Genomic DNA, 72,089 nt, shown 5'->3' on the forward strand with positions numbered 1-72,089 from the left:
AAGTATTGTGAATAAAGAGACTTGTGTTGGATTATTTATCTGGCTCCCGCTTCCTCCTTCAAAGAGAGTTAGTGATCTGTCACACTACCTTTGTGTGTACCATAGTTACATCCAAATACTGAAACTGAGTATCTGTTCAATTCACCATTCAGGGCCTCTAGAGTGATAACAAATCACAAATCTTGTATCTCACAGAATGAAGCATCTTGAAATGTCAGAAAGCGTGATCCACCATTCCAGACCGAAGAAAGAAAGAGAGTGAGAGAGAGGAGGAGGAGAGGAGGAATCAGACTTGATTAGTCACTGTCTGACAGATGATTTAAATCAAATACTGTTTGGATTTTAAATCATCAGTTACATGATGAGGGGAAAACCATCCAAAACGCTCTGAAACCTGCAGAGTTTGACCACAACATCGGTATGGCATCCATAAATGGGATAATTCACCCCAAAATAAAAATTGTCTCATCATTTACTCACCCACATGCCATCCCAGATGTGTATGACTTTCTTTCTTCTGCTGAACAAAATAAGAAGAATATTTATGCTCTGTAGATCCATACAATGTAAGTGAAGGGGGTCCAAAACTTTAAATCTCCAAAAAGCACATAAAGGCAGCAGAAAAGTAATCCATAAGACTCCAATGGTTAAATCCATATCTTCAGAAGCAATCCAATCAGCTTAGGGTCAGAACAGACCAATATGTAACTGATTTTTCACTGAACACCTTGCCTTTGCAGCATGATCATGATTTCAAGCTTGATTACACTTCCTAGCACTTGACGAAGTGTAATCGAGCTTGAAATCATGATCACCAAGGAGACTGCTGATGTCAAGATTTATAATGAAAAAGGAGTTCTCACACAAAACCAATTGGATCACTTCAGAAGACTTGATTAAACCACTGGAGTCTTATGAATTATTATTATCTGGACTTTTGTGTGTTTTTTGGAGTTTCAGAGTTCTGGCCACCCTTGCATTGTAAGGACAAACAGAGCTGAAATATTCTTCTAAAAATCTTAGTTTGTGTTCTGCAGAAGAAAGTAAGTCATGCACATCTTGGGATCAGGGTAAGTAAACAATGAAATTTTCATTTTTGCGTGAACTATTTCTTTAAGGCTGCATGCTTGTTTAAATTAAGAATGAAATTGGCATATGGCTTTGCATGATTACTTATACAGTCTGCACTGGTGTCTCTTCTGTTTTTTTCCTGCAGCACTTCACAGTTGATTTAAAGACACCATTGCATGACTTGATGATGTTGTGTTTTGTGATATGACTGTTAATCCCGGCTCTGAGACTCATCAGACTTGCTACACTGCCGTTTTGGCATTATGAGTGTTGTCATAGAAACAAATAATTACTGCGGTCCCAGAGAATTGTGGGTTGTGAGTGGCAACGAAGGATACACCTGCTGAATCCTCCGAATTCCTGTTAAAGAAGGTCGCATTGAAGGCTGCTTGTGTCCTACTTGCTTTTCTGAAATGAGACAGCCTCTCATTACAGAGGACAGCAGAGTAGATAGAGCATTAATATAGAACAGTGATTAAAACTGACTGGAACTACCAGTGCATTAAACTGTTTTATAACACGCATTCCAGCCAATCAGAATCGAGCATTCAAATAGGCCATGGTATATATATATATATATATATATATATATATATATATATATATATATCTCAATATATTAGTTCTGTCAGTCGATATATATATCAATATATTAGTTCTGTCAGCATCATTTCTTGTAGTTAATTGTGATTAATCGCTGATTTTGAAAGTGCAGAAATTTGACACTATATCTTAGGGGTGTGCAGCAAAGCCATTATTTGTATTTGTATCTGTATCTGTATCTGTTCATATGACATGTATTCGGATAGAACCAGGTGTGGGCGGGGCTTAAACCAGAAGTGCGTCAACACTAAATGAAATGCCCATTTTTAAATGTTACACTTATATTTATAATTTCTATTAATAAAATGGGCTTGTATATGCCTTTCCATAATAATAGCCAAATACTACTACTACTACTACTAATAATAATTATTATTGTGGAATATGTTGTTAACTGTGGTTTCTCCTGGTATTTCTGATATTAATATCTGCATGAAACAGAATTTTCTGTGCATGTATAACAACATTATTCTGAAGGCAGGAGGTGTCAAGAAAAATGTGAAATGTCAAGCACACATTTAGCAGTGAATAATAAATACAAATTCAAACATTAAAAGAAATGAAAATAAAATCAATATAGCCTACAAACAGGTGAAAGTCACGTAAATCTATCAGGAATTTTTACTATAAGACACCATTATTTAGTTAAATAATAATAATAATAATAATGTTACATTTACATAGCGCCTTGCCAGAGGTAGCACAGTTTAAAGAAGAAGAAAGGAAAGACGGAGCATGATTCAGTTTCTTCATTTGACATAAACAGGAATATTCCGAATAGATTAATACTCTATGGAGCATTTAAACTTTTTTTTCAGAATAAAGTCTCAACTAGATAATTTCTTTAATCGCTGATGTGGATATAAATGTGGTCAACTTTAAAAGACGGATAGACGGGCTCCGACATGAAATAATCTCTTCAGGTCAGGAATTTAACATCACGCTCAGGTTTAGGCTGTAAATAAATAAATGGGAATCACATGTGAATCGTGTGATACATTAACAAAGACATTTCAAGTGTATATGATGTTGTATCTTAATGTTTCACTTGACAAGCTCCAGACGCACACAATTAACAGAGACCGCAAATGAAGTCGAGACCACGCCCATCTGATCTGAAATCAGAATGTGCGCATTTTCATTCATACGGTTTACACTTTAGAAATATTGGCTGCACAGATTCATAAATTTGTTGTAATTTTCTATATGTTTATTTAAAATGTCGCTTCATCCTTGCGCATCTTGGATAATCATTCATACAAATATTTTTTTTATATCCGGATGAATCCGTTATTCGCTTTGAAGTCATTATTCGTGCCTTTCCGAATAAGGTATTTGGCTTCAGGCACATCCCTACTATATATAATTATTTTCTTGTCAGAATGCATTTATTTCCATCTTAGGACAGAAAACAAAACAATATGTAACAATATAATGCTTTATTAACATTTTCTAAGCAAAGACTTCCACATCATAAACATAGAAATACACTAAAATAGACCAATTCAAAAAACATTAAACGTTTCCCAAAGTGGGAGTTTGACTAATTGAAAGAACTAGTCCCCACATAAGTTGCATATTCATTGCAATGGGCATTAAATCCCTTAAACTCTCATCCTCCACAATATTAATCTGCCAGTAGACTGTGGCTATTCACTTTTCTACAGCAATCGTGAAGCTCCATTCATGATTAGCATCAGGTCGGCAACGCCAGTGTTGAGTGCCATTTTGAACTCATCATGCGCCTTACAAAGGCTGACAAATACTTGATTTCTTTCACAAGTCCCATCTGGGTTTGTTTTGTACATCAAAAAGCACTAAGAGCACCTTTCTCCATTACTTTAACACTGACAAGGAAGCACTGTCAGAGATTATTTTATTTACTTAGATAACAACCTCCGCGACTCTATCGTAGGAGAGAGCATAACGGTCAACTAGCGTGTTACGACGGTACTGCCCATAGAATGTCTATGGGACCGCCACGTTATGCTATTTTATGCTAATCATGTAGGCTCAACTTGGTAGAAGGGCTCTGGCTCTGTTGTGTGTCTGTTTGTTCTGCTATTCACACTAGTGTTTATGCTGTAGTAACGGTAAATGTGTTAATCGCAATTAAGAAAATCACCACATATATATATATATACACACACACACACACACACACACACACACACACACACACACACTGGCGGCCAAAAGTTTTTTCAGATTTTGCTCTTATGGAAAGAAATTGATACTTTTATTCACCAAAGTGGCATTCAACTGATCGCAATGTATAGTCAGGACATTAATAACATGAAAAATTACTATTACAATTTGAAAAAAAAATTCAGAACTTATTAAACTACTTCAAAGAGTTCTTGTCAAAAAATCCTCCACGTGCAACAATGACAGCTTTGCAGAACCTTAGCATTATAGCTGTCAGTTTGTCCAGATACTCAGGTGACATTTCACCCCACACTTCCTGTAGTACTTGCCATAGATGTGACTGTCTTGTTGGGCACTTCTCACGCACCTTACAGTCTAGCTGATCCCACAAAAGCTCAATGGGTTTAAGATCCATAACACTCTTTTCCACTTATCTGTTGTCCAATGTCTGTGTTTCTTTGCCCACTCTAACCTTTTCTTTTTGTTATTCTGTTTCAAAAGTGGCTTTTTCTTTGCAATTCTTCCCATAAAGTCTGCACCCCTGACAGCAGCCATATCACCCTGTAGCTCAAGACTGGTTGCCCACTGAAGCCAAACAGGGTTGAGCCTGGTCAGTACCTGGATGGGAGACCTCTTGGGAAAAACTAAGTTTGCTGCTGGGAGAGGTATTAGGGAGGCCAGCAGGGTCTGTGTGGGTCCTAATGCCCCATTAGGGGACACTATACTGTAAAAAGGCACCGTCCTTCGTATGAGATGTTAAACCGAGGTCCTGACTCTCTGTGGTTATTAAAAATGTCAGAGCACTTCTTGTAAAGAGTAGGGGTGTAACCCCAGTGTCCTGGCTAAATTCCCCCCATTGGCCCATCTGAATCATGGCCTCCTAATAATCCCCATCCACTAATTGGCTCTATAAATCTACTCTCTCCTCTCTACCAATAGCTGGTGTGTGGTGAGTGTACTGGTGCACTATGGCTGTCGTAGCATCATTCAGGTGAATGCTGCACACTGGTGGTGGTTGAGGAGACCCCCTGTTCAGTATGTTAAGCGCTTTGAGTGTAGTGTCAGAAAAGCGCTATATAAATGTAAAGTAAGTTCATTCATATATATTTATTTATACAAGTTTACACACACACACATTATATATATGTGTGTGTGTGTGTGTGTAAACTTGGGCTGTCGATTTAACACGTTAATTCAGTGCGATTACCCTTACAAAAAATCTAAACTAGCCACAAACTTGCCGCTCTTTATTTTCACATGCAAATGAGCTTTTGATTCGCTGCAGATGTTTGCCAGAAGTTTGCAGGTCTTCGCTGGTAGTGGTGAACCTCTGGCAAAACTACTTTGCATGTGAAAATTATCAGTGGCTAATTTGCGGCAAGTTTGCCTCTCGATTTTTGTATGGGTAATTATATAAAAAATAACGCAATTAATCATGTCCCTGGACTGTAATAAGGAAGATTCCTGAGCAATTCAAGCTGGAAGTACCACCTGTTTTCTCCAGGGGGCAGTAAGTGAAACTTCAGCTGTTAAGGCAACACGCAGCTTACACCAGGGTGTCAGGAATTGGCTGGTTAGCAGGTCCCTGTTAGCACCTGCTGGTAGATGCTGGAACTACAGCACCTGTTGGCAAAAAGCATGTTTCTCCATAGACAGCCATTCAAAAGTACCTGTGTTTATGACAAAATAAATATTTTTCCAAGAACCATTTCAATTTAAATGATTTCATTACATTATAGCAGATCATCATCCGGTGATGGACTGTTTTTGAGGGGCTTTTAAAAGCGTGAAATTGATTTATATTTGTCCCTATCTATTCCCATTGACGAGTGATCAGTCACGTGACACCGATCCTGGAACTGAGCACCGATGAGCAAAGATGGCAGCCTCCATTTTGTTAGCTTCTGGGAACCCTGAATCATAGAGATGAATGTGGATGCTAACGGATAGCGCTCTCCAGGTATTTTATAGCTCCATGGCTTATACAGAGAACAAACCAACCCTTCAGCAGACAGCACAACACAAAGACACATTCTTGCTTCAAAACACAGCTTGTTGGAGCGCAAATCCGAATTTAGGGATCTCAAGACGTATTAAACTACATTTAACTTGAAGCAGTGACCTAAAAATGGTACGTTTATGATGCAAAGCAACCAAAGTAAGATGCTACAAAAGTGTCCGTCTGACTTGGGTGTACACTGAAGCGTCCTTAAGAAAAGCCCTTATAATAAATCTCAGACTGATATTATATCAGATTAATTTGATTCATTAATTGGCACACCATGTAATTAATTTGATTAAACATTTTAATTGACAGCCCAAATATAAATATTTCTTATTAGATTTTTTTATTGTAATTTTCAATCAAGCTGTATTCTTGCCAAATATATATATATATATATATATATATATATATATATATATATATATATATATATACACACTACCGGTCAAAAGTTTTGAAACACTTACTCATTCTTTATTATAATTTTTTTTTTCACATTTTAGAATAATAGTAAAGTGATCAAAACTATGGAATAACATAAAAGGAACTATGGGAATTATGTTGTGACTAAACAAAATCCAAAATAAATCAAAACTGTGTTATATTTTAGCATCTTCAGAGTAGTCACCCTTTGCCTAGAATTTGCAGACATGTACTCTTGACATTTTCTCAACCAACTTCTTGAGGTATCACCCTGGGATGCTTTTTAAACAGTATTGAAGGAGTTCTCATCTATGTTGGGCACTTATTGGCTGCTTTTCTTTATTATTTGGTCCAAGTCATCCATTAAAAAAAAAAAAAAAAAAAAAATTTAATTAAATTTTAGTTTTATAATGAAATAAATTAATATGGTGGCACAATCATATTTTTGTCTACAAAATTCATTTCAAACATTTAAGCATTCGCCTTCAGATCAAAGATTTTTAAGATCATGAGAAACATTTCAGTCAAGTGTTTCAAAACTTTTGACAGGTAGTGTATATATTATTTTATTTTTATTTTTTTGTATTTAGGATGCATTAAATGCTAGCTATAAAATTAACCTTAGCAAGACCCCTGTCTTGTATTGAGTGTTGGTGTGAAAAGTTAAGGTATTTTAATTTTCTAAAAATCCCAATGGTTTAAGAAACACTCACTTGTGATATGTAAACTTATAACAGAGAAACCATAACAGCACCTGTTCATGTTTTGTCGATACACATTCCAATAAAGATCTTAACAGAAAGCATTCAAGCAGTGCACTGTTGCTATAGTAACCTGAAATGCTATTTCTGTTTGTGAATGTCTATCTGGTACCACATCATCTAACTTTGTTGTTATTGAAATGTTTGAAAACAGAATTGAAACATGTAGAATTAAAATTATTTAGTAGTCTACAAGTACTTCTTAAGACCCCCAACCAGGGGGCCTGGGTAGCTCATCAAGTAAAGATCCTAACAACCACCCCTGGAGTCACAAGTTCGAATCCAGGGCGTGCTGAGTGACTCCAGCCAGGTTTCCTAAGCAACCAAATTGGCCCGGTTGCTAGGGAGGATAGAGTCACATGGGGTAACCTCCTTGTGATCGCTATAATGTGTGATCGCTCTTGGTGGGGCACATGTTGAGTTGTGCAAGGATGCCGTGGAGAATAGCATGAAGCCTCCACACGCGGTAGGTCTCTGTGGTAATGTGCTCAACAAGCCACGTGATAAGATGTGCAGATTGATGGTCTCAGATGCGGAGGCAACTGAGATTCGTCCACCGCCACCCGGATAGAGGCGAGTCACTACGCCACCATGAGTACTTAGAGCACATTGGGAATTGGGCATTCCAAATTGAAAAAAAAAAAAAAAGACCCCCAACCATTCATTTTGGCTTCCTTTGTAGGGTTTCAAACCTTATTGGGTGTGTCAGTCCTTGATGGTATGGTGAAGGTTAACTGTCTAGCAGAGTAATGACCCTCAGATGGAGGTGTAGCCAGAGGGGCGATCTGGGATCCGTCAACACCTCTGTTCCCCAAACCGGCTTCTCTTGCCCGGAGAGCCACATGGAAATTAAGTGCATAGTGGAAACTGCTGCCAAAAAAAAAGTCCAAACTCCGCACCTCATCCAGATTAGCATTCCTTCCATCTTACACATGTGCTGTGAAGCAGATTATCATCTAAGTGGATAAAGCAGAATATAGAGGAAGGTGAATATCTCAGAGACAGGGTGAGGAGGTACCTTATAACAACTTCATTCACAGAGGGTAATTGCCCCATGGGAAAATGAGGCAGTTCTGTGTTTTGAGAAATGGTGAACCGGAGTTTGTGGAATGTAAATACTACACGTCATCCTGGTTTAGAGTGAGAATGTATATTTCTAATTATATAAAAATTCAGATGATCTGGCAGTTTACAATGCCCTTAAATGATGCTGTTAAATAGGACATATCATAAGGTGTCACATTTCCCTTGATCTTTTGAGATCAAAGAGCTTGATGTTGCTACTAGAAAACTACTAGTAAACTTTCTCCCCACTTCAAAAAGACTAACTAAACCACTGAAACTGCTCACTCTGAACTTCTGCAGCTTTGTGACATCGCAGAGATGAATGCATAAGCACACGCCAACTATGGTTTAATGTCAGTGACTCCTATTGGGTATTCTAAACCTATTATTCTCAAAATACAGATTTTCAGATTAGTCGCAATCTTCATTTGAACAATGCTGATATAGATTCTTAAAATCCCAACATCTTTCACCCTATGCGCAGCCCCGAGTAAATCATTTGCATTACAATCATTTGTGATTATACACTGGCTGGTAAATGTTTAGATTTCACTCACCAGTGTTTGAGTAGTATAGTGGTGAAGAAGTTCAGCACAGAGAACCTTTCACTGTGTGTTGAGAGTAAAAGATTGGTTTGACATGTTACGTGTAATGTGTGTCCAAAGATGAGATCCATGCAATCCATTTGTCATTGAGTAATGTCTCTTTTAATATCCTTTCTGTGCTTTTAATCAGTTTTTGATCAAAAACAGCAAAAAAGAAACATGAAATTCTAATCACCACTCTTGTTAATATGCACTCAACCAAAAAATACTTCTATTAGACGCTCACTGAACTGCCGCTATTCTTAAAGAGACTGTTATATTTTAGCACTTGTTCTACATACAGTATGTAAATGCTTGTAAATAGTAAAAATTATGCATGTACAGAATAAACTTTTAACAATATGCTGTCAGTCGATTAAAATATTTAATTGTGATTAATCGCATGATTTTTCAGTTAATCGCGATTAATTGCATATTTTGAAAGTGCTGAAATTTGACTCTATATACACTTAGTTTCCTGTCAAAATGCATTTATTTTCTTTTTAGCAAAAAACAAAAACAAAACAATTTGTAACAAAGTTTTATTAAATTTTTTCAAACTAAGCATTCCACAGTATAAAGACAAAAATGCACTAAAATAGCACAAATTCGAGTAACATTAAATGTTTCCCAAAGTCTATGCGGGAGGTTAACTAATTGAAATATCTAGTCCCCATAGTTTGCCTATTTGTTGCAGTGGGCATTAAATCTCTTAAACCCTCGTCCTCTACAATATTAATCGTGGCTATCCACTTTGTTACAGCAATCGGCAAGCCCCATTTACATGATTTGTACCGCTTTGAACTCCACATGAAAAGCACTGGCAAAAAATAGCCAAACAGTCTTGTTTTGCTTTTGAGTGATGGCACCATTCATGTAATGATACGTCATCTGAATTGTCGGGCAAGATGGAAGCGCAACACGATGCCTGGAAAATGCTGATGCTGCACTCCAGTGGGTCACGTGAATGCAGCTTTATCACAAGTCCCTTCTAGGGTTGTTTATGGATAAGAGGTTCTTTCTCCATCTGTTGTTCACTGACATGGAATTGCTGTTGTGAGTGTCTGTGGTTTGTACATCAGTGTAATGTCCCCTGACACACTGCAAAGATTCCGCCCTTTTCCAGCCAGTGTTCAGAACTCACACGGAGCTGAATAAAGAAATGCTTTATTCACATAAAAAAAGTAACGTGTTAAACATTTCAAATTAATTGCATGTGTTAATGTGTTAATTCCAACAGCTCTAGTATATATGTATATACAGTATATACTGTATATATACAATATAATATGTGCAATTTAAAGATATAATATTAATTACTATTTATAGTATAATTGTATTACATGGAATTTGTAAATTTTTAAAAAGCTTAAATGTGACCAAAATGAAAAAACAATTATGATAAAATAACATTTGTCAAATGTATATTTTCGAATGTGCAAGTTAGAAGGTTCCCTGCATAATTAACAGCATTAACTGAGAATGTCTTTCATATGTAAACAAATGTACATTATAACTAAAAATGCCCAAAGTATTTGGAATATAATCTAATCTAAATCAGACTCGAATCGAATCTGTATCAATACCCAGCCCTATTCCAAACAGCAGAAGAAATAATGTCTTATTAAACTGAACATATTTATATTCAGGTAGCTAGCTACATATCAACAATCAACTTGCTTAGCAAGTAGGGTTGCCACCTGTCCTGAAAAATGTTTTTAAAGATGAAAATTCCCGTAATCACGAAAAAGATTTGTCCCGTAATTTAAGTGGTCAGATGGCGTCACGGCGAAATCGACCAAGATAGTTAATTTAATCTTGATATTTATTGTGAATGGTGCCTTATGCAGGTAAGGGACCATCTAAAAAGTCCACACATCATGCTAAAATGTCCTAATACTGTTGCAGGTGTGATAAGGTCTGAAAAGTCCACACAGATGACAACTGCCATCGCAACAACCCCCATCAACAACTTCAGAGAGAGTGTCCTTTATTCTACAGCTCTAAATGTTGCAACCCTGTTAGCAAGATTCTCTTCAAATTGTTGCTTCGTCATGACAGTAGTTGATAGTAGTTGCATTATCAATTGACACATTTTGGAAAGCAACACTGCACAAAATGGCGATGTAGGGGCTGTTCTCACCGGTTTTTCTATGTAAATACGCACTGGACAGATGTCTTTGACGGGGTGAAGGAGAGGCTTCGGGGGCTTAAGCCCCTGATGTATTGTCCCAAGCCCCTGAACTTTTTTGAAGATTCACACACGTTTCACTTCACAAATAAAATATGTTTTATGTCTTTCACTTTGTTCACCCAGTAGTCTGTCTGTCCATAATAAAAAGCAATGGGCGCTAGCTGTGGTAGATTACTGTTTGCGCGTTTATTAAAGTTCACTGCAGAAATGACTGTCAGCTGGGTTTTCAATCACTCGCATTTACAGCAAGCTGTTGAACACTATTTGTTTCCGGTCAGTAGGTGAATCTGCTGTCACTCAGCAGGTTTCAACAAACCGTCATTGTTTCAAAGAACTAATGAGGTAATATGCATGCTTAACCTGGTAAAGTACAATCCACTGTTCAGCGATATTGAGATCTTTTTCACAATTCCTGACATTTAATCGTAGAAAACATTCCCTGTCTTAGGTCAGTTAGGATCACTACTTTATTTTAAGAATGTGAAAAGTCAGAATAATAGTAGAGAGAATGATTTATTCTTTCATCACATTCCCAGTGGGTCAGATGTTTACATACAATTTGTTAGTATTTGGTAGCATTGCCTTTAAATTGTTTAACTTGGGTCAAACGTTTTGGGTAGCCTTCCACAAGCTTCTCACAATAAGTTGCTGGAATTTTGGCCCATTCCTCCAGACAGAACTGATGTAACTGAGTCAGGTTTGTAGGCCTTCTTGCTCGTACACACTTTTTCAGTTCTTCCCATAAATGTTCTATCAGATTGAGGTCAGGGCTTTGTGATGGCCACTCCAATACCTTGACTTTGTTGTCCTTAAGCCATTTTGCCACAACTTTGGAGGTATGCTTCAGGTCATTGTCCATTTGGAAGACCCATTTGCGACCGAGCTTTAACTTTCTGGCTGATGTATTGAGATGTTGCTTCAATATATCCACATAATTGTCTTTCCTCATGATGCCATCTATTTTGTGAAGTGCACCAGTCCCTCCTGCAGCAAAGCACCCCCACAACATGATGCTGCCACATGATGCTGCCACATGATGCCATGCTTCACGGTTGGCATGGTGTTCTTTGGCTTGCAAACCTCACCCTTTTTCCTCCAAACATAATGATGGTCATTATGGCTAAACAGTTAAATTTTTGTTTCATTAGACCAGAGGATATTTCTCCAAAAAGTAAGTTCTTTTAAGAAGTAAGTGGAAGAATACGTCACATGGTCTTTCCAACCATGTGGAGAGTCTTCAAGGTAGATCCTACCCAATGGGGGAGGAGTTACTACAAACATGGAGACTGGGGCAGAGGGGCTCTGTCCAAGGAAGACGCAGTTTGCCAACAGGGAAACGAATTAGCGGAAGATACACTATATTGCCAAAAGTATTCGCTCATCTGCCTTTAGACGCATATGAACTTAAGTGACATCCCATTCTTAATCCATAGGGTTTAATATGACGTCGGCCCACCCTTTGCAGCTATAACAGCTTCAACTCTTCTCGGAAGGCTTTCCACAAGGTTTAGGAGTGTGTTTATGGGAATTTTTGACCATTCTTCCAGAAGCGCATTTGTGAGGTCAGACACTAATGTTGGACGAGAAGGCCTGGCTCGCAGTCTTTGCTCTAATTCATCCCAAAGGTGCTCTATCGGGTTGAGGTCAGGACTGCAGGCCAGTCAAGTTCTTCCACACCAAACTCGCTCATACATGTCTTTATGGACCTTGCATTGTGCACTGGTGTGCAGTCATGTTGGAACAGGAAGGGGCCATCCCCAAACTGTTCCCACAAAGTTTGGAGCATGGAATTGTCCAAAATCTCTTGGTATGCTGAAGCATTCAGAGTTCCTTTCACTGGAACTAAGGGGCCAAGCCCAGCTCCTGAAAAACAACCCCACACCATAATCCCCCCTCCACCAAACTTCACAGTTGGCACAATGCAGTCAGACAAGTACCGTTCTCCTGGCAACCGCCATACCCAGACTCGTCCATCAGATTGCCAGATGGAGAAGCGTGATTCGTCACTCCAGAGAACGCGTCTCCACTGCTCTAGAGTCCAGTGGCGGCATGCTTTACACCACTGCATCCAATGCTTTGCATTGCACTTGGTGATGTATGGCTTGGATGCAGCTGCTCGGCCATGGAAACCCATTCCATGAAGCTCTCTACGCACTGTTCTTGAGCTAATCTGAAGGCCACATGAACTTTGGAGGTCTGTAGCGATTGACTCTGCAGAAAGTTGGCGACCTCTGCGCACTATGCGCCTCAGCATCCGCTGACCCCGCTCTGTCATTTTACGTGGCCTACCACTTCGTGGCTGAGTTGCTGTCATTCCCAATCGCTTCCACTTTGTTATAATACCACTGACAGTTGACTGTGGAATATTTAGTAGCGAGGAAATTTCACGACTGGACTTGTTGCACAGGTGGCATCCTATCACAGTACCACGCTGGAATTCACTGAGCTCCTGAGAGCGGCCCATTCTTTCACAAATGTTTGTAGAAGCAGTCTGCATGCCTAGGTGCTTCATTTTATACACCTGTGGCCATGGAAGTGATTGGAACACCTGAATTCAATTATTTGGATGGGTGAGCGAATACTTTTGGCAATATAGTGTATATATCGCATAGGGTTAGCCTTACAGGGAACCGCCACATGCAGAGCACCTACCCAAAAACAGGACTCTTAGTTAGCGTGTGTACTGGGCCGGCAGCGAGTCTCTCCGAAAACTCGACTGCCACAGGGCTCGGAGGAAGTCAACTAGGGAACAAAACTTGTGAACACTACTGGGAATTAATGGCGCATGTCTTCAGCTCAAAAGGAGGTGGAAGGCACTATGTGCAAGCGATACACCCGGCCGGCTATCCCGGGCTTATCCGCTTGTATTGCGTGCCACTACCTGGGATGAAACTGGTTCCACCCGGAGGTTGTAAAACCTTGCAAAGGTGTTGGGTGTTGACCAGCCCATTGCTCTGCAAATGTCTGTTAGAGAGGCACACCTGGCCAGGGCCCAGGAAGCCACTACACCTCTGGTAGAATGGGCTCGTAGCGGCATGTCCTGGGCGTGATATGCCATAGTTATGGCGTCAATGAGCCAGTGGGCGATCCTTTGCTTGGAGACAGTGCTTCCTTTCCACTGTGCACCAAAGCAGACAAAGAGCTTCTCAGAGATCCTAAAGCTCTGCGTGCGATCCAAATAGATGCGTAAAGCACGCACCGGACACAGCAATGACAGGGCTGGGTCTGCCTCCTCCTGGGGCAGCGCTTGCAGGTTCACCACCTGGTCCCTAAAAGGGGTGGTGGGAACCTTGGGCACATAGCCCGGTCGGGGTCTCAGGATCACGTGAGAGTAACACGGACTGAACTCCAGGCACGTTTCACTGACAGAGAATGCTTGCAGGAGGGCAGTCTTCAAGGAGAGTGCCTTAAGCTCGGCTGACTACAAAGACTCAAAGGGGGCTCTCTGTAGACCCTGAAGAACTACAGAGAGGTCCCATGAGGGGACGAGGCATGGTCTGGAGGGATTCAGCCTCCTGGCACCTCTTAGGAACCTGATGATCAGGTCATGCTTCCCTAAGGACTTACCGTGGTGTGCTGCTATGGCGGCAACGTACACCTTCAAGGTGGAAGGGGACGGCTTCCCTTCCAACCTCTCTTGCAGGAAGGAAAGCACTGATCCGTCTGCACATCTCTGGGGGTCTTCCCGTCAGAAGGAACCCCACTTAGTAAACAGACGCCACTTAAAGGCATACAGGAGCCTCATAGAGGGGGCCCTAGCCTGAGTGATTATATCTACCACCGAAGGTGGTCCTCCCTGACCTTGCACAGGGTCTGTGCCAGCTGTGTGCCAGCGCGTCTATGCCGAGGGGAGCCTTGGTGAGGGCGTATCAGAGCGGGCGGTGGGAGAATTCTTGGGAGGCGAACAGGTCCACCTGTGCCCATCCAAATCGACTCCAAATCAGCTGGACCACCTGAAGGTGGAGTCTCCACTCTCCCCTGAGGGTAACCTGCCGTGACAGCGTGTCCGACTTGAAGTGCTGCTGACTCCAGAGGAGGAGACGGCGGGTGAGTTGTGACATACAACGAGAGCGCAGACTAGAGGCCTAAAGTTGTATGACACCAACATCAACTTACAAGCAAAACAAAAGTGAAGCAATATACGAAATAAATTAATATATGTATACAGTCAGAACATAACATTTAAAATAAACCCCACAAGAGTGCCTAGTTTTTCAACTTCTTATCCCTGTTCTGGAGCACCTGTGGAATTGTTTGAATACCAGATGCACTCGTGGACATTTCTTTCTTATGCATAAAAATAGTTGGATGGAAACTATTCTCCTGTGGTCAGCAGTGTTGTTTTGCTAAATTTATCTGGGTTGTTTGTGAGAGGACTAAGGGCCGAAACATACTCTACGCAAGTACGTGAACGCAGACACATCTTGCAATGTAATCTCGATTTCACGCCTCGTTGCATTCGGAAATGTGGCAAACCCCAATACATAACTTAACGCAACTATGCGTTGCATTCTCAATGTTGCCCAAGGGGTGCTATAGCAAGAGCAGTGTAAACTGTCCGCTTCTACAGAGTTTTTCTTTCAACTCAACTACTGTCATGGCGGAGCAACAGTTTGAGGAGAGAATATTACTGAGCAAGTAACTTATCTGAATAATAAAACATCCAGTTAAATAGCACAGATGTTTGAAGGCAACTCTATCGCCTCCATGAGTACTGAGGTTTGTTCCTGCCACGGTTATGCAAGAACATGCGCTAAGCATGTTCAGCCGCACATTGGCAATGTGGTCAACATTCACGTACTTGCCTAGAGTATGTTTCAGCATTATCTGTGCAAAATCCAGCTGACTGTGCAATCTGACACTGCAAGCAAACGAATACTTTTAAGTGCAGAGGGAAATGTGGAAAAGTATTTACTTTTCAATAGTAAGGTCAACATATATTAAAACGGAACTTATTTACTTTCTAAAAGTAGGACACAAAAAGCAGAGCACGGGGACACAAATCCTGTAGTATCAATGTCTTACTAATGGTGCTATTTGTAACACCTGCTGTGAAAATGCAATAACGTGCAAAGGGGACTGCACAATTTACTCCAGCACAGTGTCAATCTCAAAACATGCAGTATTTTGAGTGTTTGAGAATGAATACTGCTCCTTGCATGTCCACATCCTTAGGTAGGCAATTTATACAGCGTTTTGGTGAGATTTGTGTCGACCTTGAGTAACAAATGTTCATTGAAAAAATGTGACTGGACCATTGCATTGACATTCAAACTGTTGTTGCAACCACACATAGCACATGTGCCTATTACAATGTGCCCATTACAAGCTATATTTGCAGCATCTTCTATGTTTTTCAATGCCTTATAGCACTGTTAGTAAGTCGTACTTATTGGCCAGATGCTGCCATGTTAGTCTTGGCCTGTCACCCCACTATACAACCCAAGCAGAACAACTACACGACTTTGAACACAACACATTGAACTTGCTAACCACTTCCTCCCAATAACCATTAATGAAGCAATCTGTGTTACTGTTCAAGACTACAGAGTGAACCTCCAAACACATGTTCAGCAGATTTTATAGAGAAAACTATAATGAAACTGGGGAAAATGGGGGAGAACAGGAGCAAGAGCTACCTCACTCTGCAGGAAACACGAGGGTGCCAAACAGACCGGATTCTGGATCCAGACCACAGAGCCGAGTGGCATTCCTTCTCTGCAGTGTGATAGCTCTACCTGCCGCTTCAGTCTGACCACAGACACTACAGGCCAAACCAGACTCCATGGAACAGTCATCACAGTCTGCAGAATGGGCTTCGCTGAGGACTTTCAAGTGGTTATGCTGCAGGCTATGAAATGTGCACAATCAGTAGATCTTCATTAATTTGAACACATGCCGGCAAACCAAGGTTCTATATTAACTCACGTTTATGCACATGGACGGTTGCAAAAACGGCAGGGTTTGTACGGTAAACACTAGGGATGTGCAAAATGACATATTTCAAAAGAGAACTAGTAGTTGAGTTGTCTAAACGGTTAAGGCTGGATTACACTACACAATTTTTTAAATCTGAAACATTTCTGATAACACTAAGTATCACACACTTAATGACTTTGAAAATTGCTACCGACCAAACGACTGAGGATAACACACAACCTGACTGTCAAGTCGACCTGATCCAATCACAAAATCATGTGGAAATAAACACCCTCTTGTTCTAGGAGAAGCATGACAGATGTAAACAAAAGTTCAGGAATGTGATTTTATTGTCGCTGTTACTGTGGTACGAGCCATGAAAGATGCGGGCCAAATGCATTTAGGTGCGGTCTTGGGTGCGAAGATGCCCGTGGGCAGTATGGCTTCTAAGTGCACTGCAGGTTGGGTGGTGTTAAAGGTTAAGCTGCGCTTTGAGTGCTTGTTCGCCATCTTGATTTCTTGAGCTTTGTGGCCCCGTACGCTCGATTTCATTCAGATTTGAGACGTGTAGCATCACACACTACGAGATTTCTCTGTAGTCGTGGATAGCTGCCTCAAAAATATCAAACATGTTTCATATCCTCCGACTGGATGGAATCGCAATCTGAGAGTAAGAAATTGGAGTCTGTACCCATCATATACTACGCAATTTTCTGTGAAATCTGTCAACTTCAGCTGGCCCAAAATGTGCAGACTAGAGCCGACTACCGTAGAAGAAATCGGTTGTGTAATGCAATCCAGCCTTAAGTTGACTAGTCAGTATCCCTGTATAATTAGGTTAGTTTAGGGCCACGGGCTAGCACCACTGTATCCCTTGTGATCCCTGTATACCAGGAGGGGATGTGCCTAGCTGAGGAATGCTTCTGATCAGGTGGTGGTACAACAGGTATGTGGAGAAGTGGACGCTAATCCCAGTTGAACATGCCTACTATGCATTCTTGTGTTAATGTGGCGGTACCAAAGCTCAGTACTCAAGGGGGCGATAGAGTTACCTTCAAAAGGTTGTGCCATTAATTAATTAATATGCAGGTTAGTTGCTAAAATATATTGACTTCAACTTACTTGCTCAGCAATATTCTCTTCAAACTGTTACTCCACCATGACAGTAGTAGCCTTGAAAGAGAAAACTCACCATAGAATTGGACAATACACACAATAATCCACTTCAGCTTCCCTTGCGGCAACGTTGAGAATGTACTTACACGTACTTACATTGTGTTATGAATTGCGGTCTGACACATCTTGGAACGCAACAGCGCACAATATCGAGCTTGCACAGCTAGAAGCATCTTCATTCGCGTACTTGCTAGAGTATGTTTCAGTCTATACACTCTACTTTCACATTGAGTACCGGCAACACATAGTCTGAAAATGAGGATTCCCAGTTACTGTAGTTAGGCTTTCTTTTTTCCCTAGAGTATTTAAGTGGTGGTTAGCTAACAATATCTATAAACTTTTATTGCACTGAACTATCAAAGTCCTCACAAAAACAGAGGCCTACTGATTACGTATAATATAGAAACATTGTTCACAGAAGATGATTTAGAGTTTGACAGTAACTATCTTAAAATGCATTGTTAAAGGTGGCAGGTTTGTTACAAAAGTGGGATAAGACAAAACACCTAAAAGTTAATAATTCACCCAAAAATGAAAATTAACATTGTTCCAAACCCCTGTGACTTTCTTCTCTGGAACATAAAAGCAGATGTTAAGGCCCTTTTAAACTGAACAAGATGTTAGCATATTTACACTTTTACAATAGGTGGTGCTGGACAGCAATCTGTTTTACTCCAGTACAGCACCTTTCAGCTGGTCTGCCCTCTACCTATCATGGATGAGAAGAACTACCGGTAATTGAAAAGTTTGCAAAATAACCATGGAATCACAGATGAAAGACAAGCAAGCGAGTTCTCTAGCAAACTGATTGAAAATAAGAAAATCAAAGAAACTGGATTTATTGACAAGCTGCAGCAGTGATGATGAGTGTGTTGCATTATCATTTACATGCTAAGAGAACCCATATGAGAAAAGATGTATTTGAGACATTTGATGCAACTAAAAATACACTCACTGCTGGTACAGGATTACTTCTTTAAGTTACTTCAGCATTTAATGTAAGTGGGCAAAACAGCTTTCTGTGCTTTAGCGCCACCAATTGTGCTGGTTTGGGTAACTACAGTGACTTCTGATACGTGATCCAAAACTCAAATTCTATTGGTTGAGTGTTTCATCGCTCGCTGAGGCAAAACAACAAAAAACTTGCTTTGTTGCGCAAATGTTTGCTCCTGGTGTCCAAACTCCAAAGGAATCCATTGTTTCTATTCAGAATCTTAATTAAATTAAAAGACATTGTGGTGAAAATTTGCGTTTGGTGTAAAATGGCTTATAGACAGTAAAATCATCTAGATAAACTCATTGGTCAATCTCACTAATCGACTTTATTGGACTACAAATTGACCATTCTAACCTATCCTTCATAAACACATTAGTACAAGCATGCGCAATGCTCAAAGCAAGGAATCCTGAACAAAGTCTGAAACCAGTTCATTTAAAGAAACATAATAGTTTACTACCAATCAAAAATGCAGACATTTTCAAAAGGGGGAAGCAGTAGCCATTGTCTACTATTAAAGCAGCTTTAAAGTGGAAGTTTCTTCAGGATCCAGGACCGTAGTAACTCCAGGTCTTGCTGACACAGCTGAGGGTTGAGGTCTGGAAAGGAATGGAAAGACAAGTGGAGGCAAGCTTTCTTCAACAGAGAGTTTGTCTCCTCTCCTCAGCTATGAAACACAAGCTCATCCGCTGTGCCGTGACACTGGAGGAGCTCAGGTAGGGGGCGCTGTACTGCCTTGGAAAAGAGAGAGGTGATTTATGCCTCCTACACACTACACGACTTTCAAAGATGTTGGATTGTGGCATCGTTCATATTACACAACTGTCTGTCTTGTCATGGAAGTCGTAGGGTTTTTTAAATTACACGAGGAATCGGCGACAGGGGTGAACACATTACAAAACATTTCACTATTGACGAATCCCCGACGACTCTGCCTGGACCCCAAATTACGTTTCACAACAGAGTACACGCGAGAAGTGATACGAGATATGAAAACAAATGCATGATCATATGTTATGCATTTCAGAATATGATGTGTATGTTTTTAATTGCCTTTACCTAATGTATAAAGGCATCATTTATTTTATTGGTTACAATATAAAAAAGTACCTCCTACTGAAAAATCTACCTATTTGCTTTCCTGACTGTCCAAGAGAATTGGCAATTTCTCTCCAACCCTTGTCTTTCGCCACCTGGTTGTGGTACAGTTCAGAGGAAACTTCAAATAGGTACTGGTGCTCCTGCCAATGTTCCACTAATTTTTCCTCCATTTCTTCAGTCCAATGAGACTTTCTTGATACTGCAGCCATGCTAGTTGATGTTCTGATGCAGGTACATCAGGACTCCTCCCACTGAAACTTCCCGTGCCCCGTTTCTTGCTCTCTCATTGGCTGTAAGTCAGCGCTGCAGTTGTATTCAGTCAAAACACATTTCACATTGTGCGATTTGGAATCGCAGACAGGTCCAGATATTTAACATGCTAGATATCATGCTGACATCGGTGACTTGTCGGCGCTTCTCTCAGATCACGTCTTTGATAATTAATATATTGCATTCGTCGCTCACGGGAGCGAGCTCTGATTTGCCTATGAGTTCAGGCTTTTGTCGGCGATCTCCACAAAACTGTCGAAGAGTGAAAATTGGGCCTAAAATCGTGTAGTGTAAACTTGGCATTAGCTTCTTGGACATTTGATCTGAAAAAAATATTGTTAATGCTACTCTACATGGACAAAAGTATGTGGACACCCCCTTTCTAACATTTTCAGCTACACCCATTTATGTGAATAAAATCAAGCATACAACCATACAATCTCCCTAGACTAGGGGTGCGTCTCAATCAGCTTTCAAGCTCCTATGTTGTGAATTAGCATATCGTGAACATTCATTCGGGTACTGGCAAGGGTGTTCATCCACTGAACATTGGGACACTTGTGACTCAATTACCTGTGACATAATTCAAGCGCAACTGTTATTAATCAACACAATTGCTGTATAAATGGCACTATCATTCATTTTTGTTGTAGATTTTCAAACATACAGTGTTATTATGAAAGATAAGTGACATTAAATAAAGAAATAAAAAGGAGTGTATTTTAAACCTACTTTTAACAACTCTTATATTTAAAAGATTGTTTTCCTTTACAAACAACATCTCTTTTAAAGAAAAAATAAAGCTTAGACATCATATATTTTCACTTGTGCTCGTATTTAATGACTTGAGTGACTTCAGAAGACATGACAACGTTTCCAGTGAGGGAACATAGTGAGCAATGATGGTCCCTGGTTTTTACGGTGCATTGCGGGATTTTTTAGGGAGCAAAAGTTTCAGTGCACTGGAACGATTTTGCGATTGAGATTGAGATTCCCTGATCAGTGCCATGACTACTGGACTAGGGAGCTAATTTAGATGCAACCAAATATTATTAGAAGAATGGGGCCCTTATCTTTTCCAGCATGACAATGTCCCTGTGCACAAAGCAAAGCCCATAAAGAAATTATTTACAGAGTCTACAAGTCTTTTGGCCATGTAGTGTACCTCAGGCACTTTACAGGACATTAACAACCTGATATACAACTGAGTCCTTGTTAAGAAAGCTGGACAGAGCGAAGACGCCAGCAACATCCAGGTGGTACCTGCAAACAAGGTGTAGTGCCATGGCTCCACCCATAGAAAAGACACCTGTATCAAACAGACAGGTAAAAGACAAGGATTCGATCATACTGAAGTAGAATTGCTTTCATTGGCACTGTCCCAAAACTTGGTGAGCTGACTGGCTGTCTGCCAAGTGACTACATAGAAAGCATTGTCTCCAAAGATTGATTTGAGATGCTCTTCATAGGCTCATCTAAGCCAGTCCTCTGTCTCAAAATAAATTACTATAGAAGTTAGAGTTGTCACAATTAGTGCATTAACGCATGCAATTAATTAAAAATGTTTAACGTGTTAATTGTTCTTAATTGCGATTAACACATTTACCATTAATAAAGCATAAACACTTGTTGGAAGGGCGGAACCTTTGTAATGTGCCCACCCGGAGTCATTACACTGACGCACACACCACAAACACACACACAACAGTGCACAACAGCGATAAAATGATGGAGAAAGAACACTTAACATTACGTATTTGATGTACAAAACAAGTCCAGATGGGACTTGTTATAGAAATCAAGTATTTTTCAGTCTACAGTATATCATTGTGGGGACTCTCCATAGACTTCCATGCATTTTTTGGATTTTATACAGATCTAACAATAATTTCTATCCCCTAACCCTAACCCTACCCCTAAACTTAACCCTCACAGAAACCTTTTTGCATTTTTACATTTTCAAAAAAACATCGTTTAGTATGTTTAATAAGCCACTTCCCTCGTGGGGACTGCTGGCTGGTCCCCACAATGTAGGTGATCTCAGGTTTTACTATCCTTGTGCGGACATTTGGTCCCCGCAATGTAGTATAAACATGTACACACACACACACACACACATTTCTCAATACACACATAAAAACACACTCTGACATCCATACCAATACACCCACACAATTTTAGCTGCATCATTTATTCATTTGGCCTGCAGTGCTCTATAATACAGCAAACAGAAAATAGGAAAAAAGCATGTATTTGCTCCATAAGCAAAATATGAGAAAAATGGTGCCATCTGGTGGAAAATATAAAAAATGTACATTTTGAAGCCAGGGCTCTGGAATGAAAGCATAATATCATACAATTCATGTTTTTATGCTTTAATGGAACTGGGATCAAATATTGCAGTTTTAATAGGTTTCAATGGGGACATTTTTGTCATGAAGGTCCTGAGTGTAACTATTTTGTGTACAAAGTGTATTACAGATGTATTATAGGAACTGAGGTTGAAATATCAAAATTCCCCCCAAAAATACACATTTTTAGCTAAATGTATGCCGTTGGCATTAACACAGCCAGAATGATAGAAAAAACAAAAATGAAAAAGACAAAAATGTCCCTAAGGTTGCACAAGGGTTAATTATCACTAAAACGCAGAAGAGACGTTTTTGTCTGCAAGCACTTGTCATGTGGAGTTCAAAGCGGCGCTTGATGCTGCCGCCCTGACGTGAATCATGAACGCGGCTTCATGATTGCTGTAGGAATGTGAATAGCCACAGTCTACCTGTAGATTAATATTGTGGAGGATGAGAGTTTAAGGGATTTAATGCTCATTGCAATGAATATGCAACCTATGTGGGGACTAGTTCTTTCAATTAGTCAAACTCCCACTTAGACTTTGGAAAACATTTAATCTTTCTTGAATTGGTCTATTTTAGTGCATTTCTATCTTTATACTGTGGAAAGCTTTGTTTGGAAAATGTGAATGAAGCATTATATTGTTACATATTGTTTTGTTTTCTTTCCTAAGATGGAAATCAATGCATTTTGACAGGAAAATAATTATACTGTACATAGTGTCAAATTTTAGCACTTTCAAAATCTGTGATTAATTGTGATTAACTTAAGAAATTATGCAATTAAATCTTTTAATCGACTGACAGCACTAATAGATATATGAATGATTTATTTGAATGCAACAATATTTCTTGATTTAGGATCAATTGTATATGTTGGAAATGAACGGATCACTCTAAATGTACTATTTGTATTGTGCTATCCCTTACTCACACTTACAACTTAATGGTCTTTATTTACTCACTTTCAAGTAATTTTAAACCTATATACTGATATTTGTTCCCTCAATGGTGCATTACATTCAGTTACGACACATATGAGAACGTTATGGTTACTGGTGTAACCTCCGTTCCCTGATGGAGGGAACGAGACTTTGGTGTTGATGTAGTGACACTAGGGGTCACTCTTTGATAAAAGACCAATGAAAATTGGCGAGTGGTATTTGCATGCCACTCCCCCGGACATACGGGTATAAAAGGAGCTGGTATGCAACCACTCATTGAGGTTTTACGCTGAGGAGCCAATATAAGGTCCGGCCATTTCAGCGGGTGTTCAGCGTTGTGGCAGGAGGGACCAACGTCTCGTTCCCTCCATCAGGGAACGGAGGTTACACCAGTAACCATGACGTTCCCTATCTGTCACTCACTCGACGTTGGTGTCGATGTAGTGACACTAGGGGTCCCTATACAAAACTCCACAAGGCTGAACTGTGTTACGCGAACTGGCGTGTGTGGTGGGCAGACTTGCTGTGTGCCTCATAGCCAGCACACCAGGTCGACACGTAACCTCCCCCAACACAGTTATGAGTGTCGAACGGCCCTTTTTGGGGACAGGTCGACTACCCAAAGATAGAGATAGGCTTAACCCAGTCGTGGCCTCTTTTCCCCTTCTCTTTTTCCACTCCCTAAAAAGGAGGGGGATTATCCGACTGGGCCGCCAGGTCTAGTCGGGGGGTGTTCCTCCCAAGGGGAGGACACCGCGGAGACCACACCTTGCCCCAAGGGGGGGGGGGGGGTATTTAAGTGGAAGAATACATCACATGGTCTTTCCAACCATGTGGAGAGCCTTCAAGGTAGATCCTGCCCAATGGGGGGGGAGTTACTACAAACATGGAGACTCAAGGAAGACGCAGTTTGCCAGCAGGGAAATGAATTAGAGAAAGATATAGATCGCATGGGGTTAGCCTTACAGGGAACCGCCACATGCGGAGCACCTACCCCAGAACAGGGCTCTTAGTTAGCGCGTGTACTGGGCTGGCAGCGAGTCTCTCCAAAAACTCGACTGCCACAGGGCTCGGAGGAAGTCAACCAGGGAACAACTTTTGTGAACACTACTGGGAATTAACGGCGCACGTCTTCAGCTCAAAAGGAGGTGGAAGGCGCTATGTGCAAGCGATACACCCGGCCGGCTATCCCGGGCTTATCCGCTTGTGTTGCGTGCCATTACCTGGGACGAAACCGGTTCCACCCGGAGGTTGTAGAACCTTGCAAAGGTGTTGGGTGTTGCCCAGCCCGCTGCTCTGCAAATGTCTGTTAGTGGTGCACCTCTGGCCAGGGCCCAAGAAGCCGCTACACCACGTGTAGAATGGGCTCGTAGCCCTACTGGGGGTGGCATGTTTTGGGCGAGATATGCCATAGTTATGGCATCAACGAGCCAGTGGGCGATCCTCTGCTTGGAGACAGCACTTCCTTTCTGCTGTGCACCAAAAGCAGACAGAGAGCTGCTCAGAGATTCTAAAGCTCTGCGTGCGATCCAAATAGATGCGTAAAGCACGCACCGGACACAGCGATGACAGGGCTGGGTCTGCCTCTTCCTGGGGCAGCACTTGCAGGTTCACCACCTAGTCCCTAAAGGGGTGGTGGGAACCTTGGGCACATAGCCTGGTCAGGGTCTCAGGATTACGTGAGAGTAACCTGGACTGAACTCCAGGCACGTTTTGCTGACAGAGAACACTTGCAGGTCACCTACCCTCTTGATGGAAGTGAGTGCAGTCAGGAGGGCAGTCTTCAAGGAGAGTGCCTTAAGCTCGGCTGACTGCAAAGGCTCAAATGGGGCTCTCTGTAGACCCTGAAGAACTACAGAGGTCCGATGAGGGAACGAGGCACGGCCTGGAGGGATTCAGCCTCCTGGCGCCTCTTAGGAACCTGATGATCAAGTCATGCTTCCCTAAGGACTTACCGTCGACTGCGTCGTGGTGTGCTACTATGGCAGCAATGTACACCTTCAAGGTGGAAGGGGACAGCCTCCCTTCCAACCTCTCTTGCAGGAAGGAAAGCACTGATCTGACTGCGCATCTCTGGGGGTCTTCCCGACGGGAAGAACACCACTTAGCGAACAGATGCCACTTAAAGGCATACAGGCGCCTAGTAGAGGGAGCCCTAGCCTGAGTGAACGTGTCTACCATCGCAGGTGGGAGACAGCCTAGGTCTTCCACGTCCCATCCAGGGGCCAGACATGGAGATTCCAGAGGTCTGGGCGCGGGTGCCGGATGGTGCCCCTTCCCTGAGAAAGAAGGTCCTTCCTCAGGGGAATTTTCCAGGGGGGAGCTGGCGCGAGGAGCGTGAGGTCTGAGCACCACGTCTGGGCGGGCCAGTAGGGTGCTACCAGGACGACCTTCTCCTCGTCCTCCCTGACCTTGCACAGGGTCTGTGCAAGCAGGCTCACTGGGGGAAACGCATATTTGCGAATGCCAGGGGACCAGCTGTGTGCCAGTGCGTCTATGCTGAGGAAGGCCTCGGTCAGGGCGTACCAGAGCGGGCAGTGGGGAGGATTCTTGGGAGGCGAACAGGTGCACCTGTGCCTGTTGAATCGACTCCAAATCAGCTGGACCACCTGAAGGTGGAGTCTCCACTCTCCCCTGAGGGTAACCTGTTGTGACGGCGTGTCCGCCGTAGTGTTGAGGTTGCCCGGGATGTGAGTGGCTTGCAGCGACTTGAGGTGCTGCTGACTCCAGAGGAGGAGACGGCGGGCGAGTTGTGACACACAATGAGAGTGCAAATCACCTTGGTGGTTGACATATGCTACCGTTGTCGTGTTGTCTGTCTGAACTAACACGTGCTTGCCCCGGATCAATGGCTGAAATCTCCGCAGGGTGATCAGAATTGCCAGTAACTCGAGGCAGTTGATGTGCCAATGCAGTCGTGGACCCGTCCAGAGGCCGGCGGCTGAGTGCCTGTTGCAAACAGCACCCCAGCCCATTTTGGAGGCGTCTGTCATGACCACGACGTGCCTGGAGACTAGTTCTAGGGGAACACCTGCTCGTAGAAACGAGAGGTCGGTCCAAGGGCTGAAAAGACAGTGACAGACCGACGTAATAGCCGTGTGGTGTGTCCCGTGGCGCCATGCCCTTCTCGGGACTCGAGTCTGGAGCCAGTGCTGAAGCGGCCTCATATGCATCAACCCGAGTGGGGTGGCCACCGCCGAGGATGCCATATGCCCCAGGAGCCTCTGAAAAAGTTTCAGTGGAACCGCTGTTTTCTGTTTGAACGCCTTCAAACAGGCCAGCACCGACTGGGCGCGCTCGTTCGTAAGGTGCGCCGTCAAGGAGACTGAGTCCAACTCCAAACCGAGAAAAGAGATGCTCTGAACCGGGAGGAGCTTGCTCTTTTCCCAGTTGACCCGAAGCCCTAGTCGGCTGAGGTGTGAGAGCACCAGGTCCCTGTGTGCGCATAACACGTCTCGAGAGTGAGCTAAGATTAGCCAGTCGCCGAGATAGTTGAGAATGCGAATGCCCACCTCCCTTAACGGGGCAAGGGCAGCCTCTGCGATCTTCGTAAAGACGCGAGGAGACATGGACAGGCCGAAAGGGAGGACTTTGTACTGATACGCCTGACCCTCGAACGCGAACCGCAGGAAGGGTCTGTGTCAAGGAAGGATCGAGACGTGAAAGTACGCATCCTTCAGGTCTACCACCACGAACCAATCTTGATGCCGGACGCTCGCTAGAATGCGTCTTTGCATCAGCATCTTGAACGGGAGTCTGTGTAAAGCCCGGTTCAGTACTCGCAGGTCCAAGATTGGCCGCAACCCACCGCCTTTTTTCGCTATGATGAAGTAGGGGCTGTAAAACCCTTTCTTCATCTCGGCTGGAGGGACAGGTTCTATCGCGTCCTTCTGTAGGAGGGTAGTGATCTCCACGCAAGGTAGCAGCATTTTCGTCTTTCACCAAGGTGAAGTGGACACCGCTGAACCTGGGCGGATGCCCGGCGAAGTGAATCGCGCAGCTGAGTCGGACGGTCCGGACCCGCCCTCGTGACGGATTGGAAAGCGCAAGCCATGTGTCCAAGTTCCGCGCAAGGGGGACCAAAGGGACAATGCCATTGGATGTCCTCGTGGCGGGGCGGAGCTCGAGGTGCCAAACCACGTCATGGCCGTGCTGAGTCTAACGACATCGAAGTACTTACCTGGCTCCTTGTGACCACCCCCGGAACAGCCTGGGACGGGGGAGGAAGAGGCCTGTCCTCGTGACCCATGGAGACTGTCACATCGGGGGTGGATTTGTGCTCAGGGGCGGGAGACCACCGCTGGAGTGCCAACCTGCCAAATGGAGTGGTGGACGGTGGTCGTGATGACAGCCGTACACACCGGATACGTGACCCAGGGAACAAGGAAACCGCTCTTGCTGAGCTCTTGAGTATTCTGAGCAATTAAATGCAAAATGTAACAAAAAGATGAAGATCTGTTTACCAGCTCCAGAGCAGCGGGTTTTGTTGTCCCTGGGTTGCCCGTCTCAAGGGCGCTTTGAAGCCTTTCACGGGTTCTGGGAGGCCGCGAGACGGGTGGTGTCTGCTTCCTGCGGTGGGCTCCACGCCGGGGCCGGGCCAAAGGGGCGGGCTGCGGCGGAGCCGGTGCGGTCACCGCAGGGGGACACCCCTGGCGATGAGTAGACGGGGTGCGGGATCTTGAGCCACGCCGGGGCAAGATATGCCGGCTAGCATCCATCTACTGCTCTACCATCGAGAACTGCTGGGCAAAGTCCCCTATCGCCGAATAGGCCCACCTGGGAAATGGGGGCAGCAAGGAATCGTGTCTTGTTGGCCTCACCCATCTTGACCAGGTTGAGCCAAAGGTGGCGCTCCTGGACCACTAGTGTGGCCATCGTCCGCCCGAGAGACTGCGCCGTGACCTCCATCGCTCGGAGAGTGAGGTCGGTCGCCGAGCGCAGTTCCTGCATCAATCCCGGGGCGGAACTACCCTCGTGCAGTTCCTTTAGCGCCTTGGCGGACTTGCAAGAGAGTCATGGCGTGCAGGGCGGAGGTGGCTTGTCCAGCGGCACCGTAGGCCTTGGCCGTCTGAGACGACGTAAACCTACAGGCCTTGGACGGGGGCTTTGGGCACCCACGCCAGGTGGCGGCGCTCTGCAGGCATAGGTGCACCGCGAGCACCTTTATCCACTGGGGGATTGCCGAATAGCCCTTGGCCGCCCCACCATCGAGGGTAGTGAGGGCGGGGAAGCTGAAAAGATCGGGACCGGGCAGTAAAAAGTGCCTCCCGCGACCTTGTCAGTTCTTCATGCACTTCCGGGAAGAAAGGAACGGGGGCGGGGCGTGGCTTTGAGCGGCGCCGCGAGCCCAGGAACCAATCACCGAGCCGTGAAGGTTCAGGGAAAAGCGGTGGAATCCACTCTAACTGACGCTCGCGGCTGCCTGGGAAAGCATGTCATCATTTCCGCATCAGCCTGTGACTGGGCGATCGACCCTGAAGGGAGGAGCCCAGCTGAGGCTTCCAACTGGACGAGCCCGCTCTCCGATGCTGCGCTCGAGAGCTCATCACTTTTGCGGACTCCGAATAAGAGGTCGAACTCGCCGTGAGACGAGCCGGCGGACTCACCTGGAAGCCCGATCGGGGCAGACGAGTGTGCTGGGGAATGGGAGGTCTGCGGGGGGATACCCGGCGGAGGCGGTCCCATTGGGGTCCCCAAATCGCCCCCATTGCTAGCCGCGCTGGCCTCAAACCCGTGGGTAAAAGGACCGAGGCGGGAGCCTCTGGGGTGGCTCACTTTCTTACGAAGGCGAGCTGCGACCGCAAAGTTGCCATGGACATATTCTCGCAATGAGAACATGACCATCCACGAACACTGTCTCCGCGTGAGCAGTGCCCAGACACGAAAGACAGTGATCATGACCGTTAGAAGGCGAGAGATAACGAGCACAACCAGGAATAACACACAATCGGAAAAGCATCTTTAAAAAGACGCGTCTTTAAAAAGACGTTCCGTGTGTGCGCTCTTTTAGAGAAATATATACTCTTTTAGAGGGGAAAAATGCTCTTTCAGAAAATATACTCTCTAGTTTTTCTGCCGAAGCACCCTGGTGCGTTCTCTGCAGTGCACCAGTGCAAAGGAGGGAGAAGCCGCTGAAATGCGCTGTCAGATCCAGCAGAGGTGAATGAACAGTACTATTCAGCTCAATGAGCATGACTGTTCGGCTCTGAAGAGAAAATCTGAATGAGTGGTTGCATACCAGCTCCTTTTATACCCGTATATCTGGGGGAGTGGCGTGCAAATACCACTCACCAATTTTCATTGGCCTTTTATCAAAGACCAGAGGTGTCTCGGGCTCCCAAGAGTGACCCCTAGTGTCACTACATCGACACCAGCGTCGAGTGAGTGACAGATAGGGAACCAATGCTGTTTTGACATCGATGAAGTAAAACCTGGGACAATGCTTCTGTGCTTCATTTTGTTTTTGCGATCACATTCCAGAAGACTTAGAATATGACGCATGAGACAGGTAAACTACTTTAGTGAGAATTTTGTCTCCTTTTTTATGCTTTAAAGTAAGTCATTTTCAGCTGCCATTGTTTTCAAATCTAAGAATGACATGTTTAAATTCCTCCTTTTGTGTTCCACAGAAGAAAGTCATATGGGTTTGGAATGACATGAGGGTGAGTAAATGATGACAGTATTTTTATTTTTGGGATGAACTGCTCTTTTAAGTTACAAAAGCCTCTTCACTTTTGGAGCGAATAAGTGTGCAGGATGTTATGTCAAGTGAAAAGTGTGTGTAATTCAATGTGGTAGCAGTAGCTTAAGATCTTAAGCAGTCAGCCCAAATTTTAAAAAAAGTAAGTCATGAATCAAATAATAAAAAAAGAAAGCTAGTCTTTAGTTCCACATCATCAAATCTCCATTTTTCTGAAGTCCTCTTTCAAGCCTGTCCTTAATCTTACACATCTGGGCAAAACATGGGCAGCACATCTGCTAAAGTGCACAAGTGCCCATCAGTCTATCAGAGCAGAGGGAAGGAGTCATGTTGAGACAGAGGATGAATAGAGTTCACACGTTCTTTAACCATCTGACAGAGATGATGTGGGCATTTCATTCTCCGGGACTGATGAACTAACATTTGACCAAAACAGATATACTACCAGAGCTGTAGATAAGGTTAAGGATTTTTTCTGCTGCCCTAGTAGTTCAGATTGTACTTGCCCTAAAGATTTCTAAAGTGCTGAAATTGAAATGAAAGGGGGGTGCGTAAGTTGGTGCCCCCCTAGGGAGTTGGTGCCCTATGCAGACTGTGTAATATGCGTATAGGGAGTGGCGGTATTAGTATAAAAATAGAAATGCACTAAATTAGCACCTTTTAAGTAACATTAAACTAAACGTCTAAATAGGAGGTTGACTAATTTAAAGAACTTGTCCCCATAGGTTGCAAATGTGTTTCAATGTGCATTAAATGTCTTAAACCCTCATCCTCCATAAAATTAATCGGCCTGCAGGCTGTGGCTATCCACTTTGCTACAGCAATCGTGAAGCTGCATTCACATGATTCGTGTCAGGGCATCGACACAGCACTTTCAAGTTTTATCTCCACATGAAAAGTGCTGTAGAGTACGGCCATGTTCGGAATGGCATACTATCCATACTACTCTAACTGCTTCTGTCATATCTAATATGGCAGGTAGGAAGCCATTTCGAACATGGCCAATGTCTTGTTCTGTTTTTAGCACTGGCCACGTAATGATATTTCATTTGAATTGTCTGGTAATCATTAGCTGATGCTTGAAAGATCAGCGGCAATGGGTACAAAGTTATATGAACTTTGAGCAGCGTGTCGACAGACCTTCAACGGAAAAACTCCAACAAGCTAGCCAGCCGCAGCATTCCCTCATCAGTGCCATGTATCCTGTGTTTGGCTTTTAGGTGTTAGTTAAGACTTGACATGCGAAATTGGTAAATGCGTTAATCGCGTTATAGAAAAAGAACGCGTTAAAAGGTGCTGTAAGCAGTTTTAGCTAATCTACTTCCACGAGACTGAGCTGTGTCCCTCTTTCCAAAACCCCGCACACCAAAGATAACAAATGAGCTTTATTGAGGCTGACATCATGCAGAAACGGTTGGCTAAAACAACAGCAGCAAAATAGCGCCCTCAACTGACAAATGTTATGAGCAACATGGCATAAAAATGGCAGTAAGCTTTAACAATTAGCTGCAGCTACAATACTATGAGAACGTGTGAAATGATTGACAGGTCATCAAAAATGTTGTTTACAGAGTCTAGAGCAGTCACAGAGACCGGTGAGATATCTCATGGCACTTATTTCATTAATATCTTTCAGGGAGTAGGAAAATTTATTGCATACATTTCCATGAAAACAATCGCTTACAGCACTTTTAAATATATATATATTTATTACAACTGTCCCACAGTTGTGGCATCATTTCCACCACACCAAACAATTTTGCCCTAATAAAGTTAGTGTACATTTTAACCAAGTGGACAAAAGTGTCAATGAAGAGCATGCTTGAGATGAAATATGAGGCAAGTGATATTTGAAGAAAACAAAAGGGAAAAAAGAAAAAAGATAAATAAATTCAGCAAAAAAAGAAATGTCCTCTCACTTTCAACTGCTTTTATTTTCAGCAAACTTAACATATGTAAATATTTGTATGAACATAAAAAGATTCAACAACTAAGACATAAACTGAACAAGTTTCACAGACATGTGACTGACAGAAATGGAATAATGTGTCCCTGAACAAAGGGGGGTCAAAATGAAAAGTAACAGTCAGTATCTGGAGTGGCCACCAGCTGCATTAAGTACTTCAGTGCATCTCCTCCTCATGGACTGCACCAGATTTGCCAATTCTTGCTGTGAGATGTTACCCCACTCTTCCACCAAGGCACTTGCAAGTTCCCAGACATTTCTGGGGGGAATGGCCCTAGCCCTCACCCTCCAATCCAACAGGTCCCAGATGTGCTCAAAGGGATTGAGATCCGGGCTCTTCGCTGGCCATGGCAGAACACTGACATTCCTGTCTTGCAGGAAATCATGCACAGAAGGAGCAGTATGGCTGGTGGCATTGTCATGCTGGAGGGTCATGTCAGGACGAGCCTGCAGGAAGGGTACCACATGAGGGAGGAGGATGTCTTCCCTGTAACACACAGCGTTGAGATTGCCTGCAATGACAACAAGCTCAGTCCAATGATGCTGTGACACACCACCCCAGACCATGATGGACCCTCCACCTCCAAATCGATCCCACTCCAGAGTACAGGCCTCGGTGTAACGCTCATTCCTCCGATGATAAACGCGAGTCAGACCATCACCCCTGGTGAAACAAAACCGCGACTCGTCAGTGAAGAGCACTTTTTGCCAGTCCTGTCTGGTCCAGTGAAGGTGGGTTTGTGCCCATAGGTGACTTTGTTGCCGGTGATGTCTGGTAAGGACTGCCTTAAAACAGGCCTACAAGCCCTCAGTCCAGCCTCTCTCAGCCTATTGCGGACAGTCTGAGCACTGATGGAGGGATTGTGCGTTCCTGGTGTAACTCAGGCAGTTGTTGTTCTATCCTGTACCTGTCCCACAGGTGTGATATTCGGATGAAACGATCCTGTGCAGGTATTGTTACACGTGGTCTGCCACTGCGAGGACGATCAGCTGTCCTTCCTGTCTCCCTGTAGCGCTGTCTTAGGCATCTCACAGTATGGACACTGCAATTTATTGCCCTGGCCACATCTGCAGTCCTCATGCCTCCATGCAGCATGCATAAGGCATGTTCACGCAGATGAGCAGGGACCCTGGGCATCTTTCTTTTGGTGTTTTTCAGAGTCAGTAGAAAGGTCTCTTTATTGTCCTAAGTTTTTATAACTGTGACCTTAATTGCCTTCAGTATGTAAGCTGTTAATGTCTTAACAACCATTCCACAGGTGCATGTTCATTAATTGTTTATGGTTCATTGAACAAGCATGGAAAACATTGTTTAAACCCTTTACAATAAAGATCTGTGAAGTTATTTGGATTTGTACAAAATTATCTTTAAAATACAGTGTCCTGAAAAAGGGACGTTTCTGTTGAGTTTATATGTGAGCAACATATTTTTATTAACTATAATTTCTAATCATGCTGTAATTTTACCAAATTATGCAAAATTATGAAAATATTATTTTATTGTGTATTTATGATACATAAAATGTTAGCTATGAAATTAGCCTTAGCAAGACAAAAGAGTTTGACCAAAATCTTATATCATGATATGAATAATGATATATCACGATATACATCACAATATAGTCATTTTTAACCATATTGGAATGTCTATTTTCGGAAACTCCAGTCAGTGAATTACATACTTTATAAATGAAAACTATTTTATAAAAAAAAAAAAAAAAAAAAATTATCTTTATTCAGAACTTGACAAACATAGTACAAGTAAAACAACAACAACAAAAATAAATAAAAAATACTCAGTTTGGTTTTAAATCAATCTTACCATAATGCTTAATGTCACATCATGCCACATGCATTTCACATTGTGTCGCAAGATGAAAAGTCATTGAATTTGCTGAATTTCATTTAAATTTCCAATGCTGCAAAAACCCTTTAAATGTCTCTATAATTCTCTTAGTCTCATATTCAGCCCCACCCACTGATAGAGCCACACGAGATATACACGATATTGCAAAATCTATATCGACTGACACTTTTTACTGAATTGTCGGCACGATATATATTGTCATATAGCCCAGCCCTATAATGAACTATAATGCAAATTCTTTATTAATACACACACTTTTGCTGGAAAACACTAGCATATGGTGTAAAACATTGCCAAATAGAGCGCAACGGTACTCAGCCACCTTTTATGCCATTTTGGTGCTGGAAGTATTTTTTACCATATTTATTTTCCACAGGGATTATATCAAGTCCTTAAAAAAAGAGTTGTAAGCCATGAACCAAACGAACCAGCTCCAAAGTGAATCACAACATTACAAACTTTGATTTGAAGATTTGAACTTAACATTTTTCATGAGGGAATGAACTACAATCCCATGAAACATTGCAAATGACATAATCAAGTAAAAAAAAAAAAATATCAATTTAAAATTGTTCGTCATACTGCAAGTATAGAAGGAATGTATTTTCATTTTATTGCAAAATATTCTGAAACTAATATATAAGTAGTTTGAGAGTGTAGGGAGACTGACTCGATTGCGTCATGTGATCGTGTTGCTGCAGTACTTGTTTTGCATGTTTTGTTGTCCATGAATCTCTGATTGTTAGATCTTTCTCTTCAGGATCATGGGTAGTGTAGTTCTTCATCAGGAATCACTGGTGAAACACTGGCCCCGTGCCATCCTTATTGTTGAGCCCTGACTACTTTTCCATTTGAGCACTTCTTATCTCACCAAAGAGACATGCTTTTCAACCAATAGGAACTCCATCCTGATATTAAAACTCAAAAATCAACATAGTTCTTATACCCCTTTGTTGTTTGGCTACAAATTTCATACATGCTATTTCCTATATCACCAGGGCTTTTCCCATTAACTATGACACCGAAAAGATTGAAAAGCACAGAATACCCTACAGCCGCTCTCTTGAAAACCTTTTCCATGGAAAGTTCTGGCGCTTGTCAGTCCGTCAGCCTGGGAAGTGGTCTCAGCATACAGACCACTGCGTGCAGAGTGACTCCAATGAGTATTTATAGTTAATGACAAAATGTTATGATTTAGGAAGATAATATTTCAGCAGCCTCACAGGAACATGTGCTTTTTTAATCAGTTTCTTTGGAACCAAGTTCAGGGGCTTTTCTGTCCTTCCACACAGAGCCTTTCACACAAAGACTTTTTTTTTTTTTTTTTTTTTGGCACTTTTCACATTTTCTGGGTATTTATATGTGATTGGCATGTCAGTTAACCCTTCTCCCACAATTGTCGTTGGGTTTCAAAGAATAGTTCACCCAAAAATTTAAATTCTGTCATCATTTACTCAGCCTCATGTCATTTCAAACTCAAATTAATTATTACTTTTTTTTTTTGGAACAAAAAATTCTGAAGAATGTCCTGGCTACTCTATTCCTAATAATGAAAGGCATAGAAGTCTGTTTAACTTCAAAATGACAAAAAAGTACCAAGGTTATTCTATGTCATATCAACCAAATTTCAGAAACTTCCCCAGCTGAAATATTTGATTTTGTTAAAACTTTTCTAAAGAAAAATAAGCATGAATGATGATGACAGCCAAAATGTTAATGCCATGAATCAATATTTACTGAGTAACATTATTATGTATGATTTTGGAGCAAAACTAAAGGTAAAAAAAAAAAAAGAAACCTTAGAAAGGTGGCAGTGTCATTATTTTATTTTTACACAGAGATAGGTAGATCTATTACTAAAATCAGTTGACTTCAGCACCCCTTGTTGCATTTTATGCCAATGGTGTGAGTCCAAACACCTTGTTTTGCTAAAGTTGGGGTGCCTTTAATTCCATAAATATTAAATATACAGTATCTTAACCTCGTGCGACCCCTTGTAGCCATCATACTGCTCAGGAAGGAGACGCATTCTGTCTCATAGAGATGAACGTAGTTTGGTGCGAAAAGTGAAAATCAATCCCAGAACAACACCAAAGGACCTTGTGAAGATGCTGGAGGAAACAAGTAGACAAGTATCTATATCCACAGTAAAACGAGTCCTATATCGACATAATCTGAAAGGCTGCTCAGCAAGGAAGAAACCACTGTTCCAAAACCACCATAAAAAAGCCAGACTACAGTTTGCAAGTGCACATGGGGACAAAGATCTTACTTTTTGGAGAACTTTCCTCTGGTCTGATGAAACAAAATTGAACTTTTTGGCCATAATGACGTTCTGTTCGGAAGAAAAAGGGTGAGGCTTGCAAGCTGAAGAACACCATCCCAACCGTGAATCATGGGGGTGGCAGCATCATGCTGTGGGGGTGCATTGCTGCAGGAGGGACTGGTGCACTTCACAAAATAGATGGCATCATGAGGAAGGAAAATTATGTGGATATATTGAGACATCAGCCATGAAGTTAAAGCTTGGTCGCAAATGGGTCTTCCAAATGGACAATGATCCCAAGCATACCTTCAGAGTTGTGGCAAAATGGCTTAAGGACAACAAAGTCAAGGTATTGGAAAGGCCACCACAAAGCCTGACCTCAATCTGATAGAACATTTGTGGGCAGAACTGAAAAAGTGTGTGCGAGCAAGGAGGCCTACAAACCTGACTCAGTAACACCAGTTCTGTCTGGAGGAATGGGCCAAAATTCCAGCAACTTATTGTGAGAAGCTTGTGGAAGGCTACCCAAAACGTTTGACCCAAGTTAAACTATTTCAAGGCAATGCTACCAAATACTAACAAAGTGTATGTAAACTTCTGACCCACTGGGAATGTGATGAAAGAAATAAAAGCTGAAATAAATCGTTCTCTCTACTATTATTCTGACTTTTCACATTCTTAAAATAAAGTAGTGATTCTAACTGACCTAAGACAGGGAATGTTTTCTATGATTAAATGTCAGGAATTGTGAAAAACAGAGTTTAAAGGGATTTGGCTAAGGTGTATGTAAACTTCTGACTTCAACTGTATATATATATATATATATATATATATATATATATATATATATATATATATATATATATATATATATATATATGAACCCGATAACCCAAATATTTTGAGATAAAGCTGAGCAGAAACCTGAGAATCATCCAGAAATTAATTTTGGCCCATTCTGGCAACATATGAAAGGAATACAACATTTTTTTCATTTTACACAATGAAAGAGAGACTTATGAGCAGTGGCCTATGACGCTGCTAAATTTGGAACAAGTGGAGTGTGAGAGTGTGTATGACAGAAGAATGCAATAAGGCAATAATGGGAGAGATAGATTATGGGAGAGAGGGTTAGAGAGAGGGGAAATGAGATAAGCCAGTAGCTGTACATATCTGCGTTTGGGTATCCCTGCTCGGGTCTCATCCTGGACAATGGCACTTAAATGATCACACATGGAATCTATAGACTCCAAGTGTTCAGGGCAATCCTGAGAGATCTTGTGCCGATCAAACCACACGAGACAGAGCACCTCGTATGGGTGTGTACGGCCTAAAAACAACACATTTTGAAGTCAGGAAAAGCAGTAAATCAGACAGTTCAATCAGAACCAAGTTAGAGGCTGCAAACTTAATTATATTAATTACAACATTTGAACAGTTGTGAAAAATATTTTGTATTATCTGAATTTCTGCATGAATGGCACCTTAAATATGACTCTCATGAGCCAGTTCTTTTGAATCTACAGCGTGAAACATACAGCGTGACCAGTGTGGTCTGGTTCCCAAAACAATGACTCTTAGAGCCGGTTCTTTAGAATCTGCTGTGCGAAACATACAGCGCGACCAGTGTGGTCTGATTCCCAAACAAATGATTCTAAGAGCTGGTTCTGTAGAATATACTGAACGAAACATACATCGTGACTAGTATGGTCCGATTCCCAAACAAATTACTCTTAGAGCCGGTTCTTTAGAATCTACTGCACGAAACATACAGCACGACCAGTGTGGTCCAGTTTCCAAACAAATGACTCCTAGAGCTGGTTCTTTAGAATCTACTGAACGAAACATACAGCACAACCAGTATGGTCTGATTCCCAAACAAATGACTCTTAGAGCCGGTTCTTTAGAATCTACCGTGCGAAACATACAGCGTGACCAGTGTGTTCCGATTCCCAAACAAATGGCTCTTAGAGCTGGTTCTTTAGAATCTACTGCACGAAACCAGAGCTATTCTATTCAGAGATATCAACCTCCGCGCTTTTACCATTGTACAGTGCGTAACAGTCAACTTGTATCACGTGAGTTCTCTCTGGCCAATCATATAATGGCTGACGTCAATGGACCACGTTCAGAATTTTATGACATTTTTTTTTTTTACAGTTTTCGTTACACTTTTTCTTGTGGTAGATTTTGAGATATATATCTTATGAGCTAGTTCTTTTGAAACTAAAGAATGAAACAAATAGCAAGACCAATGACTCTTATGAGATGATTCTTTTAAGGGAAACTGGTTTCTGTCATGTTCAGCTCGAAATGAACCAAAAACTGTTACTGTATTATGTAATGTTTAAGACCCCTGAGAGTGCAGTTACTGACTGGTTATTCATATGACAATGCGTAGTTTAAGATAGGCCTACACATTATGTGTTTTGTTTATCAATGAAAATGTATTTAAAAAATGAATGATTTAAATATTCATTGGCACAAGTTTTTTTATTTAACAATAGTAACAGTAGGAGTACAATGGTTATTGGAGTATATGGACCTATTTACACTTAGCAATCGGATCAGTAAAAATGCATGAAGTGGCCATGCGACTGAAAAAGCTCATTCCATTTACACTTAGCCACATCAGTGTGTCTCTGCCAAACGGATATAAATCAGATCTTCAATTCCGCGTTATATGCAAATAAAACAGAGTTCACTTCCATGATTATGCTAATTCCGGGCATTGAATTTAGCTGCGGATTAGACCTGCACAACAATCTGAAGGAAATTTGGACCATTCTTCCTTACAGAACTGCTTCAGCTCAGCCATATTCTTAGGAGGTGAATTTAAAAGATGTGCTTTATGTTTTGATTCCAAATGAATTTGCCCAGCGCAAGTGTGTCTGTGTATGGGCGCGCTGTCTGTTTTTCCCCTCTGGGCTTGTCATAGACAAGATGTGTCATGCACATCAGCTGCGCTCATTTCAGTGTTTAGTTTCAGTCTCATCAGTGATCTGCATCAAATAAATGAGGATAAAAGTAATGTCTCTCCTACAACATGCATTCGTCTCATTCTTTGTTATTATTTACTGCACGATGCAAGCCCAATGCAAATATACGGTGACAGCTGTTATGGTTCGCATTCTTCCTATGCTGGCGTAGCACTGTTTGGGTGGGATAAAAATTACATATGTGATTTGAACAGCCAGATGCATTTAGACTTCACCAGTTTTGTCTGGAATGTGTCTCAAACCATGTCCTGATGTGGTCTGAGTGATCGAATTGCAATCCGTCTCGAATACGTTTCGGAGTTCATATACACCTGGTCTTTTCATGATCAGATAGAAAATGCATGAAGAGGCCAATTGCAAACAGGCCCTATATATACAGTGGCAAGAAAAAGTATGTGAACCCTTTGGAATGATCTGCATATATGTATACATTTGTCTTAAAATCTGGTTTGATCTTCATCTAAGTTACAATAATGAACAAACACAACCTGTTTTAACTAATAACACACAAATTATTGTATTGTTCTTGTACATATTGAATACATCATTCAATCATTCACAGATTGGAAAAAAGTATGTGAATCCCTAGGCTAATTAAGTCAACAAAAGCTAATTAGAGTCAGGAGTTGTAAAACCTGGACAAACCTGGCATCCAATTAATGAAATGAGATTGGAGGTGTGGGTTAGATCTACTTTGACTTATAAAAAGCACTCAAACATTTTGAGTTTGCTATACAAAGAAGCATCTGCTGATGTGGACTATACCTTGCAAAAAAGAGATCTCAGAAGATCTACGATCAAGAAATGTTGCTTTGCATAAAGATGGAAAGGGTTACAAAGAGCTTATCTACAAGAGCTTAGATATTCATCTGTCCAGTTAGACAAATTGTCTATCCACCTTTTTCCAACGTCCCATGATTCTTAGCGAGAAATATGTACGTTACTTCTGTTGTCAAGTAAACACAGCTGTTGTTGCAGCATCCATTCATTCTTTCGTTGTGGTGTTGGGATTTTTAGGAGAGCGTGTATGATTTCGTATGTACATACATCAATCACTATATCAGTGTGTTTTTTATAACATATATTTTATAATTCTTGATGACAGACCATGGAATTATTGAAAAATAATGCACACCCGAGGTGGTATATCGGATGTGCATTATTTTTCAATAATTCAATGGGCCGGAGTCAATTATTCCACTTATACCACGGTTACCACAATTAAGAAATTGTTCAGGGTTTTATCTCAAGACATTTTCTGGTTTTCGTCCCTAAAATGCTCTTGTGAGTGGAACTACTTTTTTCCGGCATGGATTCAGCGTCTTGCTTTGATACAGCTCAAGCATCCATTGCTAGTTCAAAAAAACATCACTTTAGAACTAGCAACGAAGGATAGCGAGGCTTGCGCTGCTTTACTGGAGTGAGAAGGTAGTGCGTTTGTACGTGTGTGTGTGTGAGATTTTGTGTGTGAGTTAGTGTTTGAGGGATCAAAAGAGAGAAGCTCAGAAACTGAGAGAGATCGCCTGTGGGATTACCTTTATTTGTTGTAGCTCTTGTCAGAAGAAACATCGCTACAAAATCGCCAAGATGAAAGTTTAAGCACTTCTCAGCAGCAGCTAGTGTCACCATTTTTGTATATAGCTTCTCCGATGCACACAGCGGTGCATTCCACTATAGTTATTTGAGGCTGATTAGGGCGAAATACATTTAATATGTGAAAATTGTTATGTTTCAAAGTTATTTCACATAATAGAAACTGTTGTATTGATCAAGTCGTGGGGGTGCGTCTCTATTTGTTGGTCGCAAAAGGAGTCTCAATGTGTGTATGTGTGTGTGTATGTGTGTGTAAGTGTGGGGGAGACGAGGGAGCTTTTCAATCGAAATTGAAATAAATTTAGTATATTATAGACATTGTTTGTCATTCTTATCTGATGTACTTAACCAATGTCTTTGTTTTAATTGGTTATTCTGCTGTGGTAGCCTGTAGGGCTCTTTGAAATAACTGAAATAATTTGGTGAAGTGATATGGAACCGTTATGCAGCCAAGACCTGGAACTACTTAATAACCGTGCGTTTACTTGAAAAATAATTGCACACCTTAGAACATCCGTCAACCAATCAGAATCAAGCATTCAACCGTGGTGTAATGAATGATAATCAACTGCAAAAAAGTCATAAATACAAAGAAAGCATGAAAAAACAAAACAAAACTGTGCACTTGTAGTGGTATAGATTTGCATAGCCCTTGTGTATTGCTTTTGCATAGCCCTCATTTATTGTTTATTATTTAATTTTTATTATTTTAATACTCAGTATACTCGCTGAGTTAAGTCACACATCACTTAGACATGCGTATACTGGCATGTGACGCTAGGTGGCGATAGTGAACCACAGGAATGTTTCACTTTTATATGAAGAAGTCACACTGCTGGTACTGTTCAACGTGTCGCAAACGATTGTTTAACCCACATTGTGTGTTTATTGATTTTGCAGATTTGGCAGTGACGTGATAACAATAAAATATGTGCCACCAGAAATAAAACTGTGTGTGCAACACGCTGTTTCTCCCAGATGCAGTTGAGATTTAATCTAAGCAAAAACGCAACATTTTAAGCAAAATTATTGGTTGTTTTATTGGAGTACCTGTGTTAGTTCAGCTTCAGATGTGTGTGCTTGTCATCTTGTCACCCTGCATGTTCAAATCAAACAGACACACTAATGAAGAGCCGTGAAGTTCTCATACTTGGGTATGTAATTGCTTTTTCAAGTTTTCCGATTGCATGGTTATTTCCTTTTAAATCTGCACGTAAGTTTAAACATTTGTTTGCCAGGTGATTGACTGGTGAGAGGTGGTGCTTTGCTGCTGTCCAGAATGCATCAGGATGTTGTTTTAAACCTCAAATGCAATGTGGTATTTGACTACCTCTGTATGTGTTTTTTGTGATCCAATCACAAAATATTTTGCATCTCGTTTACAACTATATTTAGCACTGACCATTTGCGATTGGATCATCCGAAATGCGTCTTATTACCAGCTATAAACAGGGTCTAAAATTATTGCAGCCAGAGCTAGAGAATACTGTAGAACAACTTCCGGCGGAAGTCCCACCCACATTCGTTTCCCCAGTAAGACCCCCAGGAAAAAGTGTATAAATGGAGATGATTTAGTACTGTGGCTACTCTCCCTAGAAGAAGCTGTACAGCCAAGATGAATCAAAGGGCACACCACAGAATGCTCAATGTGGTTAAAAAAAAGAACCCTAGAGTGACAGCTAAAGACTTGAAAGAATCATTGGAACTGGTTAACATCTCTGTTCATAAGTGTACAATATGGAAATCATTAAACAGGTAAAGTGTCCATGGCAGGACACTATGAAGGAAGCCGCTGCTTTCCAGCAAAAACATTGCTGTGCTCCTGATGTTTGCCAAGACCACCTTGACACTCCACAATGCTACTGAGAAAATGTTTTATGGACTGATGAAACTAAGGTTGAATTATTTAGGAAGAACATGCAGCACTATGTATAGCATAAAAAGGGCCATATACCAACATGAAAACATCATCCCAACGGTGAAGTACGGTGGAGGGAGCATCATTATTTGGGGCTGCTTTGGGGCCTGGACCGCTTGCCATCATCGAGGGAATAATAAATTCCCAAGTTTATCAAGACATAATGTCAGGGTGGCTGTGCGCCAGCTGACGCTCAGCAGAAGTCGGGTGATGCAGCAGGACAATGACCCTAAACATCGAAGTAAATCCACGACTACAGAATGGCTTCACTGGTTGCCCAGTCAGAGCCCAGATCTTAACGCAATAGAAATGCTGTGGAATGATCTCAAGAGAGCAGTTCCCACCAGACATCCTAAAAATATGGCTGAGCTGAAACATTTCTGTAAGGAAGAATGGTTCAAAATTCCTTCTGTACGTTGTGCAGGTCTAATCCGGATTGACCAGTTATTAAATCACTTACTTTTTCCACAGCACTGTGAATTTTAATGGGATGTGTTCAATAAAGACATGAAAGATTATAATTGTTTTTGTGTTGTTAGCTTAAGCACATTGTGTTTGTTTATACTTGTGACTTTGATGAAGATGAGATCACATTTTATGACCAATTAATGCAGAAAACCAGCTAATATCAATGGATTCACATAATTTTTCTTGCCACTGTACCTCAAAAAGTCATTGAAAATTCATTTACAATTTTAATTTGCACATTAAAACATATGATTGACAGTGATGTTAGGGTTTGTGAAGGGAATTGTTTAACTGTCTGGGGCTGTGTAAATCACACAGATGTTTTCAAATGGCAGATTTTGGCCCAACACATCACACATCCACCTGCGCAATCTTGGCCCTGTGTCACATGAGTGAATGACAAACAAAGTGTGTATGAGTGAATATGAGAGATCACCGCGTCTCGTGCATCATGAGAATCATGTTTAACCTAATAAATATACAGGTCCCCTACACAAGCAGGATTTTGTTTGAATTCAAACACAAAATGTACATGGAATTATTGCTTCAGTAATATTAAAGAATTTGTTAAATGGTTGGATTTTTTGTTTCTTTTTCTTTTTTTTACAGATGCTTTGAATGATAAAACGTTTTACTCTGAAGAAAATCACATCTCATCGCTTATTCAGAGTCTCGTCCCATAAGCGTCGCATTTCGTTACGCCGTGTTCACCCTTTAAAAAGTGTCATGAGACCCATGCGCTCTGTTGCATTTTTTTTTCGCTGCATCTTGCTGTTTTTGAACGAAATTACATATCCCATGTGAAAGCCCCCGTGATACTGTACCACAGCAGTACAATTAGTGAATATCAGGATGGCTCATTAGACCAGGACACGCGAAGGGCGTGGACACCATGCGTAAGCATGAGAAATATTTTAACCTGTGAAAATGCACATGAGCCGTGAAGGAAGATAACAGAGGCAGTGTGTTTGCCAGTCTGACTCACAACACTCCTCTGTAGTCTCACTGCGGCCATATTCATTTACAGCGTAGTCTTACATCACAGGTCAAGTGTGTGACTGACATTAAAAACCTATTTGACCTTTTAGTTTAATTCTATTTTCATTATATAAAATCTATATTAAATAATATGAAAATAAAATTAATGATCCTAATTTAAGACAAAAAAATTCAAGTTAATCAAATTAAAGAAGACCTTTCCTTAATAAAAGTTTTAAACTAAGACAGAAAGTTTATGAACTAGGTGTTTTACTGAAAAAAAGATTTAATTTGTAAGATTTAATGTAATTTTTATTTCAAAATGTTTTGCAGTTTTTGTAAGTACTGTACATTTTAATGGTATAAAATCAAGTAAAATCTACGTAACTTCATCACGTATTATTGATTAAAGTGAGTAAATGTAACTTAATTTTAGTTAATACAGTAACTTTTACTTACAAATCTGATGTACAAAGTACTTAAATAAACTTAGTAAAATTTAAATAATTTTTAATAGAACATTTCATATTTTGTTAATTTTGTGAGTTTGGTACTTTTTTGTAGAAATGTAATTGTAAAACAACAACAACAACAACAACAACAGTGCAAACAGTGGAACCATGCAAGCTCATTTCTTTTTAAATTTTATCCCCTTTTCTATGGAGGACGAATCCTGCAAAAACAATAATTAAATAAATACACAAATATATATATATATATATAAATCTGCATATTCATGCATAAATACATATGTAAATAATTAAATTTGCGAGGGGATATACAAATAAATAGCCTAAATAAATAAATGCACCAATCAATGCAAAAATAATATAATACAAAACATAAATACATGGTTGAGGAAATGCAAATTGTTAAAGGAAATGCAAAAATGAAACTTGATTTTTATTCTGCATTTCTTTATTTCTTTAATAATACATTTATTTCTGTATGCTGTTCCTTATTTATTTTTCCTTCGTGCAACATGCTAATGAGAGGATGTCAACAGCTGTTCAGGCATTACAGTTAAACTATCGATACCAGGCAGGGGCGGAGCCAGGAATTTTTCACAGGGGTGGCCGGGCAGGGTTTTCGGGCAGTACAGGTTAAGTCTTGTGCCCAAAAATGGAAATTGCGAGTGGGGTGGCCAGGCTTCAGTCCATGGTGGCCACCCCCTAGCTCCGCCACTGATACCAGGTGCAACGGTTATTGGCGGGAGTTTGCAGTTTCACCATGATGAAGAGCAGGTCAATATAAGAGTTGCTCCGGGAGGCAGCGGATAGTTTGGAAAATCGTAAGAACGAGATCCTTTGCTTAACTTTTTGTTAATTAGTTGATTGTGAAAATTCCGTATTGTCCTTATTAATGTCATGATCAGCCAATGGTGCCATAAAGTCTGCCTACTGATGTTTGATTGACATCCTCTCATTAACATAAATACAGAAATGAAATAAACTTTCGTTTTTACATTTCTTTTAACATTTTTGCATTTCCCCAACTGTTTTATATTGTATTATTTTGCATTAATGGATGCATTTATTTATTTGTTTATTTAATTATTTGTATACCTCCTCGAAATTTTAATTATTTATATATTTATTTATGCACAATAATATGGATTAATTTACTTATTTATATATGTATTTGTGTATTTATTTATTTATTATTTTTGCAGGTTTTGTCCTCCATACTTTTCTCCCCAATTTTGGAATGCCCAATTCCCACTACTTAGCAGGTCCTCGTGGTGGCACGGTTACTCACCTCAATCCGGGTGGCGGAGGACAAGTCTCAGTTGCCTCCGCTTCTGAGACAGTCAATCCGCGCATCTTATAAAGTGGCTCGCTGTGCAAGACACTGCAGAGACTCACAGCATGTGGAGGCTCATGCTACTCTCCGTGATCCACGCACAACTTACCACGCACTCCATTGAGAGCAAGAACTCTAGGCCCCCAGTGTAGAAAATTCTTAATCTTTCTGCTATATTTACTTCACCACAAAATCTTTTTTTTTTTTTTTTGTTTAGTTACTTATATGACAACTAGCCTCAGTCTCCCCTATTGTAATTACAATATTCCAGATACTCTGGCTCTTATCTAAGTTTTTCTTTTATTTAAAAAAAAAGTGGAGTACACCACTCTAAGAAGATTCATAATCCTGGCATTAAAGCACCAAAACAAACATTTGAGGAACAAAATTAAAGTAGGTCATAATATTTTTGTGACAGGTGCCATTTCAACAACTTAACAGCAGTGAAAACTAAATAATAATAATAATAACTAAAAAATTCCTTTATCATAGGAGAAACATTTGCCTGAAATAAACATTTTGAGAGGAATGCACTGCGTACTTACATAAAAATTCAAGCTATTAAAAAGTTAAACAGCTCTGTTACATTAAACGCCATTGATTTAGGAGATGTCTACAGGTCACTTTAAACACATACTGAAGTCTTATCGTTCATAAACTAAGTGCTGCTTCACTTTGATTCTGGTATATTTCAGTTGCTGTGAACGCTCAGACCACACAATCTGTGTCCTAAATCTCCCCTCCTTCCACCTTTACTCTCACTGAATGGGAGGGATGGACTACATTTGTGTATATGTGCATGTCTCTCTTCAAAACTGACAAATGAGTAGAATCACATTACTAGAGACCTGCCCCACATGTTAAATCAATGCCATATCACATTGTCTGTTTAGGTCTGCCCTCTATAGGCAGCTTGGTAATGGATCTATTTTATTGTGAGATGGGACCAATTTGTTTCTTTGTATCAGTGTCCTAACAAAATGTATAAGTTGGTCAAAGGCCTGTTTTTGGTAAAGCAGATTGTGACATGAGATGAAGTTTTGACATTCGCAAACTGATCATTTATATTAGACCTATACTGAAGTACACGGAAATTGCTGAAACAGGCTATTCAACAAGAAAAAAAAAAAGTAGAAATAGTTATTACAATTGACACTGCAGTATTTAATAAACAAGTCCAACTGAGGCGCAAGTTCATGTGTCTTTATAGTGTAACTAGAAAAATATTTTTCTATTTTGAATTTAACAATCAAACATATACAACTTTTGATTTTAAAAATGTATTGCTTTATGTTTGAAATGAACATTAACCAAGATTAATAAATACTGTAAAAGTACTGGTCATTGTTAGTTCATGTTAACTAATGTAGTTAACTAATGTTAACAAATAGAACCTTATTGTAGTGTTACTGACTTTTTTTTTTAACTATATATGACACATATATGACATATGTCTTGTCAACCAGCCTAATACCTTTTGCTTTTATCACACTGGAAAGTTCGAGAGGGGAGGAACAGCACTCTGACGGCTGTGATTTTTCACCTCACTGTTTTTCTTTGAGTTTTCTTTTCATGTTGTTCTTTTTCAAGCATGATCTCATTGGTTCCTCCCCCAGGAGACTTTAGTGGAGAACCACTTAGTGCTCATCAGTCAGCATTGATAAAAGACTTGCCACGTTCATACTAAGCTTAGCGATGACTAAAACAACGAATCATTCTGAGGTGATTTACATTTTCTCTGGAACAGGGAAGATGGCCTCCAGTTGAGTTTTCAAGTCCATCTTTTAAAGGTCAGCCTCAGGTCATTCGCACATGAGAAGTCTCTCTTCAAAACAAACCAACATGGTTCACTCAGTTCGTTTGCATGTGCAGTTATAATCGAGCTACAGCAGCTATTTGTGTAGTCCAGTTACAGTCTGTCTGGCTACAGTATACTGTGTACACAGTACAATGTGTAAACGAATATTTGAAGGACGGTTGTTGGCTGAGGAAGAAGTGAAGCTCATCCAAAATCTCCATGTGTGGGCACATGACTGGATTGTTGTCGCTTCTTCCATTTGCCTTCTTTACTCTGAGGTGATTCCATGATTTCTATGAGTTTTTAAAACACTACGACTGTCACTGTGGCGTAATTTCCACCACACCAAACATTTACATTTTTGCCCTTAATATATATATATATATATATATATATATATATATATATATATATATATATATATATATACACACCGATCAGCCACAACATTAAAACCACCTGCCTAATATTGTGAAGGTCCCACTCGTGCTGCCAAAACAGCACCAACCTGAGATGATATTCTTCTCATCACAATTGTACAGAGCAGTTATCTGATTTACCGTAGACTTTGTCAGTTCGAACTAGTCTGGCCATTCTCTGTTGACCTCTCTCATCAACAAGGCATTTCCGTCCACAGAACTGCCGCTCACTGGATATTTTGTTTTGTTTTTGGCACCATTCAGAGTAAATTCTGGAGACTGTTGAGTGTGAAAATCCCAGCAGATCAGCAGTTACAGAATTACTCAAAGCAGCCCGTCTGGCACCAACAATCATCCATGCGATTATCTAATCAGCCAATCGTGTGGCAGCAGTGCAGTGCATAAAATCATGTAGATATGGGTCAGGAGCTTCAGTTAATGTTCACATCAACTATCAGAATGGGGAAAAAATGTGATCTCAGTGATTTGGACTGTGGCATAATTCTTGGTGCCAGATGGGCTGGTTTGAGTATTTGGTTTGAGGTACAGTATATAATGTTTTTCCACCATTTAGAATTTTTTGAAAAACCTACTTTTTCCTCCTAGACCGTTTGTCCGATCAGCACATAATTTGGTATACATCATCTACAGACCCCCCTGACAAAAATGTATCAAAAGAATGTTGATACCTCAGTTCGTTCCAAAGATATTAATGTTAAAATTCCTACGGTTTAACATGATTTGAGTAATTGATCAATTTTTACTTAATGCAAACTCCAAACATAACCAAACACGATATACATAGTCAACAGGATGTTTAGACTATATGGGAAGGCTGCAAAAGTTTTGTACAATTCCACCCCTAGGGGCACTACAACTAAAAAACTGTAAAAATTCACAGCAGTTTGACAAAATTCAGATTAAAAATGCATCTGTAACAGTGTTCGTAAAAGGAGAAAGCAGGAACCGGGTAATCATTCCACGTATCTCGTTTATTTACACTCTCAAACAAAACAGCCTTCCAGCGGCCACTAATATTGGGCTTTTCCGCCACACACACTCTAACTCGACTTCGGCCAATCGAATTTCAGTACCTTATAAATCGTATTGGGAATGGACCAGGGTTATGGAAATTACGATACACAAGTAGGGTGTCAACTCAAAGCCGCATATACAATTTTGTGATAACTGGCCACACAGTGGCGCAATAATTAGCTAATTCATGTTTTTGCTCATAACTCCAGAACGGAATAGACTACAATAAATGGATTTCCATTCCTATAACAAAACTTTTTTATCATGTATATTTGAAAAGCCTACTTTTTCAAACTTGTCCTAGGCCATTTTCCCAATTCGCACGAAACTTGGCATACATAATCTACATCTAATCTAATTATCAAAATAATTTTGATACGTCAAATTGTTCAGAAGATATAAATAAATGTGTTTTGGGGCGTGGCTTACAATGACTAATTAGCTTGTATCTTGTGAGTGCAATTTTCAAACTTAAAACTTTGTACACATAGACAAGAGAACTCTGAGGTTACATTCCGGGTTTCATACATTTTTGAAGCTAGGGGGTGCTATAATTTAAGAAAATCCTAATTGTGCAACTGTGCTCAAAGCTGTAATATTTTTACTGTACAAAATCATAAAATGACCATAATATGTCATTAGAGAATTTGAAATACTGGCTTCTCCGATAACAATGCTACAGCCAGTATATTCTACTTTGAAATGTCCGTTCTGGGCTGGAATTTCTGTTTATGTTTTGGTCTGTGTGATCCTGCCCACTGCCTACTCACCAATAGTATTTCAACACCGCCGGGTTGCCAGATTTAAACAAGTTTGCAGGCAAACAACACTGCATGCTGCAGCCATGGAAGCCAGCAAACGAATTGGATCAGAGATACCAGATTCCACCTGACCTAAAAAGCCTTGCCATCCGTCTAAAAACCACAATGACCAGAGGCATAGTAAAACAAGGATAAATATTGGAGATGCCTTTGGAAGATGATCCAGAAATCCTTTAAAACGAATGCTGAATTGGCTAATTTGCGTGTCAACATTCTGGCAACCTGCATGAGCTTCGAGTCTGGGGCGGGGCAGACAACTCTCCAATATTTTTAATTTGGACTGCAGTACCCATTTCAAATGCTTGTTGTCATCTTACATATAGCATCTTTAATATTCATGCAAAAAGAACATTTTGAGGTAACATGCAAAATTTCATCAATTTGGCAGCTCTATAACAGGAGAATTTTTACAACTGCATTTTAAGCAGTTAGAAATATGGAGATAGACAGGCTGTTTTAATGTTTGTCCACCAGAGGGAGCCACGAGACAAAAAATTGTAAATGTCTGATTCCACAGAAATTCTAACATACTATAGTTTGCCACAGACCCTGTAAATCAGATAATCTTTTGAAGTCCATTATGCACCGCTGTCTGAATGTCATTAAATTGTTGCAGGGATGACATAATTGTTAAACATTCTGTGCATCTTAATTCAGCTCAATTTTAACATGCTTAGTGATTTAACACCAATTTAACATTTAAATCTCAGTTATGGATTAACTTTAAACTTGCAGCTGAGGTCGTATAACTATTAAATTGACCTACAATTAAACATGAATAACTTTGTAAGAGAACAGTGAATATGCCGTCAGCCCTCTGAGAAATATTGATCATATTATTTATGTTTATTATGGCCCAAAATCTTTGGCCATAAGCTGCAATGTATGCTTTCAAATCCAGGGTGCGAGTGCGATGGCTCATCTCGGTGTTGGCATGATTACAGCTTCCCTGTATGCGGGGACACAGAACAAAGATGGTTCTCTTGAGAAGAAATGAGAAAACAGCTTTAATCCGGCATTTAATGAGAGCAGTTAAAAGTGACAGGTGATCGTCGCTTGTAATTGCAACAACATTTTTTTAAACTCTTAACTATGCTTCTATGTTTCTTGACTAATTCTCACATACCTCAAGTGCACATACTTATCTCTGTTCATTTAAAGTTGGACATCTTAAAGTAATGATAACTTGACTTTTTCAGAGACAGATCATGTTTAACTATTCTGTGGATTCAGTGAAGAATTTGCTAGAATGACTCAAAATGACAACTGTTTGTGAGTCTTTCTGAAAAATTTATTAAATGAACTGAATATTAATACATTCATGAACCGGACTGATGTGTTTATCATTGCATGCACAGCAGTTGCGGATCACACCAACGGAGCGGTTGAGTAAATGATGAGAGGGTTTTCATTTTTGGATTAATTATTCTTTTAAAAGGCACTAATATCATAAACATAAGGTAAAATGTTTCTATTGACCAATTGTGTTCGGATTTCAATGCACTGGTAAAAAAAAAAAAAAAAAAAAAAAAAATACAGCATGTTTTATCTACTATAAAACACCCTGTAATAATAAGCCTTGGTGATATTAATTGCCTGCGAATTGACACGTTGGTAAAAAGCCTGTAAATCAGCATTTTCAAGCGATGTTGGTTAACAAGATGCCAAAAAATGTAAGACACACTGCTGAGTTCACTCCATGAACCTATGTAAGATTTGAGTTGGGCTCTCTGCATCATTATTAAAAATTGTTTGCAACCAAATGACCAAAGTAAGTTCATAGTTGTTGCCTGAATACAATTTAATATGGTAATACTGGGATTGTAGACTGTGTGTATCAAGCACACGCCATTCGACTCCAAGTGAAACTACCATCCCAAAATTAATTCACAAACTCACACACTTAGGCATAGTAACGGGAGAGTTTATTCGTAATATGTCAACAAACAGCATGAAAGATGAGCTTGTGCCCACAATTGCACTAATTTTCACACCAGAGGAAAACAGCTGAAAATAATAATGAGACAGCGGTTCGGGAGACGTGGGTGATGTTTTTATTTTCGAATTATTTTTGGTCTGCTTCTTCCCAATGTCTTTCAGTCTTGCACTCTCTATTTCATTGGCTGTTGTTTATTGCCGATCTCTTGCTTGTTGGCATGAGTGCGCACACCTGACGTCTCGTCAGACAAATGTCAAGCAGGTGATACTTATACTAGCAGAGTGAACAGATGGACCAGCGCATACGAGATGCTTGATAGATCTTTTTCAAATAATAATCCCGCTATTTGTGCCACTTTTCCATCACCAGTGGTGAAGATAAGAGAAACGGATATCTGCACTCTCACAGAAGCAGATATCTCATGGACCAGCAACCTCTAGTTATGTTAGCTTGAGAAAGCCAACATACTGTTATACTATGTAAACGTATTATTATATTTTATTCTTATTCTTCTGAGACTACAATTTTCAACATTACTCCTCCTAGAGCTTTAATGCTACAAGCGCCAAACTTGCCACATACCTTGGGACTGTTTTGAAGTTTGTTGCTATATCTTTTCTACCTGATCCGACTTACAGTTTTTATATAAATGATGATCAAAAATGTAAAAAATCACATAGACTTACATTGGCTGAGCAAAAATGCCCCCTCTACTGGAGCAATACTGTCCACTAGAGGGAGCCCCAGGATAACAAATCCTTTCTTTTACTTTCATTTTCCATCCATTGAAAACGACAAATAAATGAATACTCCGAGAGCGCTCCACAAGTTATGTTTATTTTTCCATCTGGATACTCAGTATTGATCGGGTGACTGCATGTTTTACACAGTTTATTGTACAGGTTAGTTAATCGCGCTGATATGCGCTGATACATTGTAACACGCACATACATTCAGACAGCGCACGAGCCCTGAAGCCGTTCTCTTTCGTCTCTTCTTAGGCTTGAATGGACAAATACACCTTGCCAGTTTCAACATTCAAGAGATTTTAAACTATTCAAGGACAAGAAGACACAAAAGGATTCAATTCAGTACTCGCGAGCTGTTTTCTGTGACACAGAGAGCCGAGCCGCGTCTCGGACAACGCACGCACCCCAAAGACAGATCACTTTAGCTTCTTCTTGCATGTGAACGGACAAATACATACAACATAATGTCAAAATACATGATATCTTGGTGAGTCTGTTATGTCTCAAGTGAACATAAACAGTTGAGAAAGAAATCGGATGTGTATCATTATATTGAATTCTGGCATTATGTTTTAAATTGACAGCAGCCTACATTACCAGCTGCTGTCTGGCTGTCCATTCAGGCTTTCATCTATGTATTGATCAATAAATGAAGTATAATAAGGCAATGCAATTTTTTTCCGCCTTTAGGGATTTTTTTTCCCCTTTGTTTTTTTTTTTTTTTTTACTTTTTCACCCAATTTGGAATGCCCAATTCCCAGTGCGCTTTTAAGTCCTCGTGGTCGCATAGTGATTCGCCTCAATCTGGGTGGCAGAGGATGAATCCCAGTTGCCTCCACGTCTGAGACCATCAACCCGTGCATCTTATCACATGGCTTGTTGAGCGTGTTGCCATGGAGACATGGTGCGTGTGGAGGCTTCACGCCATCCACCGCGGCATCCACGCTCAACTCACCACGCGCCCCACCGACAACGAACCACATTATAGCGACCACGAGGAGGTTACCCCATGTGACTCTACCCTCCCTAGCAACCAGGCCAATTTTGTTGCTTAGGAGATCTGGCTGGAGTCACTCAGCACACCCTGGGATTCGAACTAGCAAACTCCAGAGGTGGTAGCCAGCGTCTTTTACCACTGAGCTACCCAGGCCCCTTTTTCCCGTTTGTTTAGTCTTATTCTCCATTTTTTCTTTTCTTTCAACACTGCATTATACATTCCAGTAATACTGACTTGGCCTCATGTTAGTATTCCAATTAACCAGATTGAACATTTTCTCCTATTTATCAATAAAGTAGCTAAGAAACTGAAAAGTTATAGCATATATTTCTTTCTGCTTTTGAAGAAACTACAACCCACAGCTTCACTATTAATAGAGAGACTTTGCATAAACAGGTAGGATTAATTCAGACACACAATTGCTCTCTCATTAATGCATTCAAATAAATGTAATCTTACTGTGCTAAGCTGTGCACAAGGCGACCCGAGTTCCAGTCCCGGTTCAAGATTCGGGCTTTCTCAAGCCAACATCAAAGTTTGTTCACAAACTTTAGCTTCTAGTTATAGTTAAAATACATTTTACATTCTGAGGAAACATGCTAAATGTCATGGATTTCTGATGAAAGGGTGGCTAACAGCTAATTTTAAATGATCAGGCATTTCAACTGACAGATGATGGCTGTAATACTTCAGGATAAGAAGTCCTTTTAGATTGCTAAATAACTTGTATTTATGTATTACATGTATTTGAAGAACTATGGTACATCTCCAAAATGCTTGTGGATAATCAAATGTCCCCTTAATTATGATATATCCTAAAAATATTGAAAACATATTTGTCAAGTTGCCAGACATGATTAAATATATTGTTGTCCAATTAAAATGAAGAGAAAATATTATTTGTTTTAATAAAATATTATAATATTTCTATAAAGACACTTATTTAGTGTTGTGATAGGAATAATAAAATAAAAAATCAGTAGTAGGCTAATCCTAGTTTACCGTACTCTTTCTAGCACGTTGTCTGCAGTATTATGACTTTTTGTTCTGTGTACTATTATCGTATTACTGAATTATTATTTGTACAAATGTTATTATATGAGTAAAATCATTTTTTGCAGGCCAACATAACATGTAAGCATTCTGCAACGATCAACATTTCGTTATGTTCTCTTTAATCTGATGTATGTTGCCTTTTTTGTTTTTAAATATATGCAGTGTTTATAACAATATTTAAATTGCTTACCATATAGCAATGCTTATTAGGCTAACTTCTTGCTGATTCTTAAATTCAATTTATGGTGCCTATGTTTTCTACAGGATTATCTGTTCATTTCATTAAATTTAACACATTCTATGTCTCTTAGACTATGTATTTGGTGTTTTATGCATACTGAAACAGTAAGCAGTTTCATATGTTTTACCAATGTACAAAAACACAAAAGCTGTGCACCCAGTTGAGCTGATTATATAAAAGTTATTATTGTTAAAGTGTTTACATGGTTGTACTTTCAGCTCTATAAAAATGTTGCACATTAGAGTTTAAACACAATAGTTCACAAAAATACATAGTTTTATAAGTTAGAGGGCCACATATGTTTATTATAGAAATACATATTTGACTAAAAAGAAGTGCTTGTAGACTTACAAACATTTGAACTGCAGATTGTAAATTCACATTCGATTGAAATGAAACGCATACGACTGGCTGATTATCATTAGATAATCCCATCCTGTTTTCTGTCCACTTTTCTTTAATACTACTTCAAATAATAAATAAAATTAATATAAAGGTAAAGGTCGGTGAGTTGAGAGAAAGATTTGTTCCGGGTAAAATGAATCATGGTTTTACTGTAGTAATATTGTAGTAACCATGCTTTTTGGCAGAAGCCATAGTTTTAATGCAGTTAACCATGGTGTTACTACAGTAATATGGTGTTAGTAGTAACATGGTTATATGTGGTTACTATGATTTTGAATTCCCTGCCGTGCGCTCTTCGGTCTGTCTTGTTTCATGTCCGGAGCATGGTGTCTGGATCCTGACTTCCTGTCTGGTTCGGTTTCGGTCTGTGTAGGGATCCGGACACTCATGCTCCATGACTGTCTGTTTTGATGTGAGTGCATCGTGCTTATGTCATCTTGGCAGCATGCACTCGCGTCAGTAGTTTATGCCTGTCTCTCGCGAACACGGGTGCGCCTCTCACATTGCGTTGCGTGCCCGGGATGCGAGCTGTCTTCATGTTGTGCACAGGTATCCTGTCTTGTTTTTGTCACCTGTTGCGTGCATGTACGCTCAGGTTTCGTTTAGTGTGAGAAAGCATGGCATCGCTTTATTTGCTGTTGCTACGCATCCTCTCGTCTTGTTTGTTGGTTGGCATGAGCGTATATTGCCTTATTGTCTTGATGATATGCGCTCATGCCATTCGGGTGTTTTGTTGTCTTGTGAGAGCACGTGGTTTTGTTTTGTTTCTGTATCGCCGTGTGTCTCTCTGTCTTGCCTCATACCCCGCCTCCTTGTTTGCCCATTATTAGTTTATTAGTCACACCTGCCCTGTCTTGTTAACCTGTTTGATTTCTCTCCCTATTTTAGTCTCCTTGTGTTTACTGTCCAGTGCCAGTTTGTCTTGTTTCCTGTCTTGTTGGTTTTCTCATGTCAGTCCTGTCAGTCGGTCTGTTTCCTCCTTCCCTGGTTCCCGTAGCCCTGTCTGGTCGGTCCTGTTTCCCCTGCCTGGATTATTTACTTTGTGTTTTTCCCCTTCAGGGTAGTTTGTTTATTTTTCCCCCTTGTGGGAGTTTTTGGTTTGTGTTTTTGCCCTTGTGTTATTAGATAAATTCCCTTTTATTTTTTAACTCTGCATTTGGGTCCTGCTTCTGCATTCCGTGACACTGCCATTATTTAATTGTGTATATTAGGGTACATAAAATGTTAGGTAGGAAATAAGCCTTAGCAAGACAAATGAGTCTGTCATTTTTTTAAAAAAACATTAAAAATATAATTTCCATCAGCGCCATTTCCACCACAGAATTTGAGATGTGCTGGAAATGACACTGTGGTGGGAATTTTTATGACTTGCAGAAAAAAGTTCAAAAATGACATAAATCTCCTGTCATGCAAGAACATCATTATTTTTAATGAAATTTTACTTTCTAGAAGTCCACAGTGCTAAAAGTCCCAGAAGTGGTAGAAACACCTGTATATGTGCTAGATGAAGCTGAGCTATCATCGCATTATCTAGGTCTGTTAGTCCGACATTGCAAACATTTGTATATTGCAGTCACATACATTAAGTGAATGTTGCAAACTCGATACAGAACCCAATATATTTAAACCACCTATCTTGCATTGTGATATGCTGTGGTCCAGATCAAACTTCTTCATGGAACAGAGTGTTACACTCCTTGACCTGCATTCTGGCATAGCTAAAAAGTACGGCACACTTTCATCTCGCATGTGGTCTGCAACGGCTTGGAGTTCATTGGTGCAATCAGGACTGCTTTAACACTCCACCCCCCACGTACCCCCCCCCCCCCCCCACTGACTATTTAAACCTGTGTCCTGCTTCCACCTCTGCAGCAATGTTGGCTGCATACTCACGGCACTTTTGGCTGCACTTCAAAGCTCCCTACTGTAGCTCTGCCAGAGAGCAGCACATAACTCAGCCAACATGAAAGGAAGGCCCGTCGTAAGTTTTGCGAAAAAAAAAAAAAAAAAAAATCATTCCGAAGCCAAACAAGTTTAATAAGTAATAGAACAATGCCACTGCGTTGCGAGATTGTTTATCTGATGTGTGGCGTTAGCTGTTGCAGGTCTCACTTACTGTGTTTAACAGCATTTTCCATTTATACCCAGGTCATAATTCTATAAACTTACAGCTATGACGAGATATTGGGTTTTTAGGAATGCGCATGGAGGAGCCAAGGAATTTTTTAGCCAATGTGATTTTATTTTCTAGTTTGACTTTGATGGCAGTCAGATTTTTCTCTATTCGGTCTATTATAGGGGAAAATTGAAAGAATGCCTATCTGTACAAAGGTCAAAGATGAAAGTGAACAGTTACTATATAAAGCAATAACTTTAAACAAATATTGAAGTGAACTCTCTCATAACCGTACCTGGTAAAATAAGTTACTTTTATTGCCTCTAGATTTATGCGATTTCATTCATTACTCGTGATGCTCCGATACCACTTTTCTTTCCTGATACTGATTCCGATACTCAGACTCTCTGTATTGGTAAATCCAATACCAGTGTAGTTTTTTTCTTAATCAGTTTAGAATATCTATATTTCACTGTGTGGAACTGATTGGGAGTATTCTTTTATGTGTAAAGAAACCCAAACCTCAAACTACACATTATTTCATTATACAATATAGGCCACTTTTACATGCACTTAAGAAAACGGTTTATTCCAGGGTTTTCTCAGAAATAGGCATTCTGGAACATCATGTAAATGAGAACGCCAATTTCCTTACACCGCTTAAGGGACGAAGAGAAAGCAGTTTAACACACCAAGGTTTCTCCTTGAGAATGCGGCATAATGCGGTCATGTGAACACATAAGTGGTGTCCTGATGGGTGTTCGAAGAGTACGAATGTGCGTGAACAGACTGGATAACTAATATCATAGGATGGAGACCAACAACAATTCAACACAGTGGAAAGAATGCAACATTTCAGGGAGTACAGTAGGAAACTATACCCATTTATAAACACCAGTGTAAAATATTGATGGTTCCTCATGTTTGCATTTATGAGCTTGTACATTGGGGGAATCCCAGAGTTTGAAGTAAGAGGGAAACCCCACTATTGAAGCGCAATTCCATTGCAGATCGCGATAGAAAGTTAAGGAAACAAAAATAGCAACAACTCTGTAATATCTGGAAATAAAGCGAAGCTAATGGAGAATAAAATATCAAAGTCTTCCTCTGATGCCATATTTGTTATTTACATAAGCGCTGTGGGGAAATTACATTGCTGTGGAGAAAGCTGCTTACTGACCGAGCAGCTACACCACTTATACAGTACAGTGCATGTAAACTGAAACGCTGCTTTCCCACAATAACCTGCTTACTCGCAACAAGCCGCTTTCTGATGTCCATGTAAACATAGTCATAGAGAGAAAAAAAGTACAATTACATAAATGTGTTGCCTATTGCAATTTCTTTTTATTATGTCAGACACGGCTACTTTTGTATGGATGTCAATGAAGAAAGATGCTTTTTGCCCACATAATATGTAGTTACGGCATCTACCAGTAGAGGCTTAACTGCTGAAGCTATCCAGCCAATCCCTGACCGCCTGCTTCAGATAGGATTAAATAGAGTGCAACAGTGCCTGCCCACGTTTTCAGCCGTCTTGGTTCCGGGAGTATTTCTCCCTATCATTTTGTCCATACAGATTTCATGAAATCCTTCAAAGAAGAGCTTTTTCAACTTCATTAATTTGAAGCAAAAAGTGCTTGAAAATCGGACAAAAAGACAAAAGTACAATACTGTTTATTTATTCTTTAAAGAGTGAATTAACTACAATCCTATGAAGTATTACAAATAATGTAATAAAATTAAAAACTATAGACAAACAAACACAACTTTTGATGTAAAGATGTTGATTATAAGTAAAGAAACAATACATTTTAAGTCTATTGCAAAATATTCAGATACATACAAATATATAAGAAGTTTGATAGTGTAGGGAGACCGACTCCCCTTTTTTGTCATTCACAGTGCGTCATGCGAGTATAGACCAATACTTTGGCAACATCATGACTTACATCACTGTCGGAAGTGGTGGCAAAAAGACCGGTGTCGCACCGAATAGTAAATCCAACTTGAAGTTAGCTGACCAACAGTCCTCAAAAAGTTAGCTGTTACCTTTAAAATGGTCTGGTTAAGCTAAATGAAATGTCGTGCTGCACTGTTGGCTGTTAAAATCGCAATGGCAAAAACCAATGGCTTCACTTTTATCGGATGCTTTAAACAAACAGAGCTGACTGGACTGAAGAGATCATTTCCAACTCACGGCTTTTCAGCAAACATTTTATTATAGTTATGTTATTGACTCATATCATTATAATAATAGAATAGCTAAGAATATTTATGTATTTATGTTGGCTTTGTGTCATACTTTTGTTCAATCAATGGTTATAACTAGCTGTGTTACTAGCAATAGTGAACCCAAACCTAGCTAGCTAGGCTAATTTCATTCTATATTATCCTTTAGCAATATTTAGCTAGCTAACGCTAGCTGTCTAATCTGTCAAATCTAACACAAATGTTTGTAAACAATGGGATTGGTCTATGCAGTTGCTCTTCTGGCTTCCTTGTTGGCTGTGATTCTCTGATTGGTGGATGTTCCCTCTCAGGATTATGGGTAGTGTAGTTCTTCACCAGAAATTCCACTAATAAATATGTTTTTATTTTTAATGAAGTCGAAATAATGTGCACTGATGGCTTCAACAAAAGCATATACCATTGATTAACAACCTCAAAGCTCATGGTAGGTCTGTATTTACATTTTTATAAGTTAAAGTTAATAATCCATTTCCCTATAGAGAAAATGAATGGGATTTTTTCTTCCAGAACCAGACTAGTTCGCTCTAATACAGTGGGATTACCATTACACTTGCCGTTGGTCAGCCAAACAGGTAGTCCTGCCCTAAACTCACACCATTGGTTGAGCCAATGTGGTGCTTTCACAGTGTTTGGTGATGCTAGAGGTGTAGATATTACACACTTTGCATTTAAGCTGCAAGAAAGTGTTTTAACGTCGAAAAAAGGACACGCTTCACCTTTTAAACACCAGAAATATTTTGTCAGTGGAAACTGTTTCAAAAAGTCAGATGATTCATCCTCCCCTTTCACGAGTTCACAGGCACTGCCGAGATAGTCATGGATGCAAGAGGCTTTGTCCACAGTTGAAATGCTATAGTCTCCAGGAGAGGAAAGGCTGGGTGGCTCCAGATCTAATTGCAAGGCCCATTCCACCCCACCCTCGCTTTCGGGTCCCAGATCATTAGATGCCTCTTCCCAGGGGTCCACCTCTACTTCCTTCATCGTATCCCGACCCTGTCTTTCACCTCACTTTGAAATCAGACACTGGAATGATGAAGTTATTTATTCTCATTCCTCCCCACTCATTCTCCTCTGGAGGAAAAGGAGAGGGGGAGCAAGAGCTAGAAGAAAGAGGCTTTTGCTGGAAAAGGGAGTTATTGAAATCTCCTTCCCATCTTTCTCTGTCAACATGAAATTTGTTCTTCCCCCCGATATGTATCCAAGCTCCGCTACCGTACATACAGTGGCCAAATCTCGACTTGGCGGATATGCAAAGTAAAGGCATGAAGAAAGCATAGAGGTCTACTTGTTCCCACAGAAGCAGACCTTGAAGTCAAGCATGTGTTATTTTAAACAGCCATACTCTCAACAACAATGTCCCATATCCAGACCTCTTTGAGACCGTCCAATTTCTGCTCCCACATGACTCTAAACTTTGAGAGTTTCAAGTGTACATCAAGCAAGGTTTGTTTTATTCCAGCTCAAGTTTCAGGGATTTCTGTGACTGCCCTTCCTGTCGCAAAGCAAAATCACAAATGAGATCTCTTTAAAAGTTTTTTACTTTTTGGTTTTAAAAAGCAATGGGATTAAATGAACAACAAATGGAGACTCCCAGATGTTTCTTCAGAGAAAAAGACAGTAATCTCACGTGTCTCCTCTAGAGTTTCTCAACAGAGAGAACTCAACAGTATTTTAAGCCCTGTTTGGACAGGACTAGTTTTCCCTGAGGAGGTTAAGGAAATTTGTGTTTTATAGACGTACTTTGTGATTGTAATCCCGTCCGAATTTGACAAGTCTGTGTTTTTCTCACACAACCTCTGTGAAAATTCCAGAGCAAATTACCTATTGTTTTTCGGCTAACTCAAGGGTCCTCTGAGAAATCTAATCCTGAATACGAATGTATGTGATTGCTGATATTGAATTTTCACAACACTTCTCCTCGTGTAGTTTGACCTACATGAAATACCGTTAAGATCACACTTATGCATGCCAATCTTCTGCCTGGTGCACGCCTTTCAATTTAGTTATATAGTTTTTTTGTCATCCGATGAAAAAATAAGAAAATAAAATTAACTAAGAGAGCCAAATTGCAGAAACTGCTAAGACTGGCCACTGTAATATCAGGTAAGATACTCACCTTAATTTCTCCACTTAATGACATAATGTTATAATTATATAATTCACAGATAAATATTGTTTATTTCATTGGGTTTATTATGAGCAGCCACTTCTATAAACTCATGCAAATTTTATTTTAATAGGCTTTTTTTTAACAATGTATAATTAATAAATTACAATTAAATCAATAAATTAATTATTTTAAATGGATTTTTAAAATGATAAGTAATTTTAAATTTAAACTAATAAAGTTTAAAAGCTACGTTAATCTTTTCACCTAAATTATGTGTTCAACCTTCTGTAACGCCCACACCTAGAAAGCAGACACTCCCACCTCTGTAATAATCACGGAGATCTTTAGTCCTGTCCGAATATATTAAATATCAGACATTGGGTGATACTTACTGTAACTCAAACGTCATTTAGAAAACTAATCCCGTCTGAATAGGGCTTTAAACTGTGCTCAGATCTGAAATAAAAAAATCTGAGATTTTCATATGAACTCAAATATTCCTCAGTCCAGCCATCCAACTGTAAATGATGACAAAACTTTCATTTTTGGATGAACTATTCCTTTTAACCCTATGGCACAATTGGGGATTAAATTCTGTTCAATAATTCCAGAGGTTTAGAATAGCTGGCATTGAAGGGATGCCCAGTGAAATGGTGAACCTCTTCTACAAGAAGTATTAGGCTTGTAAATCTCTTCTCTGCTTCATGGGCGACTGGAGAGGAAAGGGGGCTTAGGGGCGAAGGGTCATAAATCTCTGTTATTGATGCGTCACTGACATATGAGATCCCTGGGGAAGCCCACTCTCATATATACAAGCTCAAGTTTAGCACGTTTCTTCATGGGGCGTAAAGCAGGGGTAAGGTGTCAAAGAGCCTGTCATGAAAGAGGGGTCAGGGGCATTTAACCAAGCCAACCTGGGACAATGATCTGTAGCTGTTGCACATTTGTAACAATATTCAGTTGCCATTAAAGCTGATTTGTTCCAGTTTTTGGATGTTCAAATACATTCTACCATCCCAGCTTAATATGAAGAGACAACTGAAAGTAAGCCATTCGTACGTTGACTTCCTTAAAAGTGTAAACGTAGGGTGGGAGAGTGTTTTGTCATTTTTGCAGTTCCGTTTTGTGCCACTAGTGGCGCATAAATTATACACTCCCGCCTTTTTCACTTTCTCTGCTTTTATCAATTAGCTTTAGAAATCATTTTGAAGGTGATCCAAAAAGCAAGTTCATATCGTGAAATAAATAGGAAGGTCATATCTTAATAATGTGCAACACTGGAAAATATAAATACTTTATAGATATATTTATGGAGAACATTTACATTTATTTGGAACATATATTTGGAATGCACTTTGTTTTATTTGTGGTCATGTTTTTAAAACTTGTGGCATCACGATTTATCATGTGACACATGAGAACCAATGGTGCTTGCCGTCACTGATATCAAACTTGTCACAAAGTGTTGTGAGGCACACAATTTGAATATGCACAAACCTAAATAAAATTTAAAGGGATAGTTGACCCAAAAATGAAAATTCTCTCATCATTTACTCTCCATCATGCCATCCCAGATGTGTATGACTTTTTTCTTCTGCAGAACACAAACGAAGATTTTTAGAAGAATATCTCAGCTCTGTTGGTCCTTACAATGCAAGTTAATGGTGACCAAAATTTGTCCAAAAGGACATAAAAGCAGCATAAAATAGTGGTTAAATCCATGTTTTCTGAAGTGATATGATAGGTGTGGGTGAAAAACAGATCAATATTGAAGTCCTTCAATCTCCACTTTCACTTTCACTTTCTTCTTCTTTTGTTTTTGATGATTTGAATTTTTTTGTGTATATCGCCACCTCCTGGCCAGGGAGGATAATTTTTGGTAAAAACTGATTTAAATATTGATCTGTTTCTCACCCACACCTATCATATCCCTTCAAAAGACAGATTTAACCACTGGAGCTTCAAATTTTTGATACCCATTCACTTGCATTTTGTGGACCTACAGAGCTGAAATATTCTTCTAAAAATCTTCATTTGTGTTCAGCAGAAGAAAGAAAGTCATGCACATCTGGGATGGCGTGGGGGTGATTAAATGATGAGAGAATTTAAATTTTTGGGTGAACTATCCCTTTAAGAGTAATGGCGGAAGGGAATATTTTTAGTAAATATCTATCTGTCGTTTGGCTTCAGAAGACTTGGAATACAACACAGAAGTCATATGGCATTGTACTTTTTGGAGAATCCACAATGGAACTGAGCTCAGACATTCTGTTTCATAGAAGAAAAAGTGTCACAGAGTAAATGATGACATATTTTTTATTTTTGTCTACTATTTCTTTAAGAAAAGAGAGAAAATTTTAGCATAGGAACATTATTTTTTCCTTACTGTGTGTGCTTTAACACATTGCAGTGGCGCCAGGCGAGGGTTGGACGTGTGAATGGTGAGCTCTGCGCACTTTGCTAGTTTTAATACTTTTTATGTCATAAACTGGTGAGATTCGATACACTCAGATTCTTGACTGTTCTAGGAAGACAATATGTCAAAGAATTCAAAATCCTTGGGCTCTGGAGACATTAAAAGACACTTACGTGCTCAAGCTGAAGCCCCTGAGGAGGCCACAAGCCCAGGACTCAATTTGGACAGTACAGTGAAAGAGATTCAGCATCAACTGTTGAACATGTCGGCAATGCTGGCGAAGGTCGTTGCTGACTTGGAGGATCTAGCTGTAATACGTCGACCGATCACTGCCATGGAGACGAAATTCACTGAGATGCTTACAAGAGTGTCGGATGTTGAGAAACGGATCGATTATCTGAAGTCATCAGAGAGGGAATTAGCTGCTAATCCTCTAGTGACCAAGATAGACATGGAGCGTGTCTGGGAAAAGTTGGAAGACTTTCCAGCCAGCAAAACAACATCCGAATTGTTGGAATTCCTGAAGACGAAGAAGGTCGGTGAAATTTCTGGATGGGCTCTTCCCGAGTCTTCTTGACATAACAGGCCATAAGCTGGAAATCGAGTGAGCTCACAGAGTTCTGGCTCAGAATTCCACTGAGGAAGACAGGCCCCGATCAATTCTGGATAAAGATCTCGTGTTACACAAGGCAAGGAGTAAAGGAAGACTTTCTTGGAAGAACCACAACATTTTTTTGCTCCCAGACTTTGCAAATTCGACAAGAGATAAACGTGATTGATTCAAGGAATGCAAGAAACTCTTATATCAACAGAAGGTCGCTTTTGCACTGATGTTCCCGGCCAAATTGAGAATAGATACTAAGGATGGCTGCAAAATATTTACATGCCCACAGCAAGTGATGTCCTTCATAAAGTCAATGGAGTGAGTAGTTCATTGTGTGTTACTTTCTATGCAGCCGAGTGGACTGACTCACTGAACATTCACTTGACCATCTGAGTTTCCACCTAGCAGCTGGAGTATGCTTACGCCTCCTGTTGGTTGGAGTTTGTTCTGTGGAATATTTCTTGCAAAACATTGTAGTGATTAGAGCATCTGTTGCACTCATGTATTAGCCGAGTGGGCCTGACTCACTGAACATTCACTTGACCATTTTTGTTTCTTTTTGTGCTGGTTCCGCCTTGCGGCTGGAGTTTGTTTTGTGGAGGAACACACCTTCGGAGCAGTTATGTGGATGAATCTACACGTTCTTTGCACTTATGCTTCCTATTGGCTGGAGTTTGTTTTATAGATTATTTTCTGTTGTGTAATTATGTCTCACAAAATCTGTATAGAAGCACCAGACTTGAGCAATCCGATGGCAAAGTTGTCGCAGGGGCTCTCGTAGGCATACATGTTTGAGTTTAGAGGGACGGACACCGGTTGGCACCGTCATGCGCATTAATGCGCACGTATTTCTTTTTTCTGTGTTTTTTGTTTGGGGGGAAGTTCGGGGTTTGATTGTTGCACTAATGTTGGAATGTGGTCGTCCCTGCAGGAAGCTGAAAAATTTGGGAAGATATGGGGTGGACATGTTTTCTTTAGTGCTGGCTCAATTAAGAGCAGGGGATTCATTACACTGATAAGTAAACATCTACAATTCAAATGTCTCAAACAGATTAAAGATAAATTAGGAAGAGTCATTATTGTTTTAGCAGAAATTCAGGGGCTAAGGTTGATTTTGGCTAATATTTACGCACCTAACGCTGATGATCAGGGCTTTTTTAGGAGGCACTTAAGGCAGTTCTTAGGGGTCGGATCATACAGTATGAAAAAATCCAAAACACAAGAACTTGTGGATTTGGAAGGGAATATTAAAAGTGCCGAGGCAGAGCTGAAGTGCCGAATGTTGTCTAATGGCCTCAGACAATTGACCCGATTGAAATACAGATATAATACTATTATGTCGCAGAAGGTGGAGTAAGACATAATTTTGAGTTGGGGGACAAAGCAGGGAAGCTTTTGGTTAGATATATAAAACAGAGAGAGTCTTTTTCTACTATTCCCTCAGTAAAATCTGCTGGTGATAAAATATTTACCACAGCCATTGATATTAATAATGATTTTAAAGAATTCTATCTTGATCTTCATAGGTCCATGTCTCCGTCTACTGATAAAGATATTAGAAACTTTGTGGAACCATCAGAACTCCCTAAACTGACAACTGAGCAAAAAAAATTATCTTGATTCTGAGATATTCTTGGAGGAGCTTGGCAAGGTAATTAAGGCCTTGCCTACAGGCAAGGCTCCGGGGCCAGATGGTTTTGCCGCTGAATTTTTTTAGATCTTATGCTACAGAACTGGCTCCACTTTTGCTAGAAGTTTATACGGAATCATTAAAGAATGGAAAGCTTCCGCCAACCATGACACAAGCCCGGATCAGTCTGATTCTTAAAAAGGACAAAGATCCAAGCGAGTGTAAGAGTGTAAGTGTAAGAGTTACCGTCCAATTTCCCTGATCCAGTTAAAAGTAAACATACTGTCAAAAATTTCAGTTAACCAATTAAGTAAAGTTCTGACATCTCTTATACGTATAGATCAGGTGGGATTTATTCGGGGCCGCAGCTCTTCTGATAACATTAGGCATTTCATCAATATCATGTGGTCAGTGGCGAATGATCAAACTCCGGTCGCTGCCATCTCACTTGACGCTGAAAAGGCATTTGATATGATAGAATGGGATTATCTTTTTAAGATTTTGGAAATGTACGAGTTCGGGAATAATTTTATTGGATGGATTAAGTTACTTTATAGACACCCGGTAGCGGCGGTACAAACAAATGGATTAATTTCAGATTATTTTACTCTGGATAGGGGCACCCGGCAGGGTTGCCCTCTTTCCCCATTATTGTTTTGTCTTGCCCTGGAACCATTAGCAGCCACGACAAGAAAGGAAGATGATTTTCCAGGGGTGGTGGCGGGAGGTGTGGCGCATAAGCTTTTGCTTCACACAGATGATATTTTATTATTCGTCTCCAACCCCACTGGATCTATGCCTTGCCTCCACAGAATTATTAATTCCTTTTCTAAGTTCTCAGGATACAGAGTCAGTTGGTCTAAATCCGAAGCTTTGGCTCTGACAGCATATTGTCTAGTAACAGCTTTTCAGCCGGGTGCTTTCCAGTGGCCCAAACAGGGCATTAAATATTTGGGCATTTTATTCCCAGCAAATTTATGTGATTAAGTTAGAGTTAATTTTGACCTCTTAATAAAAAGTTTTTCGAGCGATGTGGGCAGGTGGGCTTCATTACATACTGTATATTTGTTATTGGGAAGGTTAATGTTATTAAAATGAATTTTATTCCAAAATTCCACTACCTGCTACAGTCTCTCCCTGTAGATGTCCCCCTCTATTATTTCAAGCATTTTGATAGCATAGCAAAGTCCTTCATTTGGAATGGTAAACGTCCCGGAATGTTTGTGGGGAGGGGTTTAATGTAAATAATTGATTCCGTATTTTATGTTGTGTTTGTCTTGTGGATGGAATCAATAAAAACTGTTAATAATAAAACACATTGCAGGGAAAAAACGAAAGGCACATGTTCAATAGTGGTTTAATAAAACTCCCATGCTACAATTGTTCTTAAGATTACTGCGCCTTCAATAAAGGCCCTCACTGCTTCCACCATTGTCATGATGTGGATTTAAGATGAGATCAAACGTAAAGAGAAAACAAATCAAATCAGATTATTCCCGGCCTGGCCCTGGACTAAGGAAAGTGATAGGTGTTACAGTGTGATGAATGGTGATACTGTACTTCCTGGCTAACAAACAACATATGCTTTCACTTTACATTGGAGTGAAACATGATTTGGCAAAGATGGGGAAAGGTTTTTGGTGGTAATGAATATTCCTGTGTGAACAAGGCACTGACTGACTTCAATTTCAGCTCCGCTATTTTCCAGGATTCACATCAGTGAATGTGCAAAAGCAATTTTGAATGGGTGGAAAAAGTGTGCGCTAAGTGAAGAAGCAGGCATTGGTGCCGTTCCAAAGTCATATAGAACATGATCCTAAATAAAGGATGTGAGGGGCTCCTCCAGTCTGTGGAGTGTGTGTGAGTTTGTGCATGTGTCAGCATATGTGTGAACACGAGTGTATGCAGTACGAGTGTGATGAGGATGACGATGGTATTTGCATGTGTATGGGTGTTTCTTGGGCACTTTTGGCCCTGTGGACTTTAGGGAAATAAACTCCCTTAAAGGAATACTGTATTCTGGGTTCAATACAAGTTAAGCTAAATCGACAGCATTTGTGGCATAATGTTGATTACCACAAAAAAAATTTTTTTTTACTTGTACCTCCATTTCTGACAGCAAAACAAAGTTTGCAATTTAAATCTTCAGACAAACAAGACAATATTAATGAAAGAAATTAAGAAAATAATGAAAAAAATGTTTTTACATTCTTACATTGATCGTTGAATTTGCGCACATTGCTGAGATGGTCTTCTGCCTGTTCTTTATTGTGAATACAGATTAGGTATTTTGAGAAGAAATTAACATGTATTGGCTTAGTGAACTGAGCAGAATTACAGTACTTTGTCAAATGGAACAGGCAGGGGTCTTGTGAGTCTGAGATGAATGTGTATCAGACGTATAGGTCCCATGAAACTGCTGGATTTTTTTACCCCACTAATGTATTTTAAAAATGTGTAACTAAGACAGTATCGGCAAAAAGTCATTTTGAGTATTAAATAACTGTACACTGTATATTTAATCACAATACAAAACTCTACATTTACTGTAATTGTATTTAATATTTAATTATATGTACAGGGTGTCTAGATGAGGCTGTGTACCAAATTTTGTGAGAATCGACCACAAGGTAGAACTATAAGAAACCAATTTACGTTTTTTTCGAATTAGTCCGGAACTGTATGGGTCCCATTTGGACAAGATTAAGGTAAGTATCATCGAGAGATGCTCTATACAAGAAGTTTTTAAAAGAAATTTGATTCATTAAACTAAACTCAGAAAAAAAGAAACGTCCTCTCACTTTCAGCTGCTTTTATTTTCAGCAAAAATATTTTCAGTGTAATTATTTGTATGAACAAAAAGATTCAACATCTAAGACATAAACTGAACAAGTTTCACAGACATGTGACTGACAGAAATGGAATAATGTGTCCATGAACAAAGGGGGGTCAAAATCAAAAGTAACAGTCAGTATCTGGTGTGGCCACCAGCTGCATTAAGTACTGCAGTGCATCTCCTCCTCATGGACTGCACCAGATTTGCCAGTTCATGCTGTGAAATGTTACCCCATTCTTCCACCAAGGCACTTGCAAGTTCCCGGACATTTCTGGGGGGAATGGCCCTTGCCCTCACCCTCCGATCCAACAGGTCCCAGATGTGCTCAATGGGATTGAGATCCGGGCTCTTCGCTGGCCATGGCAGAACATTGACATTCCTGTCTTGCAGGAAATCACACACAGAACGAGCAGTATGGCTGGTGGCATTGTCATGCTGGAGGGTCATGTCAGGATGAGCCTGCAGGAAGGGTACCACATGAGGGAGGAGGATGTCTTCACTGTAATGCACAGCGATGAAATTGCCTGCAATGACAACAAGCTCACTCCAATGATGCTGTGACATACCGCCCCAGACCATGATGGACCCTCCACCTCCAAATCAAAGGACCCTGGGCATCTTTATTTTGGTGTTTTTCAGAGTCAGTAGAAAGGTCTCTTTAGTGTCCTAAGTTTTTATAACTGTGACCTTAATTGCTTACTGTCTGTAAGCTGTTAGTGTCTTAACGACCATTCCACAGGTGCATGTTCATTCATTGTTTATGGTTCATTGAACAAGCATGGAAAACATTGTTTAAACCCTTTACAATAAAGATCTGTAAAGTTGTTTGGATTTGTACAAAATTATCTTTAAAATACAGTGTCCTGAAAAAGGGACATTTCTTTTTATGCTGAGTTTATTTAGAAGACATGAGCCTATACGTTTTTAGGTGTGGACCATAATAACTAAATGGCCTGTATCTTGTGAGCGCAATATCCAAACTTGACCAAATTTGGTTCACATGTACAACAGGGCATTTTGTGGACACATGCCAAATTTCCTTCATTTCCAGTTCTAGTGGCATTATAACTTAACAAAAACCTAATTGTGCAACTGTGATCAAGCAGGTTGAAATTTGCTACAAAACAGTTGTATCCAGTCCACAGTATCGGCAGAATCTATTATTTCAAATTTGGCAACTTTGGTCGTGTTCTCCTTCCATTTGCTAAGGACCCCGATGATCGTGAGAAGGAAATAGCTGCAAGCAGAGCTCCAAAAAGGGGCGGGAGCTCCAAACCACCAGCAAAGATATAGGGAGCCCCTAACCTAACCTTTTCCCTAACCATGAGTGGAAGTGAAGCCGCCTTTTGGAGTTGGTGCAACCCCCTTTTGGAGAAACCTCACCTCCTTCCGGACTAGCCCTACCCCCATTTGGAGATCTCCGGCCTGCAGCTATACCTACTTGATGATCGCCGCTTGCAGCTGAACCAAAAAAAATTGTGTTTGAAAGCATTCTGTGGAAATGACAATGAGTTATCAACATATTTGGAATAAAATGGCAGACGCATTGCTCTTGCTTAAGCTTATTTCATAGCTAACATTTAATGTATCGTACATACACACAATTAAATAACATTTTCCGAACAAGATTTGACAATTACAGTTTAACTAGAACCGACACACAATAAAAATATATTTTTTATTATATATACATATATCCTTGGTAACCAAGTACACTAACCTTTTATAAAAAAAATTAACTATTAAAATTGTTGGTTGTAGTGGAAATGATGCCACAACTGTGGGACAGCCGTCATTAAAATAATAATAATAATAATAATAATTATATAAATAAATTTCACACACTAAACATTTAAATGGTTTAATTTTTATTTAACTTTCTGTTAGATTATCATAGGTATAAAACGCAGTAACAGCGCTTTTCAGGGACAAGGAATGGTAGAATTCAAGTGATAATGCACGAATTACAACAAAGAATCACCAGTTTCACAAAACAGCATCGAATACAGTTAAAGGGAAACTAACACGACAGTAGATTATTGACTTCTGAAGCAGCAAAAAAAAATGGGTATGCTGAGGATATACACAAATTTTTTAAGCTAGGGTGTGTAATCCAAAAAGGCTAGCAGTTAGCAAGCTAGCTTTGAAAGCATAGACCCTCGCTTCAGAGGTGTCTCCAAAGCCACGCCTCCTCTATCACACATGAACACACACACACAGAGCATTCACATGTTGTTCTGATACATGTGTTGTTGATACATAATTCTGCTTTTAGCACACTCTTGATCCAGATGTTTTTCCATTGTAGAAGTTTCTAACACGGTCTTTCTTTTCTTGTTTCCTTTTACTGGTGGTTCAGGAGGAACATAAGGTAGATGTGGTTCGCCTTCCATTCTCGCGCTCGCTCTGCACAGCATCAAGGAACCTGCGCTGATGATGTGTGATCGTCTGCGCGTACAAGTTGCGCGGCGGTATGCAAATATAGATTGACAGA

At 40.3% G+C, this 72,089-nt stretch overlaps 1 pseudogene; it reads right to left on the bottom strand.

The window, feature by feature from the left end:
• Positions 1-19,471: 19,471 nt before the first annotated feature.
• LOC127453806 (lysophospholipase-like protein 1) lies at positions 19,472-44,404 on the bottom strand (annotated as a pseudogene).
• Between the last annotated feature and the right edge of the window lie 27,685 nt (positions 44,405-72,089).

The sequence above is a fragment of the Myxocyprinus asiaticus genome, chromosome 16, assembly GCF_019703515.2.
Source record: "Myxocyprinus asiaticus isolate MX2 ecotype Aquarium Trade chromosome 16, UBuf_Myxa_2, whole genome shotgun sequence".
Classification (NCBI taxonomy): Eukaryota; Metazoa; Chordata; class Actinopteri; order Cypriniformes; family Catostomidae; genus Myxocyprinus; species Myxocyprinus asiaticus.